Source organism: Onychomys torridus, chromosome 4 (assembly GCF_903995425.1).
Source record: "Onychomys torridus chromosome 4, mOncTor1.1, whole genome shotgun sequence".
Classification (NCBI taxonomy): Eukaryota; Metazoa; Chordata; class Mammalia; order Rodentia; family Cricetidae; genus Onychomys; species Onychomys torridus.
This window is the reverse complement of record NC_050446.1, coordinates 130994268-131064896: the sequence shown is the minus strand read 5'-3', so window position 1 is coordinate 131064896 and position 70629 is coordinate 130994268. Positions and strand designations below refer to the sequence as shown.

Sequence of the window (70629 nt, the reverse complement as noted above, 5' to 3'; positions counted from 1 at the left end):
CCTTGAAGTTGTGAGAACCAGGAATTGATCTCACTTTACACTGGGGACTTTGGAGAAAAATCTCTAAACCTGCCTCCAACCCCTGCCTCCAAGCTTCGTGGAGCCTTAAGGATGTGAAGGATGCAATATCAAAGTTTGACCACAAGATGGCAAACTGATGTTAGGAGTTCACTTGTAAGGCATTTCCTTAAAAGAGTGGGTGTCACAAATGGGTGACATTCTTGCCTACATACACCTCCCCACTTCTCCCTTTTTTCCCTTGCTTTTTCCCTCCTTTCTCTCTCTCTCTCTCTCTCTCTCTCTCTCTCTCTCTCTCCCTCTCTCCCTCCCTCCCTCCCTCCCTCCCTCTCCCTCCCTCTCCCTCCCTCCCTCCCTCCCTCCCTCCCTCCCTCTCTCTCTCTCTCTCTCTCTCTCTCTCTCTCTCTCTCTCTCCCCCCCACCCTTCCCCCATAGGATCTCATTACATAAACAGGCTGGCTTCCAGCTAACAGAGATCTCCCTATCTTCCTGCCTCTGACTCCTCATTGTTAGGGTTAAAGGTGTGTGCCACCATACCTGGCTCTTTCTTTTTTGGCACATTCGTTACACAGACTAGGCTGGCCCTGAGCATGTGACGATTCTCCTGACTTTGTCATGACTATGAGAATACAAGCAAGTAGCACTTGGCTGGGACCACACCATACTTTCTATAGATGAACCTGGATCTGGTTTTGTAGACATTTGCGATTATCTTAACACAATCAAGCAAGCCGGGCGGTGGGGGCACACACCTTTAATCCCGAGGTTGAGGCCAGCCTGGTCTACAGAGTGAGTTCCAGGACAGCCAGAGCTACACAGAGAAACCCTGCTTTGAAAAAACAAAAACAACAACCAAACAAAAAGAAGCAGGGTGAGGCAGCTGATACATTGAAGCATCTCAGAACCCTCTGCTGGGCTATGAAAAGATGACGTCAGGTGTGCCCGGGCATCGCTGGCCCCTCCTCCAGCCCATTTTATCCTGTAGGCAGCCTGCTGCCCCACACTCCCACACCGAGATGGCTGCCGCTCAGCAGTCTTGGCGGATAGGAGAGGATGGCCATGGGCACTCCAGGGACCCTCCTGTCCTGTTCAGCTGTGGTTCTGTGATTCCAAAGTGGGAGACATGTCTGCTCTTGTGCATGATGGTGAAATGGGTTACCAGTGAGGAAGACTACTCTTGCTCAGTGCAAGAGTAGTGTTCAGGATGAGCAAGACCTTAAGAAAGAGAGAGAGATGGGGTGTGGGGAGTCAGCCCTAGAGGTCGACAACAGCCCCTAGGAGTCTGGGTTGAGAACAATTTCATTTCTTCATCGGTCATCCATCTCCCCATAATTCCCACCCCTCCCTGAAGTGTCTGTTAAACACTTGGAGAGCAGTTAGTTGTGATATAAAGTCATCCTGACAGAGGCTGGAGAGATGGCTCAGCAGTTAAGAGTACTGGCTGCTCTTCCAGAGGTCCCAGGTTCAATTCCCAGCACTCACACGGTGATTCACAACCATCTGTAACTCCAGATTCAGAGGATCCAAGATGCTTTTCTGGCCTCTGACATTTTGCACACATGGTGCACAGTTATACATCCAGACAAAACACACACACACACACACACACACACACACACACACATATTAAACAAATAAATAAAAAACCACATAAAGTCAGTGTTACCAGCGGCCTCAAGCCATCTCAAATACCAGAAATAAAGACACATACACACACCAAAAAAAAAAAAAAAGGGTTAGAGATTTAGCTCAGTGGTAGAGCACTTGCCTAGTAAGCCCTGGGTTCGATCCTCAGCTCAAAAAAAAAAAAAAAAAAAGGCACAAACAAAACAAGCCGAAGCCTGGGTGTACTTCAGACCCCGGGAAACCACAGGTTAATACATGAAAGGCAGATCAGTTTCTACGATCTGTCATTGGAAAAACTGACCACCCATTGAGAAGAAAGCCAAAGCCAGTGTCCATTAAACTCCATTTGAGATGGTTTTATGTGTGAACAAAGTGTGCATTGATTAATCTGTTTCCCTGCCCACCCACCCCCATTTTCTGACCACATCGGCATCATCAGGTAACTAATTATATTTACATTTGTGTTTTCTGTTTCTACTCATCAGAAACAAACAAACAAACAAACAAACAAAAAAGGGCCTTGGAAAGGCCGGATATTGTTATGCAAACTCAGTTTTCCAGATCCTTCTCAGGAAAGAGGGGGTGGATGACTCAGTGATTCCCTCTGACTTGGTTTTGATTTGTAAAGATGTGTCAGGAGAGTCTGGAGGAAGTGACAAGCCAGGGGCAGAAAGAATAGATGGGAATTAGCCAGAAGTAGAGAGTAGAGGGCACAGTAAGAAGAAGCCATCACATTCCAGGTAGTAAGGTTCTGGGGCCAGTCCTGAGCGGGAGTGTGTTGTACAGTGTGAGCTGCCCTGGAGTCCTGAGATGCCTGGAGGGCAGAATGGAGGTTATGTAAACCGGGCTCAGTAGCATGAAATGGGTTTGAACAAGGGACACACCTGACCATTCTAGCAAGATTTCAATGGCTGTGCTGTGAGAAACCAGATCTGGTGGGTGTCTGAGAGACAGTGACAGGCTCTGAGTGAGATGTAAGGGTGGCTTGACCCAGAGAACACTGTGATGTGTCTGACCCAGGGACTCAGGACTACCACTGGCATCTGTGGGATGGAGGTCTGGGGAAGGGGAAAAAGGAAGAGGTAGTTTGGGCATTGGCAGATGAGAGGGGACAGCTACCCCTGAGGAACACTGAGTTTCCGTCTGGATGTACTAAATGTGACTACCCAAGAGACCAGCCACAGGAATATCAAACAGGCAACAGATCTGTGAGGTAGACGGGCTAGTGAGATGGTTCAGTGGGCAAGGGTGTTTGCCGCTCAAGTCTGGTGACCTGAGTTCAGCAGTGCAATAAGAGGGCTCCTCAAAACTGACCTACACACACACACACACACACATTTTTTTTTAAATAAGGCAAAAACAAAAACAAAAACAAAAATTGTGAGACACGTTAAGTCCAGGGCTGGAAAAGGCATGTTCCAGTTTCTGTCCCAATTTCTGCAATAAAATACTCTGGCCGGGTGGTGGTGGCACAAGCCTTTAATTCCAGCACTCGGGAGGCAGAGCCAGGCGGATCTCTGTGAGTTCGAGGCCAGCCTGGACTACCAAGTGAGTTCCAGGAAAGGCGCAAAGCTACACAGAGAAACCCTGTCTTGAACGCCCCCCCCCCCCAAAAAAAAAAAAACAACTTGAAAAAAATACTCTGACCAAAGCAATTTGGGGAGAAAGGGTTTATTTTAGCTCTGTGTTCCAGGTTCCAGCCGTCACAGCAGTGACGTCACAGAGAGCAGGGTTGAAGCACTCGCTGGTCACATCCATAGTCAAGGCAGAGGGAGAGGGTGAACACATGCTTGTAGTTCAGCTCCCACTGTCTTGTCTTTTATCCAGCCCAGAACCTCAAACCAGAGAATGACACCACCCGCAGTGGGTTGGGCTTTCCATTAAGACCCCCCCCTCCCCAACACACCCACAGGCCAACTGACCTAGACAATTCCTTATTGAGACCCAATTCCCAGGTGATTCCAGACTGTGTCAAGTTGACTTTTAAACCTACCCACCACAAGAGGCATGGACAGAAGCCAGCCTGGGGAGGAAGATATAGAGACAGGGGTGTAGAGGGGTTCGCATCTAAAGGGGACCAAAGAAATGAGGTGCAAGATGAGGAACATCTGAATGCTGGACAGTTTGGGCTTTAGAACCACAATACAGACTGAGCAGAGCAAGGGGTCGGGGCAACAGATGGTCAGGGTCCTGAAGAAGGCATAAAAGTGAGGTCCTGGGTTCCAGCACAGACCCAGCGGCTCACACAGCACAGCGTGTGCTTCCTTGTAAACCAGGAGAAGGACCGCCTCAAGGGTGCAGGCTGGGGTGGTCAGCAGCACCTTAGCACAGCATGACTCGCCTCTGGGATCAGCAGCAAGTACTGAGAGATGGGTTGCCCAGAGCCCTGGCTCTCTCCCACTGGCTCAAAGGTTGGCAGCCTCGCCCACTTCCCCACGAAGGTACTTGCTGGAAGCTTCACCCAACAGTAGCTGAAGAACCTGAAGAAACTGTGGTTTCCAAGGAATTCTTTAGCAACCCTTCAGGTCTTGTCTCTACTCAGAGAGGATGGGAAACAGACAAAGGACCTAATCCTCCCTTAATCCTGAGCTCTATTGCCCTTGAGCTGGCTCCCTGTCTTGTTTACCTAGCTACTTAAGAAAAGGCATCCAAGAAAATAAAAATAATAAAAATAAAAATAATTGTTTTCTATTGGGGGTTCTGATTTTTTCCCCCAAGACTTAAGTTTCTTAATAAAGAAAAGAAAATATTTAAAAAACAAAAAAGAAAGAAAGAAAAGGCATCCACTTGCTTGGGCTTTTAAAGGAGGGAGGGAGGGAGGGAGAGAAGCCAAGAAGAATTCTCCTTGTCATAGTGTTTTCTGGACCAGCTTTCCCTGTGACGTATTCATCCATCCAGTTTTAGCTGGAGTTCTGCTGAGCACCGAGCAGCAGCCCCTGTTCCCAGGAGTGAGATTGCCATTTGGAGAAATTAACCGCAGCGTCCCTGAGACAAACTGACTGCTCCAACCCTAAGTCATGGAGCAGTGATGACTTGGCTCCCAATTAGTACCTCCAATTGGTGGGATTAGGGCTCCCAGTGATTCCCATTCGGGAAGACCAGGCTCTCAGAGGCAAGGTGGGTGCCCAAGCTTGCTTATACTCTTTCACTCTGTGTCTCTGAGAGTAAAGGATAACAGAGCCACTGTGACCAATCTGTGCATGTCTGTGCAGCCTGGCTGCCTGTGTGAGAAGCCCTGCTACTCATCTCTTCCTGTGAGAGCTCAGAAGGGTTCCCAAGCCCAGCATGATGTTTCTGCCTATACAAAAGGCCAAATCAGACCAGATTAAAAACAGCTAAATACAGGTTTATTGGGCATGGCTTTCAGGCAGATTCCCAGGTCTCAAAGAAGAGGGCCAGAGAAGTCAAGAACCCAGGCTAAGGCAGGGAGGTTATATAGACCTCAGGGGATGGATGATGATGTGCCAGCCAGGAGCTGGGACTGTGCCCAAGTATGGTCAAAAGCTAGGTCCCTGGTGAGCACTTGAATGCCATTCCTTTGTTTAGAGTTTTCTCAGAGAGCTGGTGGTGTTAGGGGAAGTAGGGCAGACAGGGTTTCCCAACTTGTGCAAGGGAGAGCAGGGGTTCTAACTGAACACTGCACACTGTTTCTCCAATCTGTGAAATGGGGCTATGACAGGACTCATCATACATGGCTCAGTTGGAAGAGTCCTTGCCTAGCACGCAAGGCTGTGGGTTCAATTTCCCACACCATATAAACTGGATGTGGTGGCACATGCCTGTAATCCCTGCACTCTGCAGGTGGAGGCAGAAGGGCCAGACACCTAAGGTCATTCTCTGAGTTTGAGGTTTGTCTCAAGGAACAATAACAAAGTGTGAACAGAAACAGAAAACCTCTTGGGGCTGCTCCTGCAGTTGAATTAATCCACACTCCTAAAGTTTGCAGAAAATGTTCAAACGCTCTTATGGTTATTGGCAAGCTATTTCTCTACCTGCCCCATCTCTATCAACACCCCACCCCAGGATAAGGCTTGAATGTGTCCCTTAAAAGTCTACGTGCTGCAGATTTGACTCCCAAATTATATGTTAATGAGATTTCCAGGTGTAACTTTGGGAGGCAATTGGGATTCCATGAGGTAAGGGCAAGGTCCCAGGGTGGCATTGGAGACTTCATTGTATTTTTGGTTTTTCGGGACAGGGTTTCTCTGTGTAGCCTTGGCTGTCCTGGAACTCACTCTGTAGACCAGGCTGACCTTGAACTCAGAGATCTTCCTGCCTTTGCCTTCCGTTCGCTGGGATTAAAGGTGTGCACCACCACTGCCTGGCCATTGATGACTATAAAATGAAAGAGAAACCTGCAGTGGCATGTTCATTCTGCCCCACTGTGGTCCCCTCTACCTCATCACAACACAGCAGGAAGGCCCTGGCCAGAACCAGGCAGAGGTGTAGGTGGATCTTTCTCTGTCCCACCTGCCAGCTGCCAAAGCACAACACAGAGACCTATTACTTATGAAAGTTCAGCGGGCAGCTTAGGCTTGTTTCTAACTAGTTCTTCTAACTTAAATTAACTTGTATCTTTTAATCTACATCCTTTTATGTGACTTGGTTACTTTAATTTACTTTTTTTTTTTTTTTTTTTTTTTTTTTTTTTCTGAGACAAGGTTTCTCTGTGTAGCTTTGTGCTTTTCCTGGAACTCACTTGGTAGCCCAGGCTGGCCTTGAACTCACAAAGATCCTCCTGGCTCTGCCTCCTGAGTGCTGGGATTAAAGGCATGTGCCACCACCGCCTGGTGGTTACTTTACTTTTAAAGCCCAGGCTGCTTACTCTGCATCCCTGGAGTCTCCTCATGACTCTGCCCTTCTTCTTCCCAGCATCCTCTCTGCCCTGAAAATCCTACCTAGCTAATGGCCATTGAGCTTTTTGTTAAACCAATCACAATGACATAGTTTTTTATACAAGTGTAATCATATATCTTGCAACACAGAGGTCAGCCTCTTGCTCATATATATCCCAGATCTCAGGGATAGAACAAATGCTTACCATGGCCCAGGCCTTGGCTTCCATTCCCAGCACAGCAAAAAACACAACATAAATAAATGTGGCAACATAGATGCCTTTCTGTTTTCTGTTAGTTTCCTGATTTCAGGGACTCTGCTTTAGCCGTGTGAGATGGACTGGACAGAAGCCAGGCCAGATGAGCAGGTGGTTCAAACAAGAATGTCCCTGCAGGCTCTGGGTCGGGTGCTTTGTTGTCTCCAGTTGGTGGGGCCGTTTGAAGATGTGTCGCTTGAGGTTTCAAGAATCCAGGCGGCTCAACAGTTAAGATCATTGGTTGCTCTTCCAGAGGATCTGGGTTCGCTTCCCAGCACCTTCGAGCTCACAACCACCTGTAACTTCAGTTCCAAGGAATCAACACCTCTTCTGATCTTTGTAGGTTCCTATATACACATAGTGCACATACACACAACATACACATTCACACACTTGGTGCACATACACACGTTCAGTCAAACATAAAACCAAAACCAGAAAGACTCCATTTGAAGGATGCTCACTCTGTTTTCCACTTGTGAGTCACTCAGCCTGCTACCTCCACTCTGCCATCGTGGACTCAACTGTCTGGGACCGGAAGTTCAAATACACCTTTGTCTATAAGTTGCCTTGGTGGTGGTGCTTTATCTCTATAACAGACAAGCAAACTAATACAGCATACAACTTAATATGGGCTTTTGGATTTGTTTTTTCTTTGCTTGTTTTGTTTTGGCTTTTGTTTTTTGTTCTGTTTTTTGAGGCAGGGTTTCTCTATGTAGCCCTGGCTGTCCTGGAACTCACTATGTAGAGCAGGTTCACAGAGATCTGCCTGCCTCTGCCTTCAGAGTGATGGTATTAAAGGTGAGTGCCATCCTGCCTGGCATGGGTTTCTTTTATTTGTTTATTTATTTTTGTGTGTTTCTGTGTAGTGTGTGTGTGTGTGTGTGTGTGTGTGTGTGTGTGTGTGTGTGTAAGCATGTGTGTGGAGGTCAGAGGACAACTCTCAGGAGTCAGTTCTCTCCTTCCACTCTGTGGGATCCAGGGATGGAGCTCAGGTGGCCAGGCCTGCATGCAGGTGCTTCTGTCCACGGAGCCATCTTGCTCGGCCTTCCGTTTTGTGGTTGTTTGAGACAGATCTTATGTAGCAACATTAGTTTCTTTTCTGTTGCTTCATTAGTTAAAGCACCATGCCAAACACAACTTTAGGAAGAGCTTCCTTTGACTTACACAGGCTGGCAATGGGCCACTGGCATCCTGGAAGGAACAGGAAGCTGAGAGTTCACATCTTGACCCACAGCATAAAGCAGAGACAGTGGCACAAAGTCTTTAAATCCCAAGTCCACCTCCAGGGACATGCTTTCTTCAAGACTGAACCTCCTAAGTCTCCAAACAACACCACCAACTGGGAACCGCTTATTCAAATATTTGAGCCTATGGGGGACATTCCCATTCAAACTACGGCATTCCACTCCCTGGCTCACAAAGGCTCATGGCCATATTATAATACAGCACACATTTAGTCCAGCTTCAAACGTTCCTTTAGTCTTCCACAGTCCCAACACTGTTGAAAAGTCCAAAGTCTCTTCTGAGACTCAACACAGACTCTTAACTGTCACTCCCTGTAAAATCAAAAGCAGGTCACACACTTCCAACAGGAACCGACACAGGATATACATTACCATTCCAAAAGGGAGGAGCCGGGCACGGTGGGTAAACACTGGATCAAGCAGGGCAAACTCCAAAATCCTGCAGCTCCGTGTCTGACATCAAAGGGCTTATCCTATCCATCTCTGCTGCCTGACGCACATCTCTCTCTCAGGCTGGTCCCACTCCCTGACTGTCTGCAGCTCTTCTTGGGGGACATACCATGCTCTGGCACCGACAACATTTGAAGGTCTCCAGTGTAACCCAGGCTTTCACAGTGTCTCACAAAGGCCTTCTACCTTCTTGGGGACTTGGCCCAGGGACTCCCCTGCCACACTCTGCCCTGCTCAAGTGGCTCTCTAAAGCCATGAAAGAAAACTCGGTGCCACTTTTACATGTTTTACGTCTCTAAAGTCAGCCCCGAGTGGATGACATGGCCGCCTGGACTCTCACCCCATGGAACCTTGGTTCTTTTCCTTTCGCAGTTGGAAATGTGGCTGTCTGGCACTCTTCGAGACCATCTTAGCCATTGCAGCCTCTTTTCTGCCTTGGCAGGAGCACTAAGCCCTTCTTGCTACTTTCCCCCTAAACTGTGCATGTTGTCCTTTTCTCTGCCCCAGCTGAGCTTTTTCGTTGAGAACCGAATAAGGGTTGTTAATGATGACCATGCCTCAGATTCAGTGTTATGTTTCCAAGTTTCCTCTGCCAGGGAAATTGGTCAGTTAGCAACAGGTTTTTCTTCCTTCCTTCCTTCCTTCCTTCCTTCCTTCCTTCCTTCCTTCCTTTATTTATTTTTCAGGTTCTTTCTAGGAATAGAAAATGCTTTAGGCCTTTCCTTTCACAAATTGGATGTGTTGTGTGGGGTCTTGGCCTGGGATCCAAACAGGTCATTAAAGTCACTGATCTTAACAATTACAGCCTGTGCTCCATCACATACATTTGTATCATTTTTTTAAAACATTTTTTAAAACTTAGCTACAGGCAGGTTCTCAGGTCATGGGCAGAAAGCAGCCAGATTCTTTGACAAAACATCACTTAAATGGCCTCTAGCTCAGTTGCTAATTCTCCCCCCTCTGAAATGTCTTGAGCTGTGCCTCCCTGGTCCACATGGCTCTCAGCACTACTATCTTCTGGGATATGTACATAGAGTAGTAGTCCAACTACTTTTTAAAAGAGATTTATTTATTTATTATGTACACAGAAGAGGGTACCAGTTCTCATTACAGATGGTTGTGAGCCACCATATGGGTGCTGGGAATTGAACTCAGGACCTCTGGAAGAACAGTCAGTGCTCTTAACCTCTGAGCCATCTCTCCAGCCCATAGTCCAACTACTTTTCTAGTCCAAGTTCCAAAGTCTGTCTGTCTCTGTTTGTCTGTCTGTCTGTCTCTCTCTCTCTCTCTCTCTGTGTGTGTGTGTGTGTGTGTGTGTGTGTGTGTGTGTGTGTGTGTGTGTGTGTTTGAGACAGGGTTTCTCTGTGTAGCCTTGGTTGTCCTGGAAGTCACTCTGTAGACCAGGCTGGCCTCAAACTCACAGACCCACCTGCTTCTGCCTCTCCAGTGCTGGGATTAAAAGCACGTGCCACCACCACCATCTGGCATTCTTCCAAAGTCTCTCTTATTTTTCCCAAAGCCAACATGGTTAGCTTCTTAACAGCCTGTTCTTTGTGGCAACACTCACTCCTGTTCTCTACAGCAACACTGGAGTTTGCCGGGTGGTGATGATGCCAGCTGAGAGGCAGAGGCAGGTAGATCTATGTGGATCTCAGCATGTTGAAAGCCAGCCTTGTCTACAAAGTGAGTTCCAGGACAGGAACTGTTACTCCGAGAAACTCTGTCTCAAGGAACAAAACAAAAAGACAAACAACAAAAAAATAGAGGATGGAGTTTATTTTGGATTACAGTTCTAGAGGTCCAAGCCCATGATGGAGACATGATGACAAGCCCTAGGCATGATGAAGGGACAAGAAGCTGAGAGCTTCCATCTTGGACCACAAGCACTACACAGAGAGAGTGAGCTGGAAGGGCACAGAGTCTTCAGATTTTCAAAGCCCACCTCCAACAACACACCTCCTTCAGCAAATCTTCACTGTTAAAATCTTCCCACACAGCTCTACCAACTGGGGGCCAAGTATCCAAACATCTGAGCCTGTGGGGGATATTCTCATTCAAACTGCCAACTACATTAGTACAGGCTGGCCACTTAAAATGACAGGTCACGGCTGGGGAGAGGGCTCAGTCAATATAGTGCTTGCTTTGTGAGCATAAGGACCTGATTTTGTCCCCAGATCCTAGATAAAAAAGCTGGGAGTGTTGGCATGTCTCTGTGACTCCAGTGTTTGGGAGGCAATGACAATTGGGTTCCTGGGGCTCACTGGATTCCTGGGTTCACTGGATTCCTGGGAACTCACTGGGTTCCTGGGGCTCACTGGGGCTCATTTGGTTCCTGGGCTCATTGGGTTCCTGGGGCTCACTGGATTCTTGGGCTTACTGGATTCCTGGGTTCACTGGGTTCCTGGGGCTCACTGGGTTCACTGGGTTCCTGGGGCTCACTGGCTAGCTAGCCTAGCTGAACTGGTGAGTCCCAGGCCCTCTAGAGATCCTGTCTCAAAAGAGAAAGATAGATAGCTCCCAAGAGATGAGACCTGAGGTTGTCCTCTGGCCTCCACCTGCACACACACACACACACACACACACACACACACACACACACACGTGCTCCTGGACACATGAATGTGTGCAAGCATGTGCGCACACGCACAGACAGATTCACACATAGAGAGAAACCCACATGTGGCAGACTGTGTTTTCTGAAGATAGTCATATCAATGACACCTACCCTCTGAGGAAGAGGCTTGTCACCATATCAAGGGAACAATGTGATGTCCCACTTGCCCTTACAACTCCAGCTTCAGCCAATGTGGAGGACATTTTGTTTGTTTGTGTTTTGTTTGCTTTGAGACAGGGTTTCTCTGTGTAGCCCTGGCTGTCTTGGAATTTGCTCCATATACCAGGCTGGCCTCAAACTCAGAGGTCCTCCTGGCTCTGCCTCCCTAGGGCTGGGTTTAAAGGTGTGCACTATCACACCCAGCTTGTGAGAAACATTTTTTACCTCTTCCATCAATGGAGAAAATTAGAATGAGCAAGTTATGATTCCAAGGTGATGTTATAAATGTACCATGGGCTTCTGCCTTCTTCTCTTTGGGGTATTGCTCTTAGGACCTGATTCATGCTGTGAGGGAGTCAAATGGTCTGTGCAGAGGCGATCACTCTTTCTGTTTTAACTCAGAGGAGTTGGTCTGGCCCCTGTTCTGTCCTCTAGGTATACAAGCCTTTGTGGTATTCATATTCTTTATACAGAGTGCCCAGGGCTGCTAGGAGGCTGGCTGAGCAACCCAGGCGTAACTCACTCACTCCAGGCTGGTCTGGTATGTCACTCAGTCCCCCCCCCCCACACCTTTCTCTGATCTTTGGAACATCAGCAGTCACCATGTTTTCACATACCTGTGAGTTTGTCTCTTGGGAAGCTCTGAGCACGATCCGTGTTTAGTCACGCTTGTGTGAATTCACATACAGAGCTATTTCCATGTTTCTGTGTTGTAGGTCACTCCTGCATGTGGGACAGAAATCAAGCAACCACCACAGACTCTATCAGGAGGTTCTCCTGACTCCTGATCCTCCTGCCTCCCAAGCTGGTGAGGTTACCTCATCCTTTAGTGTAGTGGTTTTTGGAAACAGTTTCCCCTATTCCAGAACATACTCCGAAATGCTACGGACACATCTGGATGTTGAACCGGCAGTGGAGGATGATGCTAGCTGGTGAGTACCCATCAGGGATCACACTAAAAAGCTCCTAATGCGCAGGATGCTGTCTGCCGACTGGTCATTTATTGCCTGGTTCCAGGTGCTTACGGTGCTGAGCTGGAGCAACCCTGTTCTAAAGGAAGTTACACACATGAAAACATGTGAGTACCTTCATTCATTATTTATTTTTGTCTTGCTGAGCATCAAGCACACAAACTTGTGCCAACTGGCAAGTGCTCTACCACTGAACTATAGCCATGCCTGTGGCCTTCTGAGATGGGCTCACTGCTTCAACCACAGAGTCCTGGCATTATGAATATGCCTAGTCTAGGAGGACTGTGAGCTTTTGGTTTGGAACTCCTTTTCTCTATCTTCCCCTCCTCCTTTTGAGGCTAGGGAGAGAACCCAAGGCTCTGTGCCAACTAGACTCGAAGTGGCAAGAGACTCCCTGCCACTGAGCAATCTTCTAGCCAAACTTTGCTCTTAAAACACAGATGCTGGGGGCTGGAAAGAGGCTCATTGTTTAAGAGCACTGATTACTCTTCCAGATGACTCAGGTTCGAATCCCAGCATCCACTTGACAGCTAAAATGGTCTTCACTCTAGTTCCGGGTGGTCTGGTATTCTTTTCTGGTCTCAGGCACTGCATACATATGGTGCACAGTCACATATATGCAGGCAAAGCATACACATAAGGTAAAAATAAAATACAGATGTTAAATCAAGTGTAGTGCTATACACCTGTGAGTCTAGAACTCAGGAGATGGAGGCAGAAAGACCAGAAGTCCAAGGCCATCCTCATCTATGTATGGAGGCCAGTCTGGGCTACATGAAACCGTGTCTCTAGGCAGATAAGATACAATAGAACAACATGAAATAGGAAGGAATACAAATAAATACATATTTTTTTTTTTTTATTTTCCTGCTGATACTGCCCTGGGGTCTCACTGCACAGTGCTCCAGAAGGGGAGTCAGAGAAATTTGGTTTTTCATTTTAGGATGGTCCTGTGGGCTGCGGGTGGGGGACACAGGACCTACCTGATCAAGTAGAATCAAGGTGTAGGCACAGGGAAAGACTTGGGTTTAGACACACACTCACCTTCATACTACACACACACACACACACACACACACACACACACACACACACACACACACACGCACACACACACACACACACACACACACACACACGCACACACACACACACACACACACACACACACACACACACACACACACACACACACACACACACACACGTCCACTGGTCCATCCAGCCCACACTCCTTTCATGCTGTACTGTAGCTGCCCACATCATCCAGCACTCCAGCTGAGCTTCCTCCCACTAAACAGATATTCTCTGACTTCACAGGGTGTGGCTTGACCTTCTCACTCTTACAGTGGTGTGAAAGTGTCCCCACAGTCACAGCTTTGCACTTGGAGGAAATTTAATGAACAACAGGAGTATCAAACACTTGACTCTGAAACCGCTGCAGTTCCATGGCCTGGCCCCGCTGTGGCTGGCTAAGCTTCGATGCTCCATGGGTTTGTTGTGTCCAGGGCATTCCAGAAGGGACTCTGTCTGACATGGAGTTGTCCCAGGAAGAATGAGCTAGAAGTCCCACAATCAGAAAGCTCGGTGTGAATGAATGTAGGCAGAACTGAGACAAGCTCAGGGAGGCCCGAGGGAGGTGACAGGGACCAGAGAGAGCAGGCCTGACTCCGGCGGAAAGAGGAAGTGAGGTGAAGGGACCACTGCGTCCATGCTGGTGACAGGCAGAGCGGGTGAAGGGGTCTACAGTGTTTGGTGTGCGGAGTTAAGGGCAGGGAGCATCAACTGCAGCGTCTCTGCAGAGTCGACAGACGTTCCTGAAATCTAATTCAAAGAGTAAGCTGCCAGCACTCAGGAGGCAGAGGCAGGTGGGGCTCTGTGAGTTCAGGGCCAGCCTGGGCTACAAAGTGAGTTCCAGGACAGGCTCCAAAGCTACACAGAGAAACCCTGTCTCGGGGGGGGGGGGGGGAAGATAGGGTCTCCCGTAGTCCAGGTTAGCCTCAAGCTGCTACAGACCTCGAACTCCTGATCCTTCTGCCTCTACTTCCCCAATACTAGCATTACAGGTGTGTACTGCCACACCTGGTTTGTGCAGTATGGGGATTGAACCTAGGGTCTTCTGCACATTAGGCAGGCATTCTACCAATGGAGTTATACCCCAGCCCAGGCCACTCTGATCTGTTCTGGGTTACCACACATGTAGTGAGTATAAAAACTTGCCTTGCTCACATCCAGAAGAGGGGATGGGTCTTGCTGACTCCACTAGATAGCTCTCCTAGCTGACCATTGTGCTCTGAGAAGTTTATAGCCGACCAGGAGCATGGGTAAGCACCCCTGCCTCAGCTACACCCCAGGCTTGGTTTTGTTTTTAGACAGGATCTCTACATAGCCCAGCCTGGCTTGGAACTTGCACCAACCCTCCTGTCTCAGCCTCCCAGATACTGGGATTAGAAATGTGAGACCCCACATTCAGCTGAGGCAAGGATTAGTTTCAGTTCCCTGGATAGTGGGGACTCCAGACACCTTGTGTCCCTATACCTGACTTGTCCAGCTTCTCTCCCATGTTCATTTACTACTGGTTCCTGCTTCCTTCCTTTGCCCCATACACAACTCCATTGCCTGCTGTCCCAGCTACGCAGCTCTCCGGGCTTCTGTCTGGAGGCAGCTATAGTACCTGCCTGGACAGTTCTGCCTGTGTTCCCCAGCAGGAGCATCCCCAGCGGCTTGGTTGGTGGGCCCCAACAATATCACACACCAGCACCTTTTCAAATTTGGAAAACTTAGAAATAACAATTGTAGCTTCATTCTCCAGTCCCCATCAATGCATCTGAAAGCGAGTGGGGAGGTGGTGTTTGCATTTGGGATATCTCAAGAAAAATGAAGACTGGAAACTCCCATGCTGGTATGAGAGGCCCTTCGGGGTCAGGGAAAAGCGCTGGTACAATAACATTAAGACAACTTGGCAGAGGTCCAAGATGACGGGTGCAAAGCTTCTAACTCCTCTCTAGTATAGAAAGAGAGGAAGGCCAATACTTTCCAAAGACCGGCTTCTCTGTGGGCCCCAGGGGAGCCAGTGCCACTTGCAAATTCCTGCAGGGCTGCTACCTAAGAAAGGCAAACGTTAGGGAATCATCTGATAGAACCCAGAAACCAGAAAAACTGGCCCCAGCCCTGGGTTGGAACTGTTTCCTGGATTCTGCCACCTGCCCCCTCCCCACCTCCCCCAGCCCAGCTGGATCTGTGATGGCCTCAGGCAAGACAGACATTCTTTACCCCCAGTAAACCACTGTAAACTGTAATTACGGGGGAGGGATGATTTCAGGGACTTCTTGGTGCACAGCTGCTTAGAGCTACAGCCTCATAAGCAGGGGACTCAGTCACAGGGACCGGGAGACCACCCTGCATGCCAGTGTGGGGGCCAGCGGGGCTCACTCCATGGAAGAACTGATGTACAACTTGCAATTCCTGTTTCCTTGCCTGCCAGAGCGCAGACATCAAGGGCTCGGTGGCGGGTCACACAGGGCTTGGAGATACTGGGGAAGCTGCCATGAAGGGAAGCAACATGCAGCCCTTAGTAGTGGAGGTGGGGTGGGGGTGGGGGCGGGTTATTTGCAGATTTGGAAGATGTTCTCCAGCTGTGCCTGAGGCTCAGTGGTAGGGAGCTTGCCTGGTGTGCTCAAGGGCCTGGGTTCGATCCTCAGTACTGGGAAGAGCAAATGTGCTCAGTGGATGGGAGTGTTGGCAGACTGCAGTTGTGAAGAGCCAGACAGCAAACTTGGGTTTTACAGCCCAGATGGTCCCAAGAACAGTGACAAATAGCATGTAAATGGCACAGCAGAGTAATGGTGACAGAAACAGATGGTCGGTCGGAAGAGCTCAAATATTTACTATTTCTGGCAGATCGGAGACCAAGTGTGAGGAACTCTCAATGGTTCTGGGTGGATGGCAAGCCACAGGAGCAGCTAGGTTCTGCTGGTGCCACCACGATGAAGGAACTGACTGTCTCTGAAGATGGCCCACAGGCTGAGCCCCTCATGTTCCCCTGTGAAACTGGGCCTGCACTAGGGAGCCCAGAAAAGGGGCCTGGTGTGGGAGGTACTAGATGTGGGCCCGTGTGACACCCTGGATCTTGAGCCTTGACACCTTGGATCTTGAGCCTGTGGCTTGCTCTGTCTGGGGCTTTTGCTAGGTATTCGGATGATTGTGGTCCCCACCTGCACTCACCTATAAGCGTGTGTCCATGAGGACCTGGGGAGGCTGGCCAGGTGGACCAGCCTCACTGCACTCCCAGGCTTCTGCTTGGTCCCTGCAGTGCCAGTGCCTGGTGTTAGCCTCACTCTTCGAAGTGGGTTACAGATGCCTGGGAGCCCCACATGGATGCTAGGAATCCCTCTACAAGGTCAGCCAGTGTTCTCAACTGCTGAGCCATCTCTCCTGCCCCTTTGTGCCTTGCTCACCCCAATATTAACAACTTTTCATGACACTGGAAAAGTATATGTCAGGAACATCTTAGGAGGAAAAGGTGCATTTTGACTCCATGTTTCAGAAAGACAGAGTGAGTGGTGAAGTTTCCTCATATCTCTGTGATCCAGGAAGCAGAGAGGGCCATGGGAACCAGAGTGGGAATAACCTTCAAAGACTTGCCCCAGAACCTGCTTCCATCAGTCAGACTCCACCTCCTATAAGCCTCACATCCTTCAAACTATCTGGAGATGGAGCATTCAAAACTCAAAATGTGAGTCTATGAGGGTCATTCCAGATGGAAACCATAGGCCGGGGTTGTAGTTCAGTGGGAGAGGACATTCCTGGTACTCACAGGACTCCAAATTCAATTCCCCTGTGCCACCCTGAGGGTAGGCAGACTCACAATCCAACATAAATGACATTCTTAGAAGGAGAGACACAGACAGACCAACATCATGAGAGTGCTTGTTGAGGAGAAGCCCATGTGGCCATCCGAGCAGAGATGGTTGGTGGCTATCTTCCAAAAGACACCACGGATTGCCAGACACTAAGAAAAAGGCAAAGAACATCCTAGAACCTTCAGGGGCTGGGCCTGTGGCTCAGTTGATAGGATGCTCGTCTAGCATGCGTTTAGTTAGCTCTGAGTTCCATCCTCAGTACCCCATAAACCAGATGTGGTGGCACAACCCTCTAATCCCAGCACTCAGGAGGTAGAGGCAGGAGGATCAGAAGTTCAAGATCAGCCTCAGCTGCAAAGTGAGCTCAAGGTCAGCTTGGGTTAAATGAGACCCTGTTTCCCAAAAAAGTATATGGAGACTATACATGGGCTCTGTAAAACTGTGATCATTTCATAGATAAGACTTAAGTATTAGAAATGTTACTTTCCTGGGTTTGAGATGTGTGTGTGCGTGTATATATGTGTGTGTGTGTGTGTGTGTGTGTGTGTGTGTGTAAGTGAGAGAGAGAGAGAGAGAGAGAGAGAGAGAGAGAGAGAGAGAGAGAGAGAGAGAGAGGGGGGGGGAGAGAGGGAGTGAACCATTCTCTTCAGAAATGTGGGAGGATTCTATTTGGCAAATGCTTTCCAAGATGTAAAAACACAGTAAAAAGAAGGAGTTGAGCATCTGGGCTCCACCTCCTCACATAAAAGCTTAGCACTGCTGCCCACTGGGGCTCGGTGGACCGAGCAGGACTTGTGTTCCAGAGTGACACCAGCCTCTTCCTTAGCTACCTCCTCAAGCCCTGCTGTCTCCCAAGGCAGCCTTTGCCTCCAGGAGCCTCACTTCCCCTTGCAGCTGTGGGTCTGTCTTTCTGACTGAGACCCAGTCACCCTGGAGGGTTCTCAGAGGCCTGAGTTAGGGTACTGGGGGTTCCAGGCATTCTACATTGGAATATGGCCGGGAGAATCAGGCAGGGCTTTTGGTGCCTGTATGGAGCCTACTGCACAGAGAGTAGGGGAGTGAGGCTTTGACACAAGAAGATCAGTGTCATCACGTGACATCATCATATGACCCCTGTGGAGGAAGCAGGGTGATTCACTCAAGAATGAGTTCAGCAGCTGGGCAGGAGAAGATGCCTGTAATTCTGGAGTCCAGGAGGCTAGGATTACATGGTCACGATTTGGAAGCTAGCCTGGGCTACATAGGGTGCTTGCCAAAAGACCCAAATGACCATCAGTGAACACAGATAACTAAAACATAATTTATCTATACCATGGAATATTATCTAATTCCTGAAAAGGCTGGCTCCTTCCTCCACACTAACATACTATAGACATAAAGGGCCATGTACTGTGAGAGTCCATGTGTGTGAAATGTCAGGAGGACGGTCCAAGGGACAGGAAGTAGCCAGTGGCTGGGAGAGAGGGTGGAGGAGGGGCTGCTAAGGGGTCAGAGCTTCTTCTCTTTTCCCTAAGACTCCACACAAGGTGTTTTTTCAGAGAGATGGTGTCTCACATAATACGCCATACCTTGGGTTAGAAAGGAGAGCCAAGGAAACAAGGACCCTGGGGACCGTGGGCAGGCAGGAGGGGTACATGTAAAGAATGCAGCGTCTTCCAGGGCAAGACACACAATTCCACAGGACGGACAGGGCAGCATGAGTCACCCCTTCTAGGAGAGGAGAGGCTCCACCATAAGGTTTGTCTGTTTTATAAAATAACAGGACCAGAAGCAGCGTTCCAACATCAGGCAGCTCTCCCAACTAAACACTTGTAAGTCTAGGCCCAGGGAACTAAAACGACTGCTTCTGGTCTCTTTAGGAGTGTGGGCACACGGAAAGACAGACACACAAACATACACACCCAGAGAGAGACACACACACACCCAGAAATACAGACACACACCCAGAGACAGACAGACAGACAGACAGACAGACACACACACACACACACACACACACACACACACAGGCAGACACACAGACATACACACCCAGAGAGACACACACACACAGAAATACAGACACACATACACAGAGACAGACAGACACTCACAGACAGACAGACACACAGACATACACACCCAGAGAGACACACACAGACACACAGATACATACATGACACACACAGACACAGACAGACAGACACATAAACACATACACAGACACAGAGAGACACACAGATAGACAAATAATAAAAACAGGCCAGGCATGGTGGTACAAGCTCTTAATCCCAGCACTTGGGAGGCAGAGGCAGGGCAATCTTTGTGAGTTCGAGGCCAGCCTGGTCAGTGAGTTCTGGGCCAGCCAGGGCTACAAACAGAGAGTTTGTCTCCATAATAAAATAATAACAAGCCCGACTCCATGGTGCATACCTTTAATCACAGCAGTTGGAAAGCAGAGGCAGGTGATCTCTGTGTGTTTAAGGCTAGCGTGGTCTACACAGTGAGTTTTAGGACAGCCAGAGCTACACAGAGAAACCCTGTTTCAAACAACCACTTTTGTTTTTGTCTTTTAGTCCACACCCACCTTCACCTTCCCAGTGCTGGTGTTAGGGGTGTCTGCCACCACACACTCCGCCAACTTATCTATCTCTCCTCCTTTAAGTGCCCTTTGCCCCTCTCTGATGGTCCCTTCTTTCTTCCTGGCCTCCCAGGTTCCAGGGCCCAGGAAGAGAAACAGGATGTAGGAGGTTCGTGCCTCGCTTGGTTTAGCTTTCTGACCAGCTCTTTTAATCTGTGAGGGCTCTCCACACGGCCTTACACGATGCTCAGGCTGTTTTCTGCTCCTAGTGACAGTCACCAGGGTTCCTGTTTCTTACCTCCAACACTTGTGGTCCCTGTCTGTCTGTCTGTCCCGTCAAGGGCAGGCAGCACCCCCAGCCTTCCTGGCTTTTGTCCTCCTGGTCTTCTCAGCTCAGTCTTCAGTTTATACACTGAGGCGCTCATCGAATCCTGTCTTGCTTTATACTCAGACTGGCCTCAAACTCATAATGCTCCTGCCTCAGCCTCCCTGGTGTTGACAGGGTTTCTCTGTAGCATTGGAGCCTGTCCTGGAACTTGCTCTATAGACCAGGCTGGCCTCAAACTCACAGAGATCCACCTGCCTCTGCCTCCCAAGTGCTGAGATTAAAGGAGTGCGCCACACCGCCCGGGTTGACAACAAATAGGCGAAGGATTGTCTGACTGGAGAATGAGAGAATCCACAAGAGTTGGTGACTGTCCAGACAAGGTCAGCTGAGGTGGCTGGGGGTGCTGAGGCTCTAAGTCAGAGTCCCCATCCCAGAGTGACCATGTCTAGGTGCATCAAGCAGTTCCCCTGGCCTCCTGGAGTTCAAAGGTTTCTAAAGTGTCTGTTCTGTGGACCTAGTAACTGCCTTGATTTGCAAGTCCAGTCCTGGTGTTCCCCACACAGGCAGGCTCCTCCTTACACCTGGTGCAGGCTTTGTAGAGGAGCTCTTCACCAGAGCTCAGAGCCCCAGAGGGCAAGGCAGTGGGCGTGGTCAAGGAGCTTAGGTGGTCTGGCAGGAAGAACCAGGGCTTTACAATGCCTGAAGGCCACCAGCCCTGAGACCCATCTGTACTTCAGGCCCTGTGATGTGGCCCTGCCCCAGGGCTGTCTCCTGTGTGCACCAGAGTCCTCGTCCCTGTCCATCTCATCTGCTCCTCCATACCCCCTTCCACTCTCCTAGGTAAGTCTCCCCAAGTTTGATTTGGCCTGTGACACCCCAGGGAACTAAAACCCCAAAGGCCTGATCCATTCCTTCCTCCGCTCAGGCTTTCTCAGTGGGGTCTGGGATGGGAGTGAAGGAGTGTCTTGGAATATGCCTCATGTCTTTATTTCCAGTCATCAGTCCAGAAAAACTTGAAAGAGAAGCAGTTTTTAAAGGCCCAGCAGCCTGACTTATCCAGCTCACTGTTGGGGAAGGGGCAGTTAGTCATTGCACGTGGGGCAAAGAGCAAACCTGGGCCAGGTGGAGCTGTGTGAGTTCAGAGGCAGGCACAGACGTGCAGACACGTGCCACTTGGGCATTTGTGAAAAATATTTGTATTTAAATTTTAAACTAACTTTTTGTTGTTTCTTGTGGGGTTGGAACCTAGGACCTCAAGCAAGTTAGGCAAGCATTCTACCACTGATCTACATACACGGTCAGCCGAGAATTCAGTTGAGTGTGTGTGTGTGTGTGTGTGTGTGTGTGTGTGTGTGTGTGTATGTGTGTTTATAAACTGAACTCAGGGTTTGAGGACCACCAGGTAAGTGTTATCCATTCAGCTTGGACCTGCTTCTTACAATTGTTCCTTCTTGGCTGCAGTCAATGGCACCCAAGACCTAGTGTGTATTACGTAGGTTCACCATTGAGTGACACCCCAGTCCTTAGGAATTTGCTTACGGTCTCTCTTCCCCACAGTGCACCTGGAATGCCAGTTTTCTGCAATGCTTCATCTTCTTTTTTTCTTGTTCACAGTACCTAGAACAGATCTGTATCTGTGGAGTAAATGAGAAGATGGAGACTGTGTTTTTGTTAATGAAAACAACAAAGCCTGGCTGGTGGTGTGCCCATAACTCCAGCACTTGGGAGCTGAAGGCAGAAGGGTCAAGAATTCAAGGCCATCCTCAGCTATACAGCCAGGTAGTTTGAGACCCTCCATCTCCAACAAATGTGGAAGCCAGGTATGGTGACCACACCTATAATACTACTTACTATTCAAGAGGCTGAGGCAGGAGGATCCCAGGTCCAGGGGCAATCGGAGCTATAAAGTTAGTTTCAGTCCAGCCTTGTCTCAAAACAAAGTCAAGATTTCTATGCACTTTGGATACTGGCTCCTATGTTGCTATTTTCAGTTTACATACCACGTGATTGTAGTTGAAAGGCCTCCCCCTCAAAGCCCAAGCATAGGTTTTGGAAATGGCTCACCCTTCCAGTGGGCTTTGTCTGCCACCTAGTGGCTATATAGTAACTGCAAGCCACGTGCGCTGGCTCTAAAGTAAAGATGTGTGAAACATACTTGCCTTTAGACACACACCGCTGCCATACTTGATCAGACAACTGTTCCCATGCTTCTGGCAAGAATGCAGATGGGTACAACTCCCTCTAGAGCAGCAGCTCTGGTTCTCAACTTGTGGGTCGCTACCCCTTTGGCAAACCTCTATCTCCAAAATATTTACATTACAATTCACAAATGAGGTGAAATTACAGTTATGAAGTAGCAACAGAAATAATTTTATGGTTTGGAGTCTCACAATATGAGAAACTATATGAAAGGGTCGCAGCATCAGGAAGGTTGAGAACCACTGCTCTAGAGGTAATGTGGAAACGCCTGTCAGAGTTTCCTCTCCCCCAGCAGTGCACCTGCAAGAGACTACCTGGGCATCACACCCTTAACCACCCTAGGCACGTACGAAGTGTTCATGATTACAAATGATTAGGAACTCCCTGATTCCTCATAGACGGGTGTGGCAGGATATTCAGAGGTAATCTACACACACACAAGCTGGTTGGAAAAATGGGATGTGTTCTTAGGAAAGCTGTGAAGGGAAAGAAACTGGCATCCATCAGAGGGTGAAGTTGAGAAATACAGTGATCAGAGCAGAAGGAAAAGACACCGGATGGAAAATGCAGCACAAACTGCAGAGACCGGCTGCCCTCAGGGCTGTGCCTGGGAAGGTATGGAGAGAAAAAGATGGCATCAGAGGAGGAAAGAGGTGTTTCCTCAGGGGTGCTTTCTCCAAAGCTTTGACTCTTGGAGCCTTGGAAACAGCTCACATGACCTCATGTGACTTTAAGTACATAGACAGTCATCAGAGCCAGGCAGAAGTGAGGGTCCAGAAATACTGCCACAGGGAGGCCACTGCACAGCAGACACATGGCGGGGGGTGGGTATGGCAGCTTCTCTCTAGTGTGGCTGTTGACCATCTCCCACAACTCAGCCTCCCCCGATGATTCTACCCACAGATGATCCCAGCTCATGTTGGGAGTCCCAGCCATCTCAAGCCACCCACAGATGATCCCTGGTCACGTTGGGAGTTCCATGAGTTTCTGGAGCTGAGTGCTAAGGGGAAGATGATCCTTGTTACGTTATAAGTCACAACATTTCCACACTTGCTTGTAGAGAGAATGGGCAAAGAAGAAGAGGTCCTAATGAAATATCTGCCTGCACACAGAGAAAGAGGCAATGAGTAAGCATGCTAGTGTGCTGAGGCACAGAGGGTCTCCTTTCTGGAATGCTAGGAAAGCCTCACTGGAACTGGCTACTGAGTGGAGTCCAGAATGGCAGCCAGGTCAGCTGAGGAGAAGCTGGAGGGTGGGGGTTGGGGGGGCAAGGCAGTGCAAAGGTCCTGAGTTAGAAATGAGCTTGGCTGAGCATAGTTGGAGACTGGTCTCAGATCCAGGAGATAGAGTCGCTCAGGGTCTCTCAGGCAGGGATATGGGATGATAGCTGCAGCCCTGTGGGAGAAACCTGAAATGGGAAACCTCCCACACTATAATAATTTGCATATTGTAATTTGAATATTATAGTTGCTCTTTTTTTTTTTTTTTAAGTATTTTAAGACCCGGTTCCTCTGTGTAACACACTCTGGCTGTCCTGGAACTCACTTTGTAGACCAGTCTGGCCTCAAACTCACAGAGATCCACCTGCTTTTGCCTCCTAAGTGCTGGGATTTAAGGCATGTACCACCCTGCCCGGCTTTGTTTGCTGTTTTATTGTCTGTTTCCCAGAGGATACATTACAGCATAATGTGAAATTGCTTTGAAAATGCTCACCATTAACTCAAAATAGCCAGAACCTGAAAACAACCTAGATCCCCGTCAACTGAAGAACGGATATGTGGTACATATACACAGTGGAGTACTACTCAGCAGAGAAAAACAATGACAGCATGAAATTTGCTGGTAAATGGATGGAACTAGAAAAAAAATCATCCTGAGTGAGGTAACCCAAACCCAGAAGGACAAACATGGTATATACTCCCTCATAAGTGGATTTGAGATATAAAGCAAAGAACAATCAGACTGCAACCCACAGAACCAGGGAGGCTATATAACAGGAGGACCCTAGGATGACTGTGGCTTATAATATGTTTTGGTTTTACTCAATTACTGAGTAAGCCTCAATGAAACATTTCACTATTAAGAATTTTTTTAAAAATTTTATTTATTTTTTCTTTATTATTATGTGTTTTAAATTTTATAAATCAGCCATGGGTTCCCCTGTCCTCCCCCCTCCCGTCCCCACCCCTACCCTTCCCCCAACCCCTCCCCTCCATTCCCATGTCCTCCAGGATCAAGGCACCCCTGGGGATTCATTTAAACCTGGTGGATTCAGTACAGGCAGGTCCTGTCACCTCCTTCCAGACTGAGCAAAGTGTCCCTGTGTAAGCCCAAGGTTTCAAACAGCCAGCTCATGCACTAAGGACAGATCCTGGTCCTACAGACTGGGCACCTCCCAAACAGTTCAAGCTATTCAATTGTCTCACTTATCCAGAGGGCCTGATCCAGCTGGGGGCTCTACAACCTTTGGTTCATAATTCATGTGCTTCCATTCGTTTGGCTATTTGTCCCTGTGCTTTTTGCAATCTTGGATTCAACAATTCATGCTCTTGCAGACCTTCCTCTTTCTCAACAGTTGGACACCTGGAGCTCCACCTGGGGCCTGGCTGAGGATCTCTGCATCCACTTCCATCAGTTATTGGACGAGAGTTCCAGCATGACAGTTAGGGTGTTTAGCCATCTGATCACCGGACTAGGTCAGATCAAGCTTTCTCTCGACCATTGCCAGCAGTCTACAGAGGATGTATCATTGTGGATTTTTGGGGACCTCTCTAGCACTCTGCCTATTCCTGTTCTCATGTGGTCTTCATTTATCATGGCCTGTTATTCCTTGTTCTCCCTTTCTGTTCTTGATCCAGCTGGGATCTCCTGCTCCCCTAAGCTTTCCTTCCCTCAAATCTTGCCCTTCATTACTCCCACTGTCGTCCAAGTTGTTCATCCATTTCTCTGTCATTGGGTGATCCTTGGGTCTTTCCTAGGGTCCCATTTTCTAGGTAGCCTCCCTGGAGTTGTGTAGCAGTCTAGTCATCTTTGTTTTACATCTAGTATCCTCCTATGAGTGAGTACATACCCTGTTTGTCCTTCTGAGTCTGGGTTACCTCACTCAGGAGGATTTTTTCTACATCCATCCATTTGCCTGCAAACCTTATGATGTCACTGTTTTTCTCTGCTGAGTAGTACTCCATTGTGTATATGTACCATATTTTCTTTATCCATTCTTCAGTTGAAGGGCATCTAGGTTGTTTCCAGGTTCTGGCTATTATAAACAATGCTGATATGAACATAGCTGAGCAAGTGCCCTTGTGGTATGATTGAGCATTCCTTGGGTATATGCCCAAGAGTGCTACAGCTGGGTCTTGGGGGAGATGGATTCCCAATTTTCTAAGGAAGCACCATATTGATTTCCAAAGTGGCTGTACAAGCTTGCATTCCCACCAGCAGTGGAGGAGAGTTCCCCTTGATCCACATCCTCTCCAGCATAAGCTGTCTTCTGTGCTTTTGATCTTAGCCACTCTGACAGGTATAAGGTGGTATCTCAGAGTCGTTTTGATTTGCATTTCCCAGATAATTAGGGATGTTGAGCAATTCCTTAAATGTCTTTCAGGCATTTGAACTTCCTCTGTGAAGAATTCTGTTTAGTTCTAGAGCCCATTTCTTAATTGGACTGTTGGGCATTTTGATGTCTAATTTCTTGAGTTCTTTATATATTCTGGATATCAGCCCTCTGTCAGATGTGGGGTTGGTGAAGACCTTTTCCCATTCTGTAGGCTGTCACTTTGTCTTGTTGACCGTGTTCTTTGCTCTACAAAAGCTTCTCAGTTTCAGCAGGTCCCATTGATTGATTGTTTCTCTCAGTGTCTGTGCTACTGGTGATATATTTAGAAAGTTATCTCCGGTGCCAATGCGTTCAAGAGTACTTCCTACTTTCTATTGGTGAAATTATGAAGGCCACTCCACGTAGTTAAAAGGGAGGTTTATTTTTGGGGGTAACTTACAAATGAAGGGGTAGGTTGCAGGGTCTGGCAAAGATATAGCACAGTCCAGCGGTGTTCTCTGGAGAACTCTGCTCCGTCTACCTCCAGCGTCCAGCGTCCCCAAACCAAGAGAGAGACCTCCTCCTGATCCTCGGTCTTCCGCTCCCTCCTCTGCCCCGCCTTGTGGGCGTGATCATTACTGAAGCCTCAATGGGGGTTGGAACTTCCAGGCCAATGCTGGGATGACTATCCACTACAACTTTCTCTACTATCAGGTTCAGAGTAGCTGGATTTATGTTGAAGTCTTTGATCCACTTGGATTTAAGTTTTGTGCACAGTGACAGATATGGATCTATTTGTAGCCTTCTACACATTGACATCCAGTTATGCCAGCACCATTTGTTGAAGATGCTTTCTTTTTTCCATTGTACATTTTTGGCTTCTTTGTCAAAAATTATATGTTCATAGGTGTGTGGGTTAATGTCAGGGTCTTCAATTCGATTCCATTAGTCCACATGTCGGTTTTTATGCCAGTACCAAGCTGTTTTTATTACAGTAGCTCTATAGTAGAGCTTGAGGTCGGGGATTGTGATGCCTCCAGAGGTTGTTTTATTGTACAGGATTCTTTTGGCTATCCTGGGTTTTTTGTTTTTCCATATGAAGTTGAGTATTATTCTTTCCAGATCTGTGAAGAATTGTGTTGGTAATTTGATGGGAATTGCATTGAATCTGTAGATTGCTTTTGGTAAGATCGCCATTTTTACTATGTTAATCCTGCCTATCCATGAGCATGGGAGGTCTTTCCATTTTCTGACATCTTCAATTTCTTTTTTCAGGGACTTAAAGTTCTTGTCATATAGGTCCTTCACATGCTTAGTTAGAGTAAGCCCAAGGTATTTTATATCATTTGTGGCTATTGTAAAGGGTGATGTATCTCTGATTTCCTTCTCAGCCTGTTTGTCTACTGTATATAGAAGGGCTACTGATTTTTTTTAGTTGATCTTGTATCCTGCAATGTTGCTGAAGGTTTTTATTAGCTGTATCAGTTCCTTGGTTGAATTTTTGGGGTCACCCATGTATACTAACATGTCATCTGCAAATAGGGAGAGCTTGACTTCTTCCTTTCCAATTTGTATCCCCTTAATCTCCTTATGTTGTCTTATAGCTCTGGCTAGAACTTCAAGTACTATATTGAATAAGTAGGGGGAGAGGGGACAGCCTTGCCTTGTTCCTGATTTTAGTGGTATTGCTTTGAGTTTCTCTCCATTTAATTTGATGTTGGCTGTTGGCTTGCTGTAGATTGCCTTTATTATGTTTAGGTATGTTCCCTGTATTCCTGATCGCTCCAAGACCTTTATCATGAAGGGGTGTTGGATTTTGTCAAATGCCTTTTCTGCATCTAGTGAGATGATCATGTGGTTTTCTTCTTTGAGTTTGTTTATATGGTGTATTACATTGAAGGACTTTCGTATGTTGAACCACCCTTGCATCCCTGGGATGAAGCCTACTTGATCATGGTGGATAATTGTTTTGATGTGTTCTTGGAGTCTGTTTGCCAGAATTTTATTGAGTATTTTTGCATCAATGTTCATGAGGGAGATTGGTCTGTAGTTCTCTTTCTTTGTTGCATCTTTGTTTGGTTTAGGAATCAGGGTAATTGTAGCCTCATAGAAGGAGTTTGGTAATATACCTTCTGCTTCTATTTGTGTGGAACAATTTAAAGAGTATTGGTATTAAGGCTTCTTTGAAGATCTGGTAGAATTCTGCAGTGAAACCATCAGGTCCAGGGCTTTTTAGGTTGGGAGACTTTTAATGACTGATTCTATTTCCTTAGGGGTTATTGGACTATTTAAATGGTTTATCTGGTCTTGATTTAACTTAGGTATGTGGTACCTATCCAGAAAATTATCCATTTCTTTTAGATTTTCCAGTTTTGTGGAGTAGAGGTTTTTGAAGTATGACCTGATGATTCTCTGGATTTCCTCATTGTCTGTTGTTATGTCCCCCTTTTCATTTCTGATTTTGTTAATTTGGATGCTCTCTCTCTGTCTTTTGGTTAGTTTGGATAAGGGCTTGTCTATCTTGTTGATCTTCTCAAAGAACCAACTCTTTGTTTCACTAATCCTTTGTATTGTTCTCTTTATTTCTATTTTATTGATTTCAGCTCTCAATTTGATAATTTCCTGGCATCTGTTCCTCCTGGGAGACTTTGCTTCTTCCTGTTCAAGGGCTTTCAAGTGTGCTGTCAAGTCACTAGCGTGAGATTTCTCCAGCTTCTTTATGTGGGCATTCAGTGCTATGAATTTCCCTCTTAGCACTGCTTTCATAGTATCCCATAAGTTTGGGTATGTGGTGTATTCATTTTCATTGATCTCTAGGAAGTCTTTAATTTCTTTCTTATTTCTTCCTTAACCCATTGGTGATTCAGTTGAGCATTATTCAGTTTCCATGAGATTGTAGGATTTCTGTAGTTTTTTTCTGTTGTTGAAATCTAACTTTAAACCATGGTGGTCTGATAGAACATAGGAGGTTATTCCAATTGTTTTGTATCTGTTGAGATTTGCTTTGTGGGCAAGTATGTGGTCGATTTTAGAGAAGGTTCTATGGGGTGCTGAGAAGAAGGTATATTCTTTTTTGTTTGGGTGGAATGTTCTGTAGATATCGATTAAGTCCATTTGAGCCATAACATCAGTTAAGTGCATTATGTCTCTGTTAAGTTTCAATTTGGCCGATCTGTCCAGAGGTGAAAGTGGGGTGTTGAAGTCTCCCACCATTAATGTGTGGGGTTTTATATGTGGTTTAAGCTTTAGTAATGTTTCTTTTACATATGTGGGTGCCCTTGTATTTGGGGCATAAATGTTCAGAATTGAGACTTCATCTTGGTGGATCTTTCCTGCGATGAGTATGTAATGTCCTTCATCATCTCTTTTAATTGATTTTAGTTTGAAGTCTATTTTGCTTGATAGTAGGATGGCTACACTAGCTTGCTTCTTAAGACCATTTGATTGGAAATTCTTTTCCCAGCCTTTTATTCTTAGGAGGTGTCTGTCTTTGAATTTGAGGTGTGTTTCTTGTATGCAGCGGAAAGATGGGTCCTGTTTTCAATCCATTCTGTTAGTCTGTGTCTTTTTATAGGTGAATTAAGTCCATTGATATTAAGGGATATTAACCACCAGCGATTGTTCATTCCTGTTGTTATTTTTATTTTTTGGTGGTAGTGTCTGTGTACTTCTCTTCTTTGGGGTTTACTGCTGTGGTGTTATCTATTGCCTGTGTTTTCATGGGTGTATCTGCCTTCCTTAGGTTGGAATTTTCCTTCTAGTGCTTTCTGTAGGGCTGGGTTTGTGGATAAGTATTGTTTAAATCTGGTTTTGTCTTGGAAGGTCTTGTTTACTCCATTTATGATGATTGAAAGTTTTGCTGGGTATATTAGTCTAGGCTGGCATCCATGGTCTCTTAGTGTCTGCATTATATCTGACCAAGTCCTTCTGGCTTTCAAAGTCTCCATTGAGAAATCGGGTGTTATTCTGATGGGTTTGCCTTTATAAGTCACTTGGCCTTTTTCCTTTGCTTCCCTTAATATTCTTTCTTTATTCTGTACGTTTAGTTGTTTAATTATTATGTGGCGAGGGGACTTTTTTGGGGGGTGTCTAGTCTGTTTGATGTTCTATAGGCTTCTTGTATCTTCATAGGCATTTCCTTCTTTAAGTTGGGAAAGTTTTCTTCTATGATCTTGTTAAATATATTTTCTGTGCCTTTGAGTTGGTATTCTTCTCCTTCCTCTATCCCTATTATTCGTAGGTTTGGTCTTTTCATGGTGTCCCAAATTTCTTGGACATTTTGGGTCATGACTTTGTTGGTTTTAGTGTTTTCTTTGACTGATGAATCTATTTCTTCTACCGTATCTTCAACACCAGAGATCCTCTCTTCCATCTCTTGCATTCTGTTGGTTATACTTGCCTCTGAAGGTCCTGTTTGTTTACTCAGATTTTCTATTTCCGGCATTCCTTCTGCTAGTGTCTTCTTCATTTTTTCTATTTCCCTCTTCAGGTCTTGGATTGTCTCCCTTGCTTTTTCATGATTTTCATTCAAGGATTTATTGTTTTCTTCTGCTTTGTCCTTTCCTCTAGTTTTTTATAGCGTTCTTCCCATTTGTTGTTTGTCTGTTCCTCTACTTTATGTTTGATTTCTTCTATATAAGGCTCTAGCCTCTTCATGATGTTACTTATAAGGTCGTTTTCTTCTTCTTCTTCCATTCCGTGATGTTCAGGTCTAGCTGTTGGAGAAGGGCTAGGTTCTGGTGATGCTGTATTGCTCTTTATTTTGTTGTATGTACTTCTGCCTTGGCGTCTGCCCATCTCCTCGTGTGTTCATTCTTGGTCTTATCAGTGTACTTGGTCCAAAGAAAGTTGACAGATTTAGGGAGCCTCTCTCTGGTCCAGATGGAAGCTCTGGGCCGGATGGGAGCTCTGGTCCAGATGAGAGTGCTGGCCAGATAGGAGCTAGGGGGCTGGACTGAGTCTCGGGAAGTCCCTGGGGTCTCCTTATTTTGTCCAGATGGGAGCTCCTCTTGTCCAGATGGGAGTTCCTCTGGTCTCGGTCCAGATGGGAGTTCCAAGGCAGGATGGAAGCTTGGGGCTGGTCTCTGAGTCTCAGGAAGTGGCTGGGGTCTCCAGCAGATGGATGTGGGGGCAGGTTGTGGAGACTGCAGTGTCTACCTGCAGTCTTGGAAAAGGGGAGCCTTCCTGCAGGGCCCGCTGATTGGCAGGAAACTGGGGCCAAGTTGGTCAGGTCCTCCCAGGGTGGCCTGTGTCCAGTGGTGGGACCCAGGGGCAGTTGCCTCTCTGACTATAACCCAGGCACTCACCTTTGGTCCAGATGGGAGTTTAAGATAAGAATTTATATTGTATCAAGCTGATAATAGAAAAATAAAATTTTTAAAAAAGAAAATAAATAAAAAATTATACAGGCCAGGTGTGGTGGTACACATCATTAATCTCATCACTTGGGAAGCAGGTAGGCAGATCACTGTGAGTTCAAGGCTAGCCTGGTCTACATAGTGAGACCTTGTCTCAAAAACAACAAGTAAAAAAATTATACTAGACTAAAGACTATTCCAGTCATGTGACCCAGCCAGTGCCCTTGAGCATTTCTGCCAAGGCATGAGAATGTACATCCACAGCCCTCTGTGGCACCTGTCTGTAATATCCAGCACCTGGGAGCGACCACAGTGTCCCTCCACACATCGAGGCCACACCACACAGGGGCCTGGGTGCTCAGCCTGTTCTCTCTTCTGTAACTCTCAGGGGTGCCGCAGCTAGCAGAACTGGTGGTTCATAGTGCAAGCTGGAATGATCCAGAGCCTGGCATAGGCATCCAGGAGAGGCTTTGTGCTAGCTGTCCATGCTGGAAAGCAAAAAGGGCAGAGGGCACAGGACACAGACCCCTTAACCATGACCTTGGCAATTTGTCCAGCCTGCCTCTTCACCTGGTAGCAACAGCCTTTAACTTTCAGCCTAAGTAGTAGAAGACATTGTCAAGCTGGGCGGTGGTGGCACATGCCTTTAATCCCAGCAGAACCAGGTGGATCTCTGTGAGTTCGAGGCCAGCCTGATCTACAGAGCAAGATCCAGGACATGCACCAAAACTACACAGAGAAACTTGTCTCGAAAAACAAAATAAGACACACACACACACACACACACACACACACACACACACACACACAAAGCAGTTTCTATGGTGATCCTCAACTCTTTAATTCTTTGGCCCCATAGGAGAAGGTAGAGTTGAATGGGACGTATCAGAAGCAGCCCTGTTTCATGCACCAACACCATCGACTTCTTTTCTATTGCTGTGTAAGAAAACTACCAGAAACCTCATGGCTTCAAATGACACAGTCCCCTCTGGGGGCGGGGCTACCCCCAGGCCAGAGGTTCCCTGTTAAAAGTCCCCCAAGTCTGCAGCAGGTACCAGCCTCAGCATGTCACTCAAGGCTCCGTTCCTTCTTCCAGGTCCTGACTGTGGTGAATGCATCCTTGTTGAATGGTAAGAGCCCTTGTTTTCTTTCTGTTAATTGGGGACCCCTTTTGGATCCTAGAGGCTGTCCCCCACCTGCCACTTGACATGTCTCTCAATATTTCAGTTTCCTTCCAAAGGACCACCGCGGGAAGCCTGTTGATGAAGTGTGTCACCATCATCAATGGAGCACAGAGGAGAGCGAGCTTTCTCCATGGTCGGCTCACTCAACTCTGAGAAACATTCCATCCTGTTATTCTGCCTGCCCTGGTGGCTTCGAAGCAGCCACCAATGGCATTTAAGTTAACCATTGTGGCTGGGCTCTGGGGAAAACTTAGACAATGACATTTCATGTCATAAGGGATTATTTGCTTTGATTTTTTTCAACCACTTAAAAATATAAAAACAATGAGTAGCTTGCAAAGCCACAGAAAACCAGACAGTGGGCCAGGTTTGGCCAATGAGCTTGTGTATCTTGGCAGCTAAGGTGTGGTGACTGGCTGGAGAACATCAAAAATCTACCTGTAAGGGAACATGGAAGCCACCCTTAGCCATCCCAATATTACCATTATTCCTTTGCCTGGCTGGATTCTTCAGTGTGTGCTGTGAAAATAACTCATACCTCATGTCATCAGCGCCTCCCGTTTTTCCCATCCTGTAGGCTAAAGCAAGCTCAGTTAACATTCACAGGGAGGCTCCCAGGCACCTGCAAGTCCAGTTTCGGGGATCCGGCACCCTCTTCTGCCCCCTGAGGACACCTGTATGCTTGTGGTATACATACAGACAAGCAGGTACATACATGTACATAGAAATACATTTTTAAAAGACTAATTTGAGACCCCTTCTTTAGTTCATCTATTTCTTCAACCCAAAGTCACAGAAGGCATCTCCTCCCATCCCTAAGTCCACACAGCCAACCTCAAACTAACTTGGGATCCTTGTGCAAAGTGCTGGGCCGCACCCCAGTGCCAGGACTGCAGACACAGGCTGTTACAGCCAGCTGTTTCTCTACAAATCCAACTACAGCATGCGTAATTGCTAGTTTGCTAGAAGAAGAAACAAGTTTGCAACACCTCAGGGCTGTGGGATGGAATGAATAAAAAGATTTTCCTGGTTGTGAGAGAAGCAAGTGATTCTAGAATTGTCTCTCTTGCCTAATCACTGTCATTTTAAGCCCAAAGTTAGATTGTGTAATGAAATTAATCATTTTGAATTGGATATTTGCAGATAGTCTATAGAAATCAACTGTGTCCAGGAAAATGATGTCTGCACCTGCCTCCAGACTCCAGAGCCTGGCAGACCCCAGGCCCAGTGGTCTGTGTTCAGGAGTGGCCTTGTGCACATCTGTGAATAACGGAAATGGACAGCAGTAATGGCTCCCAGGGCTACAGGGACTTGACTCTTAAACTCCAGTTAAAAACAAAAGGGTGAGGGAGAAGATCTCACGTGGGGACTCTTTCTTCAGAATAGTCTTTATTAGTTCGGATACTGTCTGTCAACACTCGACTTCTCTTCTCTCATACTTTGATATAAGCCCATTCACTCAGACTCCTCCTCTCCCCATATCTCATATATCGTGACATTATTATGCGGGTCCATGGGTATATCTGGGATCTGCAGCCTGGGGTTACTGCCAGTTGCCATGGAGACTTTAAGATTCCGCACCTTGGACACAAATTTCACCAGTTCCATCTCGAGCTGGGTTAAAGTATTGAAAGTGAAGTCTTTGCTGGGGGAAACGTTTTGAATTTTCTTTGGTGGAGAGCGAAATTGACAGCCACGAAGGCCAGCAGGACTCTGCTCCTGTCAAGAAAGATATTAGAGTGAATCACTCCAGTGGAATCACTAGTTCCGACATGGTTCCCAAAGCTAGGCTCACCTAAGAGGTAACACAATGATAATCCTAGTCTGGATGTTGGCAAACTGTGTTCAAATTGGCCTGCGACTTGTTTTTGTAAATAAAGTTTTATTGGCACATAGTCAAGCTCAGTTATGTGTCTACTAGCTGGGCTTGTTCTCAGGCTCAAATGGCAGAGATGAAGTAGCTGCCACTGAGCGTATATGGGCTGCAGAGCTGAAAATGATTTCCAGCGGATCCTTTAGAGGTAGCCTCTGCTCTAGCCAGAATGTCATGTGCATGGGTACACGTGTGTGGAGGGTGGTACTGGGTTTCTTCCTCCACTACTTCACTTTATTTTCTGAGACAAGGTCTCTCACTGAATCTGGAACTCCAGAACTCTGCTAGACCGTTTAACAGGGTCCTTCTGTCCCTGCCCTGCCCCCAGCTCTAGGGTTACGGGGTGTGCCACTGTGCCTCTTAGATGGGTTCTGTGGATTGAACTTGGGTTCTCAAAGTTGCACATCGAGCACTTTGGAGACTGAGCCATCTCCCAGCCCCTGGCCAGTGTCTTGAAATGTCGGGTTTGTCTAGGACTGAACCTCTGATCCTCTGCTCCCTGAAGAGCTGCCGAGACACTGTGGAGACATTGGTCACTACTCTTTATCCTAGGACAGGCCCTGAAGTTCCTTTACTTGAAATAAAATTTCCTTTGGTTCAGAAATTTGTGATGAGTCAAAAGCAATGAAAATAAAACACGCAGGGTGTGTGTGAGCCTGGCTCTGTGAGCAGGTCCGACATGAAACACACCATGAGGTCTTGCATCTACTCTCAGTTTGGAAAAACAAATAAAGTTACTTCCCAGACAAACTGTGAGCTGTTTAGTAGCCGTCTCTAACTGTCCCATCTGCTATGGATGTGGAGACTACTGTTGTCCCCGGGGAAGGAAGTTCACCCAGCTCTCCCCAGGAGCGGGATAGGGTTTTCTGGTCAGACACTAGTTAGTAGTCCTTCCTGCCTCTGGAACAGAACCTGCATTTCTGAGACCCAGTGGCTGTGGTGTGACGACGACACCCCTTACCTTATTCTTCTCACTGTCTCCTCGAAACTTCAGCACCACATATATCACAATGACGAAAAATAGCCAGAGCCATTTACTCCCAAGCCAGCTTTGGGTGTGCTCTGGAAGATTCTGTCTAATCCGGAAATGTCCTCCACAAGGCACCTTCCCTGGGCTTTCTTTGGTTTTCTCCCTCAGCGAAGAAAACATGAAGGCGCAGGCGCAAGAGATGCACAGAGGCAGGAACAGGAACCATCTCAGCGTCCGCATGGTGAGCAGAGGTGGGGCGAGAAACTGCTCATGGTGGGTCTGTCTGCCGCCGTGCCAGAGAGACTGGGGACCTAGTGTTGGGTCCTGGTGATGTCACAGAGGGCCCTGAGCTGACAGCCCCAGCCATTGTGATGCCTTTAGTTTGAGAAGACTGAGGTTCATGGCAAGTAGCCTGCCTAGCTGGACTTCCAGGGAGGAGACGCTTCCAGAAGACAAGAGAGGAGCCAGCTGTCTCCTTGCCAGAATGTTCTTTCTGAGCTTGGCACACTGTTGGGAGAGGCCATCATCTATTTCTGATTTCATTTATTTGATTCAGACATTGTGGTGAACAGCTCATGTGCCCCCTGGAGCTGGGTCCAGTAAGAAACAAGGTTACCAGCCACAGGTTGCTGGTTAAGGGTCATGGATCTTTCCTTTGGCCTGTACAAAAAACTGTGACTCATCAGCATTATGGGGACTGTCACCCAAGGGGCTGGGGAGATGGCTCAGTAGGTAGTGTTCACTATGCAAACATAAGGGCCCACTTCTAGTGCCCAGAACACGTATAAAAAAGCCGGGTATGGTGGTGTGCTCTCACAATTGCAGGGCTGGGGAGGCAGAGACAGGCCAAGCTTGGGCTTGCTTGGCTACTCAGCCTAAGTACTTGTAGAATTCTGGGCCAGTGAAAGATGATACAAGTGGACAGCATGTGAGGATTGAGGAGCATGAAAGTATGATAAACAAACATGCCTGTGAGCCAGAGCTGGTTCTCAGAACACACACACACACACACACACACACACACACACACACACACACACACACAGTTGGTAGAGGTGACAAGAAACAAGACATGCTAACTCATGCAGCATAAGGCCCACACTTGTCCCTCCTGGTCACAAGGAGGGATCTTGTTCAGACCCATTGAGGGGTGGGTGACTTTCTACTGACATCCTCATACTGCCCCCAACTGTGTTGCCCTCTGACAGTGACAGGTTCCACAGACTGATCTGTCAAGGGGCTGGTGGCTAAGTGAGCCACAGGGACACTCCCCCAGGGCACAGCTTTTGCTTCTGTGGGGCTCCTACCAAACCCTGGTTCAGGCTTGGAGAAATGCGAGCTTTGCTGCTGCTTTAGGAATTAGGCTTCACATTACATGAAGCTTTCTATCCTCAGAGCTACAAAGCCTCCAGAAGCAAGTGGCCCTGGTGGTTATGGCTGAGGGCCGGGGTTCGGCACAGCCTGTTTGGAGGTTCATCCTTGGCAGGCCCTGAGCAAGATCTTGAAAATTCCCAGTGCAGGTCTTGCAGGGGTGGTATCCACTCTGCAGGGCCTGCTTCTGATGTCAGCTCTGGCATTTGGTAGCTGTTTGGTGACACCAGATGGGAAGATAGGCTTGATTTGCACGGATGGCTCCACACAGCACAGCCCACCATGCCTGGCACAGCTGATTTCCGCTATCGGAAACATTCATGTGTACCAGAGGGTAGGAACCACAGAGTCCCTTTCCCTTCAGTGCATGCACTGAACAGGACCAGGGGAAGGCCGGCTTCTTTCCTTTGGTACAGGCCATAGACCCCATCAACCAGCAACCTGTGGCTGGTAACCTTGTTTCTTACTGGACCCAGCTCCAGGGGACACATTTGCTGTTCACCACAATGTCTGAATCAAATAAATGAAATTAGAAATAGATGATGGCCTCTCCCAACAGTGTGCCAAGCTCAGAAAGAACATTCCCGCCAAGGTGGTGGGTGGAGCCGAGGGTGGAGCTCAGCTCCAGGGCCCCAGAGAGGGACTGGCTTCAGCCTGATGCAACAGGGCTTCTCACAGACACCCGGGAAAGCTCAAAAGCTGGTCATCTGCCCTCAGGGGAGGCCATGCCTTTCCTAACCATACAGGCTGGAGAGGGCTCTCAGAACAAACACTGTCCCGTTATCGGGGTTCACTTCAGGGGCATGGCAAGGAAGGAGTCACAGAGCCCAGAATTCTGTGGAAATTTCTGAGGCTGGAGGACAGAAGATACTGAAGTTTCAAGACTGAGAAATGTGAAAGTGGTTAAAAAAAAGTCATAACACAATTTAAAGGTTGTAATTATTAAAATACAGCTTAAGAGGACTGTTTTCTCTGTAAAGATACAATAAAAGACCAGAGCAGCCTTGAGTTTTACTGTTTGCTTCCTCTCGCCTCCAATAAAGTCCTCTTGACAAAAAAACTAGCTAAATAAAGTAACTGTTATAATTTTTTTTAAAAAAGATTTATTACATATACAGCATTCTGCCTGCATGTGTGCTTGCAGGCCAGAAGAGGGCGCCAGATCTCATTACAGGTTGTGAGCCACCATGTGGTTGCTGGGAATTGAACTCAGGACCTCCGGAAGAGCTGCAGGCCAGTGCTCTTCTCTTAACCTCTGAGCCATCTCTCTAGTCCCCCATTATGAGAATTTAACAGAAAAAAACAAAAAAACAAAAACTCTAAAAAACAGCTAATTCAGCTTTGTTTTGGAAAAGTACACAATAAAAGTTCTTTTTTTTTTTTAAGACTCAGCCTCATGTATTCTCAGGATTGCCTAAAACTTGCTAGGTAGCCCAGGATAGTTTTGCACTTGTCATCCAGCTGCCTCCACCTCCCAATGCTGGGGCAACAGGTGCCTGCCACATCTAGATATTATGCAGGGCTGAGGACAGACAGCAGCAGGGCTTTGTGCGTGGCAAGCAGGCACTCAACCCCAGGAGCCACATCCTCAGCCTGGTTAATTTTCATTGAAAAACTCATATATATGCTGTAATTCCAGCACTTGGGATCTTGAGTTGGGGCTAGCCATGCCTAAGGTGAGGCCCTGTCTCAAAAACAAAAAATAAAACACTCCCAGATATTTCTACGATCTTTATTTTGGCTTCTAAGTACAAAGATCAGACCCCCAGGTCTCCTGGACAATGCTCATTTCACAGCTCACCCTGTCTGCCCACATCCACACTCCCTGTAACACACTGCCCAGGAACAAACTTCCAGTGTGCTTGGGGCCTAGCTCCATCCCATGCAAGCAGAAAACCTGAGGGTTGTTTCCTAAGGCAAGGTCTTGCTGTGTAACCTAGGCCAGCTTTGACATCTGAGTGATCTGCCTGCCTCAGCCTGGGGTAGAAGCAGGGGCTTTAGTGTTTATCAATGTTTGCACGCTCATAGGCATGTGTGGAGACTCAAAGTTGACACTGGGCATCTTTCTCAGTTGTACTCCATTCTAGTTACTGAGACAGGTTCTCCCGAGAACCCTGAGCTCGTGAGCACCTTGCCTGGGAATCCCATCTCTGCCTTACAAGGGTCGGAACCACAGGCCACAGTGCTCACCTGGCTTAAGGTTCTGGGGATCCAGACTCTGGTCTGCAAGTGTGTGTGCTGAGCGAGCCATCTGGCCAACCCAACGGCAGGGTTTAAGAACTGGCCCATGGAGACAGCTCTTACCCTGCTCCCATGAGCAGTCTTACAGAGGTTCCAATTATAACTGTGAAGATGGAAACGGTGTCACTCCTGTCTGTCCCTGTCACCTTGATGGCTGCCATTTTCTTACCAAGCTGTAAGAGGAAGAGCGAGAAGAAAGAAGAGATGAGAGAAAAGGGCTTTATTCTGTGTCACTCAGGTGTCTGATTCCTCTATGGTGTCCTTGTAGCGGGAAAGAACCCCAGGGCAAGGTCTGACAGCTGGAACTCTGTCCCTAAGCTGAACTCAGGGTCAATGATTCCCTTACCCATTACAACTTTAGAAAATGAGCCAACTGTGCAGTGAGGAACCCGGAATCCTTTTGTTACCTAAATGTAAGCAGGAGAGTCACCAGGCTACCAGGCTAAGCAAGAGGTACAGCCTTTGGGAGAAGGCGGCCAGTCATGCTGAAGCCACCTCACCCTTCCCGGGACCCACACACCTCACAGCAAGTGACCACGCAGGTCCAAGAGTGGAGAGGACAGCTTTATAGCACAGTGCCACATCAGGCAAGTGGCCTAGAAGGCCACAGGGGAGGAGCCCTGTGGGGAGGGGCCATGCGTGGCCCTGCTTTAGAAGCAGTAGGACGTGTGGGTGACCCAGTGGGCAGACTCCTCCTTGGAGCGCTTGGCAGAGCTGTGGCTTGTGAAGATGGACTTGTAGGTTTCAGACTCTTCACTGTCTGCAATGGACCTCTTCAGGGCCCCACATGGGGGCTTTCCAGCTTTCCCAGATGCATTCCCGTTAGCTGCTAGAAAACAAAGACAAAATCTGTAAGGCTGGGAGTAAAGACTACTCCAAATGTCCAAGTTTTGTTTGTTTCCCAAGACAGGGTTTCTCTGTGTAGCCCTGGCTGGCCTTGAACTTGGAGATGCACCTGTCTGCCTCCGGGTGGTGGGATTAAAGGTGGGCGCCACCATGCCCAGACAAATGTTGAGTTTTTAAAGGAACCAAGTCATTCATGCCATTTCCCCAATCTCCCAGCATTTTGCTACTATTTGGAAAGAAAGCTGAAGTACAGGGGCAGGGCCTCCTGCAGCCCAGACCATCTTTGACCTCACTATGAAGCCAAGACTGGCCTTGAATTCTGGTCCTTTGGCCTCCATCTCCTGAGGGCTGGGACTATGGGAATGTGCTGCCATACCATTTTGTTTTTTTTTGTTTTGTTTTGTTTTGTTTTGAGACAGAGTTTCTCTGTGTAGCTTTGCGACTTTCCTGGAACTTGCTTTGTAGACCAGGCTGGCCTCGAACTCACAGAGATCCACCTGGCTCTGCCTCCCGAGTGCTGAGATTAAAGGCATGCACTACCACCACCTGGCAAAAGATGCTCTTTTTTTCTGAGCTGAGGACTGAACCCAGGACCTTGCGCTTGCTAGGCAAGCGCTCTACCACTGAGCTAAATCCCCAACCCATGCCATACCATTTTATATAGTGCTGGTGAGAGAACCAGGGGTTTGTGCATACTCTGCAAGTGTTCTGCCAACTGAGCTACACTCCCTGCCCACAACAGACTAAATTAAATTAATTATTTGAGACAGAGCCTCGCTATAGCCCTGACTGACCCAGAACTCTCTATGTAGATCAGTCTGGCCTTGAACTTGGGGGTGATTCTCATGCTTCTGCCTCCCAAGCAGGCACATGCTACCACAGACTCTCAAAGGTGTCTCCTAAAAGCTAGTCAGAGCCGGGCAGTGGCAGTGGTGGCGTACTCCTTTAATCCCAGCACTTGGGAGGCAGAGGCAGGCGGATCTCTGTGAGTTCGAGGCCAGCCTGGTCTACAGAGCGAGATCCAGGAAAGGCACAAAGCTACACAGAGAAACCCTGTCTTGAAAAAACCAAAAATAAATAATAAAATAAAACAATAAAAAGCTAGACAGAGCCCTAACCACTAAGGTCTTGCTGAACAATGTGTGCTGGCACCAAGCTGCCCCAGCTTCTTAGCACTCAGGTGAGGGACTGGTCCTCTCAGGCTGGCACTGTACAAGGACAAAGAGCGTCCAGACGTCTCAGTGGCCTGTCCTGATGGAAGGCCAGGGTTGGGGGCTGCTGGCCACTGTTTATGGGGGACATAACACCACACTTTCTCTTACCTGACAAACCTGGGTTTTCCTTCTTGTAAAAGAAGAACTCGGCTAGCTCAGTCAGTAGAGCATGAGACTCTTAATCTCAGGGTCGTGGGTTCGAGCCCCACATTGGGCGCTATTTGTAGTTAGATTTTTCCTGCCTGGCCCACAGTCAGGACAAACCTCTCTTACCTGCCAGTCCCACAGTCGCTCAGACCCAACCAAGAAAGCATACAGAGACTTACTTATATTGTTTACAAAACTGTATGGCCATGGCAGGCTTCTTGTTATCTACTTCTTCTATCTTAAATTAACCCATTCCTATAAATCTATACTTTGCCACGTGGCTCGTGGCTTACCAGTACCTTACATCTTGTCATGGCCATGGCTGGCAGTATCTTTCCCCTCAGCCTTCATGTGCCAGCCTTCGCCTCTTCCTTGTCCCGCCTACCCTAGCCTTCCTGCCTGGCTACTGGCCAATCAGCACTTTATTTTAACCAATCGGAGCAACACATTTGACATACAGAACATCCCACAGCAGTGACCTTAGTTTTTCTTTGCAGTGCTGGGCAATGAATCCAGGACCTCATACATGCTAAACAGGTTCTCTGCCACTAAGCTATAGCCCTGGCTCCCTTTCTAGTTTTATTTTGAGATAGGATTTTAGTAAGTTGCCCAGGCTGGCCTCAAACTTTTAATCTTTCTGCCTCAGCTTCTGAGCAGCTGGAGTGGCAGGCCTGTGCCACCATACATGGCATAAATATTTATTTTCCTTTTTGGTTTTGTTTTTTCTCTTTATGTGTGTGTTTGTGTGAATGTATGCCATGTATGTATATGTGCCTGTGGAGGCCAGAAGAAGGTGTCAGGTCTGGAGATAGAGTCACAAGCGGTTGTTAGCTGTCAAACGGATGCTGGGAACAGAACTCGGGTACTGGCTCTTACCTGCTAAGCTGGCCCTCCTGCCCTTGCTCTTTCCTTTCTGACACAGAGGCTAGCCTGGAACTCACCACATGACCCAGGCTGGCACCATGGCTGACCCTGCCTCGCCGCTGGCCTGTCATGAATGCTATTTTCTTTGAGGTAAAGACATAGAATTTCAAGAGCAGCTTTCCTACTTGGCCAAAGGGCAGGTACAGAGAAAGGACATTTCTATGATGGGAACACGGAAATGAGGGGAGTGCAGGAAGGCTCTGGGTGCCCAAGCCCTCCACACAGTGTGTCTCTATGTGGCTATCTGCTGTGGCACCATAAGCTTGCTCAGCAGTAAGAAAGAATCGGGATTTGTGTCCAGAATCTTTTGGGCCAACGGGGCTCCAGGCTGGAGTGTGAGGCTATATTTTAATTCAAAGGACACAGGGGCCACCTATGAGTTATTGGGAAATGTGTAAGTTTTCTCATCCCTTTGCTCTGGCTTCCCAACTTTCTCAGTTCTCTGCTGCCTCAGTAAGCCCCACCTGTGCCCTTGGAAACCAAGGTGCTTTTCTTCTCTCTGGGATCGGGGTCTGCTTCTTCCGACTTGGCAGCCTTCACTTTTGATGGCCCTGCAGAGTCTGTAAAAGACACAGAGTCAGCAAAACAAACCTTGAGCCAAAGCAGAACAAGGCCCTGGTGACTCGGGGCACAGCCTGCACCCCAGTCTCTTGGCATCTTACCGTCTGTGACACCCGCCTTTGAAGCACACTCAGCCGCCTTCGGTTTCTTTGTTTTCTGTAAGAAGAAAGAAGCCACTGAAGGCGGTGGCGGTCTCAATGAGAACGTCCCCCAGGGGCTCAGTTACTGAGCACCTGGTCCCTAGTAGGTGGTGCTGTCTGCAAGTTTCTGGAACCTTCAGTGAGTGGAGAGTCACGAGTAGGTGGGCTTTGGGGGTGTACAGCCTCACCCCACTTCCACTTCACCCTGCTTCCAAGTGTGGATGGGGTGTGAGTTCTCAGTTTCCTGCTCTGCCGACATGCCTGCAGCTTGCTTGCCAAGCCTCCCAGCCATGATGGACTCTCCCTCTGGAACTGTGCGCCACAATAAACCCTTCCTTCTGTACGTTGCCTGGGTCATGGTGTTTTAGGACAGAGACAGAAGAGTAACTAACACAGAGGGCATGCTCTGAGGACACAGTGGCAGTGGGCCTGCCTAGGGCCCAGGGTCCTCTCTGGTGGCCGGACACCTCTCTGAGGATGACCTGTCTGCAGGCAAGCAGCTCTGCCCCACAAAGGGCTGAGTCCATATAGAGTTGCTGTTCAATTTAGCTTCATATTCTCAAAAGTTTTAAATGCAGACAATATACTTCAATGGTGAGTCAATGTCAGAGGTTGGAGATGTTGCTCAGTGACAGAGCACTCACCTGGTGTTCATGAGGTCTTGAGTTTGAAGTTTGATTCCCAACAGCACATACCACACACAAAAGGTCAATATTTCCAGTGATCATTGTACACAAAAGAGCAGGTAAGTAGTAACATAAACTCTACATGCGCAAACATATACAGAATCTCATTCACTCTGGGAAGTCAGTTTCAAAGCTGTCAAGCTGTGATGTTTGTTTAGCTATAAGGCTTGGGGGCTCACACTGAGGAATGTTTGCTGATTTAAACTTTAGATAATTCTCGTTAGAGTTTTAGATGCTTGGTTAGTATGATAGTTATTGGTCAGTCCCCAAAAGGCTGACCATTCTGAAATTCTATTCAATTGCACAAATGATCAGAAGGACTGTTCACAACTTTCTGTAAAATATCATTTCCATAAAAATCCAAAAAGGGGCACCAAAGAGATACAGCTAAGCCAGCAGAACACCCCATGTTTCATCACAGGGGGGCAAAGACTAGACCAGCAAGTTTGAGGCCAGCCTGGGCTTCATGAGACCCTGTCTCTAAAAAGTAAAACAAAATAATGATTTTGGAAATAATGGTTTGTTTGGAAGGCCTTCGTCTCTTATAAACACTGAGTAGAAGACCTTTCTTGGTGGTGGCCTTGAATGTGTGATATACACACAATGGGACTTAAAGCATCTGAAAACACACACAAGAAACTGAAACACACACATGAAATGCACACGTGCAAATCTGTGAAGGCTGCTGTCAGGACTAAGATGTCCCAGTGCAGAAGTACCAGTTGCAGAAAGCCGGGCATGGCTGCACACGGCTGTACCAGCACTGGTAGGCAGAGACTGGGAGCCTGGAAATTGGCTAGTCAGCAAGCCAAGGCGAAATGGTGGTCTTCTGGCTTGTCTAACGGTAACAGAACAGGGAGCAACAGAGGAGGACACCTGACATTGTGCTCTTGCTTCAAAGCTGGAGGCATGCAGAGGCGCTAAGCCCTGTGTGCAGGTAAGGATATTTGGGAAATATTTTGTATCTTGGTAGCAGTAGCTAAGGTGTTCAGGGCCTCTGCTGAGGAGGTGGCAGAGGGGATCTAGTCCCACTGGGCTTGCAGGACTTGGCAGGAAGCCTACGATGGGACAGTCACTCAGGGAGAAGAGCCAGGGCCCCATCAGCTCTCTGGCTGCTGCTTTCAGTACACAACACCGACCAAGGACAGCAAAGATGACAGTTGCTGTCTCTTTCAAAGACACTCCAGGCTTTGCTATGCTCTGATGATGGTAAGTGCAGAGTAATTTAGAAAAAGTAATTTTTTTAAAAAATAATATTTACATGTTAATTAAGTTATATGTATGAAATGAGGAAAGTCTAGGTGACAGTTTACAGATAAACAGAAGGGAAATATACAAGACAAGAAAGAAGAAAAAAGTAATTTACTAAATTTAAAATTTAGTAATTTAGAATTAACATATACACACATACAAATGTTTGATTTTTTTAACCTTCATACATAGCTTAAATGACCCAGTGACCCTCAGTATTTCTCAGTAATGCTGTTACCATCTTGTAAACAGTTGCACAGAGCATTTCTGTGGCATCTACTTTCAGAGTTGCCCACAATTCCTTGTGTTAGGGAACATTACACACACCATTTTCAAAGATGATAAAGAGAAATGAGAATGGATTTGGCTTCTCCTGAGAGTCTCTGTCCCATGTGCGACCGTCAGCCTTCCAAGCCTCACAGCAGTGAAGTACTGCACACCTAGGTGGTGTGACTCTGCTCACTCTTCTGTGATTAAACTGCACAAGCAAAGCTCGGAGACCTTTCCCATCACTGCAGCCTGACCCCCAGGATGACACTGGCAGCTGTAGGCAGTTTAATGCCAGCACTCCCCTCCAGCGTGTCCTTACACTGCTACTATCCAGTTCCAACACTCCAGCATTTACCCTTGGTTTGGTTTCAGTGCTGGGATCAAACCCATGACTCTGCAAAAGAGGCAGGTGTTCACCACTGAGCCACACTCTGGCCCTTGGGTCTCCATACTGGCCTCCAACTCTCCCTCTTGACTCTACCTTAGGAGGATGGGATTACAGGTGTGCCACATCTAGATTTTCCACTTCAGTAAAAACAAAGGTTAGGTTAGGCCCAAGTTTTCCTTGAGCCTAACCTTTCTATTAAAAAAAAAAAAAAAAATTACATCCCCAACAAATTCCATTGCTTTGCATACCAACTTAAAAAACATTCAGTGCCGGGCGGGGGTGGCACATGCCTGTAATCCCAGCACTTGGGAGGCCTAGGCAGGTGGATCTCTGTGAGTTCGAGACCAGCCTGGTCTACAGAGCTAGTCCAGGACAGGCTCCAAAGCTACAGAGAAACCCTGTCTCGGAAAAAACAAAACAAAACAACACAGCACCTCCTCCACAAGCCTCATTTCATTGCAGGTTGCTGAGGACGTGGGATCTTCAGATTTGCTGGGATGCTGGTGGCTTCTACTCTTGCCTTTGCAATTATGGAAATGGAGTATTGAGTCCTCCTATGTCTGTTTCTTCACTGGGGACAGAACCTAGGGCTCCAGACTCTACTACCGAGTCACAGCCGCAGTCCATGTGTACTCCTAAAATCAACAACTCCCTTTCCTGAGGGTTCACTAATGCCAAACTCTGTGCAAGCACTTGACAGGTACCCTTTTAAAATCTCCCCTACACCATCATGCCCTGAGCAGAGGAAGGCCAACGTAGCCAAGCCCTGAATCTCTTTCTAGAGGCTAGGCCTCCTGGGTTGACAAAACTCAGCCATGTGTCCCCCAAGTCCCCCCAAGTTCTGCTAAGGCAGTAGAATAGCTTGCAATGGGCCCTGGGGCAGAAGTGAAGCCCCCTCATTACCTTCTCCAGCTTGGCCCGCAGCCGCCTTTCCTCCATCCTTTTCTTCAGCAACTCCACATCCTCCTTGGTGCCATTGAGCACAATGACATCATCCTCCTGGAAGGCAGCCCCACACTGGAAGGCAAAAAGGAAAGTTGGTTAGCACAGGAGGGGAGGTATGGAGGGCCTGCTCTTAACTCAGCGCTGGCCCCAGACCTTGCTGCTCCTGCTGCATCTCAGCCTGTATCTCAGATCAGCCGCTCTCAGTTCTGGCCCAAGAGGTCCATGTGCCCAGAACAACATAGCCTGACTGCCCCACCCTGGAGGGTTCCAACATAGATAGTTGATAGGGTGACTCACATACTGGACTTTGTACACACTGGTCCGTGCTGGACACCTGTAACCTCTGACTGACCGGCCTGGGTGAAGACCCTGACTGAGCATGGGACCACCCGATGTTGTTGCACTGTGGTGCTGGGGGGGAGGGAGGTCACTCTGTGTGAGCTCACTCACCCTTCCCCTACCACGCTGCTGTGTACCCACAGCACACCATGGCAACAGGCCTAGCTGGGAACACAAGTATCTGCTAACTTCTGATAGTCTTTCCAGAACATTCTAAGTGTAAGGGTTGACTCCAGACACATTTTGGCAGGACAAGATTGAGCGTGTCCTAGCATCTCAATGGTGTCCTGGAGGCAGGGGTAGACACTTGTTGGTGTCCACTCTCAGCTCTACCTGTTGCACACATGCTCATATTCACAGACTGTAACCAAGCCAGCTACCTCCTCGGAGGGGCCACCTGCAAACCCATCAAGGCTCCTGTGAGGAGGTCCTAGGCTCAGTGTCAGCACACGGCAGGAAGAGAGACAGAGAGAGCAAGGCTCTCCTCCGTGAACTGAGGTTTTTGCTCTGGGGTCTCCAGGTCCCCTTGACTTAGGGTCCACCTCTCCGGCCCAGTCCTCCTCAGGGGTGGAGGTCTAACCCCAGGAAAGAGACCCTCAAGGACACCATATGGTCTGGAGACAATCTGGCTGTCACAGCTGGGAAGAGATGTCACTGCCACACTCTAAAAAAGCTAATAAACATCCTGACCAAGGTCTCTGGCACCCCACCTTTCAGGTCAGGGTCTGCTCCTTCTACAGGGTTTCCCTGAGAACTGCTGCTGATTGATGACATTTGCTTTGACTCACAGAGCTCTGAGGAATGACCTGAGGGAGGAGAGGTACCCACTGAAGTGAAGAACTTTCATTCTCAGCCACCATGACAGGCAGGGAGGTGGGGAGGAAGAGCCTCTGGGCAGGTGGTCGCATGGGAAGTCCTGGGCCAGGGGACACTTGGTAAACAATCCCTCCATGGGGGAGGGAGGCCTTTTCCTTGGAGAGGGATGGAAAGGGATCTTTCTGGAACTGAGTGAGGTGGGAAGGAAGGCCCAAGGGACTGGAGGTGCACTCTGGTGTAAATAACCCTCCTGAGGGCCTCTCTGCAGAGTGCAGGAGGCGGGACCCTTAGAGCAGGATCACGCCTCCCTGCTGGGATCTCAGCTGCTGTTTCTTTCCAGAGGCACCTTGACATCCCTGCTTCTTATTTTTGTTTTTAACACCAGAGGAGATGCTGCCAATGTATTTCACAATTGAAAAGCTTGGCAAAAACTTGTCAAAAAAAGACTGAACTTGAATTTTGTGAGGATGGAATTTGCAGTCAAGGAATAAGACTGCCATGTCTTAGGGTTTCCATTGCCATGATAAACACACATGTCTAAAAGCAACTTGTGAGCAAAGGGGTTATTTCGGCTCACAACATTCAGGTTGCACTCCACCAGTGAGGGAAGTTAGGGCAGGACCTGCAGGCAGGAACTGAAGCAGAGGTGGCAGAGGAAGCTGCTTCCTTCTACCATCCAGAACCACCCACGGGGTGGGACACACACACACAGGGACAGGGACATCACCCCCAAGTGACCTGGGCCCTTCCACAGCACACCAAAGTTCCTGATTCACAGAAGAAACTGCCAGACATTCTACAGGACATGGGGAGAAACGACTGATGAACTTTGCCAGAATGGGTGGAACAGTCCTTAAAATGTTCTGCTTCACTGAAAGCTATGCCAGAGACTCTAGACCTGAGGCTGAAGATGGATGCCCCAACATTGCAGAGGAACTTTGGGTGACTGTCCAGGCAGCCAATAGTGTCCATCATTTCTAGAGTTTTGGAAGTTGCTTGCAATGCACTTTTTGTTTACTTAAATAATATTACATCCTTCTGGGTCTATGATGGAGCTGAAGACTAGATAGTTTTAATTATAGTTTTCCTTAGTTCTGATAAAAGATAAATTAGATATGAAACTTTAGACTCACAAATATAAGATAGAATATTTTCTTTAATTTTGCCAAATACAAATAGACTAGCTATTGTAACTGTAATTCTTGCTTGATAACTGTTTTTTAATATATATTTTACTATGTTAAAGTTAACACCTTTCTTTTTTGTTAGACAGAAAAGGGGAAGTGCTGTGGGATGTCTGTCTGCATGCTGTGAATATGTGTGGCTCCCACTGGATAATAAATAAAGCTGTTTCAGCCTATGGCAAGAAAGCTTACAACCAGGCAGGAAATCCAAGCAGAGATACAGAGAGAAGAGTGGAGTTGGGAGAGACACCAGTCTGCTACTGAAGGAGCAACATGATGCCAGCAGACTGGTAGTGCCATGGCCACACAGCAACATATAGATTAATAGGAATAAGTCAATTTAAGATGAAAGTTAGCTAGCCAGAAGCCGAAGCCATAGCCCATATAGTTTATAATTAATATAAGCCACTGAGTGATTATTGTATAAGCATCTGTGGGACTGTGGGGCTGGGTAGAACTGGAGAAATTTCCAGCTACAAATAAATGGCTTAGTGGTAAGGATGTATACTGCTCTTGCTAAAGACTCAGGTTTAGTCCCCAGCACCCATATGGTGGCTCATCACCTGTAACTCTAATTCCAGAGGCTCTGACAGTCTCTTCTGACCTTGTGGGTAATAAACAAGTCTACAATTGCAGCAGGAAGGAGACTGGGACAGGCCGCCATGAGCTCAGGCCCAAACAAACAAAATGAAGCACTCTCCTCCAAAATACCCCCAAAGATCCATTAACACTCAGTGACATTAACTGCTTGGGCCTAAACTAGGTAGGACTGTCCCTCAAGATGTGGAGGGCTCCTCCAGGCCACATGACCAATTCTGGCCTGGGGGGTGTCCTTACACCTGACCCTGGGATGTTGGGGATTGGTTCATCCTAAGGTAAGACAAACCAAGGAAGCAGCCAGCCATGGCAGCACCAGCTCCTCTTCATGGAGGAAGATCTAGGGACGGACACCTTTGGTGGAGGAAGAGCACACTGATGCACAGGCAGAGACGGCTCATGGAAACCAATCCACATTTTGTTATTAACAACTTTTTCTCCTTTCCTTTCACTGAGACAGGCTCTCACTCTAGGCCAGGTTAGTCGAGAACTACATAATTTAAGCTGGCCTGGAACTCATGGAAATTCTCCTGCCTCGGTCTCCCAAGTGCTGGGATGACAGGAGAGAACTACTGTGCTCAGATCGTAAATCTCACTTGTAGCCCAGGCTAGCCTGCACCGTTAAGTCGTGTGCACATGTCTGCCTGCTCTTTCAAGAGTCTTGCTAGATAGAAGCAGAACCCCAACACGTGGAAGCCGAGACCCCCACACTGGACTTGCTCTCCCACCTCAAAGGCTTGATGGGGGCTAGGCCTGAAGTTCACCGAGACTCTGCTAGCTACCTCACCTAGACCTCTTTCTAAAGCAGCTGTGACAGCTGTTCCATAACACACTTGTGTCTTAGGGTTGCTTCTCCCTGAGGTGAAGACGCCACCCACCCACCCTGCCATCTTAGGAATCTAGAAACAGGAGGACAAGTCTCCCGTGCTGCACTGTGGGGGAAGCCTACACCTGATGCATGCATGAGCACTCTACCCAGGTGTGCATGCAGTATGGTGACCTAACCCTTTGCACTGCTCTCCTAAAAACAGGTATGTCAGGCCAGTGAGATGGCTCAGCAGGTAGACACTTGCTGCCAAACCTCATAGCCTGAGCATAATCCGTGGAACCTACAAGGGGGAAGAACTGACCTTTGCAAACCATCCTCTGCCCTCCACTCATGCTCAGTGGCAGGTGGGCACATGCGCACACGTGTGTACACATACGTGTACACACACACACACACACACACACACACACACACGTAGTAATAAACAAGTTTATGAATGAATGGGAAAAATTAGATCTATCTGGAGTAAACCTAAATACAGACAAGTGTCAGAAAAATCAGTCTCCTGTCTTACAGAGAATATTTTGTTGTTTTGTTTTTGTTTTTGGGACAGTGTCTATGTAGCCTTGGCTGGCCTGGAGTTCACTATGTATGTTAACTGGGAATTCAGAGATTCACCTGCCTCAGTCCCCCACATGCAGAATGCTGGGATTAAAGCTCGTGCTACCATGCCTGGCTTTGAAGAGTATTTTAGGACTTGCCCCATCTTACAAAACATCAGCCCAGCTAGCAGCTTTCTGAGTTTGGGGGTTGATGATCTTTGCCCGGTACAGAGTGTGATGTTCAGAGTGAGACGGCCAGCCACTGCTGCAGAGTCCAGAGACTACACACCCCTCTGGGCTGCGGCTCTCGGTCAGCACCTTGTATTTATGTCTATGTCTACTCCCCTGCCCCTCTTTTTTCCTGGCAGGTGTACAATCCTGAATAATTCTCAGGGATCAAATACAGAAGCTTTTTTTTTTTTTTTTAAACCAACGTGTCAGGATCAACAAGAATACAAGTCCCTAGGGATGCAAAGGCAAGCCAGCTTGCCAGGTAACTCTAAGAAGCAGGAGCCGCAGCCATCCGAGTCGGTCAGAAGAAAGGTGGCTGGGCCAGCACTCGCCCAGGTTCCCTCCAGAAACAGAACTGCACCTGGTGAGTGTGTCTCTAACAGCATGGGGAGGGGCGGTGGACAGCGGGGCAAGCAGGTGTAAGTTCTGAAGGCAGCAGGGCTTTCTCAGCTGCCTGTGACTGTAAACACAGTAACAGTGACGGATGGCAGGCAGGCATCATTTCCCCTCAAAAACAGTTCCATGGTTTCTGGCTTCGAGCCAAAGAAAACCATGGTGGACTATTTCTACAGCAAGTGGCAGATGACATTTCACAGGTGTTAACATGCCAGCGGGTGTTAACCCTGATTTAGGTGAGTCAGCCTGGAGGCCACAGGCAAAGCCTCTGTTCTTATTGGGGCAGGATTGAAAATGAGCTGGCAGCTGTGCTTGTTCTGAGGGACACCTCAACAGCAGCACACCTCTGCTGACACATGGCTGAACCAGTACACAGGGCTTAGGTGTAAGCACACTATGAACTAGACACCCACCTATGGGCAGCTGAACAGTCTGTGGGTTCAAAAAGCCCAACTAACACGTGTGACTAGCAGTCTACAGAAACTGACGTTCAGGGTGCTGTGGACACTGTCCTGAGCCCAGGGACAACAAAGACGACAGAAGAGAACCTGCCCTGTTGTGGCTACAGGGACTTGAGTCACCATGCTTAGAAAGTAGCTCCGAGGGAACTCTGTCACACCGGGTCTGGACTAATCAAGTACCAGGCTGGCAACCATCCCAGACTGTGGAGAAGGAGAATGGACACTTGTAGCACTCAGCTTGCCTGGGTCCGCAGTGCATCCTCAGCCTTCAGGATGAGCACTATGCTCTCAGTGTGAGACATGAAATAAAGAGCTGGGCTTTGAAAAGCCGGGCGATGGTGGTGCACGCCTTTAATCCCAGCACTCAGGAGGCAGAGACAGACAGATCTCTGTGAGTTCGAGGCCAGCCTGGTATACAAAGTGAGTTCCAGGAAAGGCACAAAGCTATACAGAGAAACCCTGTCTCGAAAAACCAAAAAATACAAATTTTGGGTTTGGGATTTAGCTCAGTGGTAGAGTGCTTGCCTAGCAAGCACAAGGCCCTGGGTTCAATCCTCAGCTCAAAAAAAGAGTTGGGCTTTGGAAGTAAAGCTTGAGGAAACTCTCTGAATGCTGCTGATCAAATGAATAGACTTCTCAAAAGGAGTAACAAAATACTAAATGGAAGCGGTGGACAGGCTGGTACTGAAACAGGGGCATCTGGGCAGTGTTGCAGTCAGGCCCAGTGTCTGCTGGGCTGAGGACAAGGGGGAAGGCGAAAAGAAAACCCAGCTTGATCTCGCTCACCTGCAAAAGGCAGAAAACCACGCAGGCCAGGGAGCACACTGAACGACCCTGGGCTATCTCGGGGCCTGTCTTCCTTTAATTCTGTAAGTGGCGGGAAGAGGAGTCCCTGGGGCTTGGCTACAGCAAGAGGTTTATGGGGGCACACTTGCCAACGCAGGCAGCGGAGAACCAAGCAGTTCCTCAGCTGCCTTCCTGGCAATGGCTACCACGCCAGTAGAAGTGCACCAAGGTGGATTGTGTACCTTGTTCAAAATTCCTAAGCTTTAGCTGGGTGTGGTGACCCGCCCTTAATCCCAGTACAGATCTCTGTGATTTCAGGGCCAGCATGGTCTACACTGTGAGTTCCAGGACAGCCAGAGCTACATGGTGAGACTATGTCTCCAAAACCAAACCAAACTGAAAACCATGCTTATGAAGGTAGACCTTGCATGCTTTATCAATTCTTGCAGAAGAGACCCTAAGGTTTGATGCTTTGTGGCAATTAGATGTCACTGAGGCTGTGTGTGACCCAGCATCCAGGGCAGTTCCAAGCATGTTAGGTGGTAAGAAGCTACCGTGAAAATGGGGTATTTCAAATGTCCACAACAGAGCTCTCAAGGCTGTGAAACTTGAGAGCCCAGAGAAGCTCAAAGCTGGTGTGCCTGCTCCCAAGTCACATCCCAGGGAAAGACCTACGCAAGGCCATTCGCATGAGAATATGACTTCTGTGGCACCCGAGAGTCAGGATTCACAAACAGCAAGACCTCTTGAGGCAAAGCCTGACATCTTGCCTGGACAGCTTGCCCCTCTAAACGCAGAAGGACAAACACAGCATGCAGCAGCCCTCTATGAATGCGCCCTCAGCACTGTCTGCTGCAGCTGCTCATGGACCTACTGAGGTTCTAGACAAATCACCACGTTGGCATCAAGAGACATCACTACCCACCTTGATTTTAATCCCTAGAAACAATTCATCAGCTCATTCAACAGGCTTACCTTTGTAGCCACAAACTCTCTCTTAATTTGTCCTTCCAATCCTTTATGGAAAGATTCGGACTCAATATAATGGGGAAAGGTGTAAATACAGGGGAATAACTCATGAGTGTGTGCTCAGCAGTGACAGTCATCAGGGACGCACGGTGAGACCGCAGGGAATTGCCCCTTGCAAGCCAATTAGGATGGTTCCGATGGAAATGGAGTACTGACAACTGCAGTGTAGCCTCTCTCCCTGCAGCTGTCCTGCCGGGCAAAGCCCAGAGTGTGGCTATCCACCCAACATGCGAGGCAGCCATTTCACCATCACATTCCTTTGAGACAGACAAAAACATCTGTCTTCTCAGACTCGTGCACAGTGCTTTTTTTTTGTAATAATGAGAAGTTGAAAATGGCAAAGGAGTCCATCAACAGCTGAACAAATAAATTGAGCACAACTACAGGATGGAGCATCACTCAGCAATGATAAAGAACGAATGGAAACTGCAGTGAGGAGGCAGACTCTCCGGGTCCTTATCCTAACTAGGAAAGGCACACCCACCCCCAATCCATTGCATGAGTCCACTTATAGCACATCACAGGCTCCAGGGACACAGAGACACACACATGGCTGTTGCAGGATGGGGTAGAAAGACAGATGGCTTTCTGGGGCATAAGGAATCATAGGGTGAAACTTGCCCTGATGTGGTACTAGTTTCAGATTACACCCAGGTGTGCTGCAGGCACCTGCAGGTCAGTGACTTGGGAGCCTGAGATCTTAAATCCATGAGTTCAAGGTCAGCTTGGATAACATAACAAACCCTTCTACAAAAAAGAAAGAAAGCACCCAATAAACCAAGGTCTGTTCAAATGGCATTCCCCATCTGCCTATCTACCTACCTAGTCATCTATGGATCACTTGAACTTGCTGTGTAGCCAAGGATGACCCTGAACGTCTGCCCTTCCTGTCCCCACCCTCCAGTGCAGAGATAACAAACATGCAACACCACACCTGGCTCATGCAGTGCTGGGGATGGAGCCCTGGGCCTCATGTATGCCAGGCAGACACTCTGCCCACTGAGCTGGCATCCCTAGCCCCAGGTGATGTACTTAAGAAGATACGGTTAATGTGCTTCAGGGGAGTTGTGGGGAGCGTTACCCTACTCTAAATGTTCTCTATTGTTCCTGCAGGAAACTGAAAGGAAACCATCTCAAGCTGTGGTGATGGGAAGGCACTGAGAGCTCAAAGCATGAGCCAGCTCCGGACCCCAAAGGCTGGACTTGCGGCATGCGGAGTGATCTGCGCCTTCATCTTTCTTTACTCACGGAACCCAGGTCCCGAGGAGGCTGAGGAGGAGCCCACCCCCCTGGCCGTGGTGGAATGTGGCTTCTATCCAGATGAACTGTGCTCAGCTTTATTTGAAGGGAAAAAGGCAGCCCCCCAAATTGCACAATTCTGCAAACCCCCTCACAATTCTGAAATACTTGCTCTTTTGCACACATCCAGAAACTGTTCCAGGATGGCCCAGGGGCTGCATTTCATAACCAGACCCCTGTCTGCAGAAGAGGGGAACTTCTCTTTGGCGTATGTTATAAGTGTTCATAAGGAGCTGGCCATGTTTGTGCGGCTTCTCAGAGCAATTTACGCACCTCAGAATGTCTACTGTGTCCACATTGATGAAAAGGCCCCAAAGAAGTTTAAGAGTGCCATGCAAACCTTCGTAAACTGTTTTGAAAACGTCTTTATTTCATCAAAGACACAGAAGATGGCTCATGATGGCCCTAGGAGGCTGCAGGCAGAGATTAACTGCATGAGAGACCTCGTCCACTCCACACCTGAGTGGCAATATGTTATGAATCTCTGTGGACAGGAATTCCCAATCAAAACCAACAAAGAAATTATTCACTACATCAGAACCAAGTGGAAGGGTAAAAACATCACTCCTATGATGATCCAACCCCCAAACACCAGACCCAAGACAGGCCAAAGGCCCCCTGAGCCTAACCCTGAAGAAAATACCTACATATCTCCAAATATAAGGTTCAAACAAAAACCACCCCATAACCTAACGGTTTACTCAGGAAGCGCTTATTACGCACTTACGAGAAAGTTTGTAGGGTTCATCCTGACTGATCCCCGTGCAAAAGACATGCTCCAGTGGTCCAAAGACATCCAGAGCCCAGAGCAGCACTACTGGGTGACCCTGAACCGGCTGACAGGTAAGCTAACTCCACAGTGTGGGTGCTGCTCAGGGAAGAAGGCAGCAGGGGCTGACTCTTTACTGTCTTGCTGTGGCTTCCTACAGGGCCTGCATCTCACAAGGCCTCCACCTGGAGACCAGGGTGGCCTCTGGTTCAAGGGGTGGAGTTAGGGAGACAGTTCTGTCACGTTCCCATTAACATGGACATGGCTCATTCTGTCTCCTCCAGTAGAACCTTCTGGATATCATGGGCATAAATGTTTGGAAAAATCTGCACTATTTTTCATTCACTTGGTAATGTTACTGGATAGTCACTACAGCCCAGCATTGTGCTAAGGGCTCACATCTGTCCGTCACAGTTCTTGGGAAGTTGAGGCAGGGGGCTGCTGCACAATACAGCCTGGGCTACAGAGTGAGTTCTTAACTAGAAAATAGAAAAAGAAACACCCCCCGCCCCGTGCGCCAAATATGAAGACTAATGTCTATGGCAACGCATTTATTAAATCATGTTCGAGAAAAGCCAGCTGGTTCCTTCAAAGAGTGCTACTTCAAGCATGGTTGCCTACATCCATCAGTAGATAACACTCTTGTAAACAGGGACCTGGCAGAAATGGTCTTGGACCATTCTATGATCTTTCATACTTACTGCAGCAAGCTTTGTTCCCACATTACCTACAAGGGCTGTTAGAGGAAAACAGCCCAGAGCCACAGCACAGTCCTGAGGGCACTTTACACACATCCAGTGAGTTCTGAGAGACACTCTCAAAGGGCGGAAAGTGCAGTGCAGGGCTCTGGGGACACTGGCCTTCGTCACCACAATGCCCTGACATGCACTGCACAGATTTTTCCTCCCAGTGACCTCATCCCAGGAAGGGCAATGGCAGTGTAGAGCTGACACCACACAGCCGGAGGTGCATTCTGCAGTGTACCCTGATTTTGTCTCTCCCTCAGACGCTCCAGGTGCCACACCAGATGCTGTCTGGGAAGGAAACATTCGAGCCACTAAACAGAGAATGGAGGAAGGAAATGGTCACAAGGGATGTACAGGTAAAGACTCAACAGCAGCCTGCACCTGCGTGTGGAGCGCTGGAATTAAAGATTTGTGCCATCATGTCTGGTTCACGCAGGGCTCAGGGCACCCAAGCAGCTCTTGGGGAGCTCTTGCTGCAGAAGTGCCTTTCTGGTTTGCTCTGGTAGATTCTCTCCCAGGAACCATGAATTCTCCCACTTTCTGGTGTCCCAGAGGTCTGAGTCACAGAAGGAAAGGAGTGTAGACAGCTTTGGGGGAATCATTACGTCACTGCACAATGCTAAGGAGTGAACAGATGGTCAGTGAACAGATAGTCAGTGCAGAGTCCGCATAAGTGGGGTGTGTACTTATGTTGGAGACAAGTCACAGGCCACACAGGCTGACTATCGAGGGGGCCTGTAGCACAGCACAGCACCCCTTTTGGGCACTGCCATTTGTCCACAAGCAGCTTCCTAACCACAGTACCAGCTACCACACAAGGACATCCTCCCTTTAAACACTGCACTTGGGTACGGACTCTGATTAGGACAGTAAACCAGACACACAAAACAAGCCAGGTTCCCCCATTCTCCCTATTTAAGACTGACCTAAAATAAACAAGTTATAAGGGGGTGGGGGTGCCAAGTCTGATGCCCAAGTAGCTAAAAGATGAGTAAATAAAGTTGTCCCGACAGTGCCAGTCAGAGAGTGGGGAGATAGACTCTCACTGTGTAGACCAGGCTAGCCTGCCTGGAGCTCAGAGACCTGCCTATCTCTACCTCCTGGGATTAAAAGCATATGCCACCATGCCTGGTTAGAACACTTTGGTCTGGTTGTTTTTTAAAGGTAGACAGTGTAATGCAGTAAGGAGCTAGTGACAGCTACGGCAGGCCCTCTCCCTCCCTTTCTCTCTCTCACAAAGACCCTCATCCTCCTGAGCTACACCACCAGACCCTTTTCATCTCTTTCTTTTGACACAGCTTTTTGCTGTGTAGCTAGGCTAGCCTTAAACTCATGATTCTCCTGCCTCAGCCTCCAAGTGCTGCTGATTATAGGTGAGTGGCCACACTACACAGCTTTCAGATTCTAACTCCATGACCTTTCAGGCTTCTCCTTGGCTGCGGGTAGTTCAACAGGAAGGTCTAGCATAGAAAGTCATCAACTCTTTTTATTAGTTCTTCTGAGTAAAGCTTGGTACAAGTGTAAGTAATTAAAATAGGAATCAGACCCAAGGCTCATTCGGTCCAGACTGGCCTGGTACTAACTCTACCCCCAAACTCATGGCAATTCCTCTGCTTCAGCCCCCCAAGTGTTGTGATTTACAGGCAGGAGCCTCCATGCTCCTGGGCACTATTTATTCTAAATAGCAGCACTATTTAGTGGCTCTTGCCATTTAGAACGCCCCCCAAATACTAGCCCAAAGGTGAAATTCCCTTCCTTATAAACTCAAAATCCAGCCTTGGAGACGGCTCACAGTTACAGGATGCTACGAATCTTGAACTCTGTGCAGGAGCCCTCCAGCCGACACTGGTGGAGGTGTACACCACTTACTTGTACCAGGAATGAACTGGTGGGGAGTGGGCAGTTAAATTTCTGTTTCTTTCCACAGGCCAGGATGCCCAAGACACTTGTGTCTACGGCCTGGGAGACCTGCCTTGGCTTGTCCAATCGCAGACTTTGTTTGCCAAGTTTGAGCCGTCAACAGACCCACTGGTGGTGGCATGCCTAGAGAGGCGGCACAGACTCAAAGCCCTACGGCAGGCGGAAGTCCCCACAGAGCCACACTGGCAATTTCCCAGGGAAACACACTTCAGCAGTCAACCCCACCACTAAGGGACACTTTTGCCAGGCACCGTTTCAACTCCTGGATGCGAATTAGTTCAAACATGAACACAGACACCAGCTCCTGGCCAGACTGTACTCCTGACTCTAGGCAGGAAGAGATCACAAGAGGAAAATGCCTGGGGCTGTGGCTGGGGACTGCAAATCAACACCTGGAATGCCCAGTGCTTCAGTGAGCAGCTGCTGAAGGCTGAATCTCTCCACTTGATGAACCCAGTTCACGGTGGAGTAACCATCAGGCAGCCTTGTTCTGAGGGCCTGGAGACCCTGTGTAAGAGGCTGGAGGACAGCACAAAGCCCCACCCATAAGGAAGCCATGCTTCTCTAGAGTTGTCCCTGTCGGGTAAGAACAGCACAACTTCGTTCTAGAAAATTCCAGAAAAACATCTAGGGGATTCCTTCTCTGGGTAAAAAGAATTATTCCACAGTAGGAACACAGCTAAGAGCTGCCTGGAGTCTATATAGTCTTGGTCTGTCTTCTTCTTCTTCCTGCCATGTCGGATGGCCCACACTGGTACATGCCATCACCACAGAAGAATGTGGAGAGAGATGGAGAAGCCACTCTTGACTTTTAATTAGTTTGTAAAGTTAGTTAATTCATGTGACAAACAGCCAAAACCCTGGCCTTAGCCATCCTGGTGGCAGATGCAGATCTTCCCCAACTCTTCTACTGCCACTGTTAGGGAAACTGACATATACACTCTTCCTTGTATATATACAGTGTCCTCGGTGGCATAAAGACTGACATGTTCACCTGTCTTATGTGTATGAATGCTTTGCCTGCATGTGTAGATGTGTACTACATGTCCATGGAACTGGAGTTACAAATGGTTGTCAGACACCATGTAGTGCAGGGACTTGAACTCAGGTCCTCTGCAAGGACAACCAGTGCTCTTAACCACTGAGCATCTCTCCAGCCTGGAAATTTTTTTTTTTTTTTTTTTTTTTTTTTAAAGTAGGAGCCCAGGAAAGGAAACTAACACACACTCTAAAAATCAAATTTCAGCACTGTAAGTAAACTAAGGCTTCCCCACACAGAGATGAGATCACACCCGGTGATGTGGCCTGGAAAGTGAGAATAGAATGAGAGATCTTAAAGGCAGACAACTATAAATCAACTTTAAGTGACATATGTAAGATTAAAGCATTTCCCCTTACTGTACTGAAAATGTTAAGCTACCCTTGACCTCTTAGATGGCAGTGTGCTTACTACAAGACATGAGACACACAGGAGGAACACAACCGGTATTCTGGCTAGTTATCTGGTTACTGGATAACTAGCCCCTGCTCTTCTCTGGGTGCCGTTCTCTGAAGGCAAAGTACACACCATGTTATGCAGTGTGACCAAAGTGAGCTGGAGCTTCTGAGTGTTTATTTCAGTATTACTGTGTGTATGGTGTGTGAGTGTCTCAGACTCCTTTTCGAAGGCTCCTTGAAGTGAAGTGTCATCACGTGACTGGGTTCTAACCAGTGGAATGTGAGATGCTCCAGGGACAAGTTGCAGGTCTGACCCATAAAAACTTCCCAAGGGAGACTCTCTTTCCTTCCCTCAAGTCAAGGGAGGATAGGAGGGAAGAACTGCCCAGCTGGGATTCTCTGCTGGGCACTTGGTACCTAGGGATGGTTCCCGTACTGATCCAACCTTCTACCAATGTACTCGTTAGGAAACTTCACACTTGAAGTCTGGTCCCTGTTAACAACCTGACTCCATTTATTGCCTTACTTACTTCTTATCTGGAATGTTTGGATCTAAAAGGAAGGCTCCGAGTTCTAACTCCTTCACTTTACACATTGGACACTGGGGCCCAGAGAGATGCTGTTTTCCCAGGCCAAACTGCTACATGCCAGGCTCTCAACACTGACACACCACAGGGATGTGTTCCTCAAAGTTCCCCAGTTGGCAAATCAGTCCCCAGTGTGGCAGTGCTGGGAGGCAGGGCCTGGTGGCAGGTGTTTGGGTCACAGAGCCTCAGGAAGTAATTAATGCTAATGTCACGGGTGAGTGTTCCTTATAAAGGACAAGGTCTTTCTGCACACTGGAGCATAGCCTTGTTTCAAACAGAGGATCTGGTAGAGTGTCCAAGGGGGAAGGGCAAGAGTTCTGTCTGCAGGAAAGGAGCTTTGCTGACACTTGATGCTCATGACCTTTGAACCCAGGCTTGTTCATGATGCTCACCCTGACGCTCACCATTACACACATACCCAGGTCAACACCCTCCACATTAAGACACTGGCACCTTACTTGGACTTCCCAGACTCCAGAATGTCAAGCGGATTTTTATCATTTATGAAGAGTCAGGTCTCAGTGTCAGTCTCTAATAGCACAAGGCAGACGAGGGGAGGAGGGGTAAATGGGAGTCCTGCCTCGTGGGCGTGGCCTGTCCAGTGCTGGGATGTTCTATCATGCAGTCTTGCAGATTAAACTGTGCCCCAGCCCGCTGTTGAAGTCCAAGCCAGAAGCACGTGATGTGCCTTCTCCAGACACTGTCACTCACTCATACATACCACCAGCTGCATTAGGCAGGTAACACCCAAGGACGTCATTTTTAAAAAAAGAAAGCCTGATGTGACACTTGTGCACGTCATGAAGATGAGTCAGCCACAGCCCAGCACACTGACTTCATCACCCATCAGCTCCCGGAATGCTGCACAGGAAGGATCATTCAGGGCTTTTGTGGAATGTGCACTTTAATCCAAAGAACATCTGGACCCACTTTAAGGTGGCTTTCTACCATCTTAGACTAAGATCCTTGAACACCAAGGTGACCCCCAGTTCTGAATGAGGTGACTAACTGTAACTCCATCTATGCTCCTGTCTTGTCCCTGGCCACACTTACTGCCCCTGGAATCAGCGAAGTCTCCTGCTCCTGTCCAAGTTTTGTAAGTGCCTTTGTGCCCTTTAGCTCTGAATTCAAAGCTTCAAGACACCTTCCCTGCCCACTGCTCCAGTCAACACTCTGCTTTGACTACAGAGCTTTGTGTTCTCCCTTCTAAGCACATCGATACACTCACTTCTGTGATGGTCTCCCTGGCAGGAGGGGGATCCCCAAGGACAGGACTTTGGCGGGTCTTTTCCTTTAGGACATCCCACCAGTAAAGGGTAGGACAGGAGCTGCCAGGACAATTGCTCACGAAAAGCCACCGACAGAGGGCACAATCCACGAGAGGCCTAAGCACACCGACATTCACTGAATACAGTCATGCGTGGCTTCTCTCTACATCACACTAAATCCCATGAAAATAAGAACCAGAGGAATTCAAAGAAGGTGTGGCCTGGGGCAGCACCACCTGCAAGTGCCAAGTCATTACACTGCCTTTGGATGGGTCAGGACGGTCTGCAGGAACACTCTCATGTGATCACTTACTCAAGGCATGGCCTAGAGATCAAAGGACAATACACTTGGTCCCTGCCCTCAAAAGCACACACTCCAGTGGGGAGACTGACACATAGACACAATTCTGTGATGCTGAGATCAGAGGGGTGACAAGGTACTCAGTGATGAGAAGGATCTGCAGAGCAAGTGAGGCAGTTTGGAGCAGAAAGAACTCAGCCCGGAAGAAAGTGGCCAGGGTGTGCAGTGTTTGAGTCTGGCCTGCAATGGTGGAGCCATGGAAGAAGAGGCAACTTGCTGGATGCTTTCACACAGAACTTAGGATTTGAAGGACAGAGGGAAAGATGCTGAAACCACTCCCTCAGCTGTCAAGAAGGAACAAATGGAGTGAGGTGGGAACTCACCGTGTGGCAAACTTCAGCTTTTATCTCTTTCAAGGCGCGTTCCGAAAACACACAACCACAGCATCGAAGGAAGCAAAACCTGGAAAGGGACCAAGGGAGAACAGCTTGAGCCAGACTGAGACCAGTGTGAATGCAGCATGTAGCCACAGCACAGAGCAGGGCCACGGAGCTGAGCAGGGCCACAGCACAGAGCAGGGCCATGGCACAGAACAGGGCCACGGAGCTGAGCAGGGCCATGGCACAGAGCAGGGCCACAGAGCTGAGCAGGGCAACAGAGCTGAGCAGGGCCATGGCACAGAGCAGGGCCATAGAGCTGAGCAGGGCCACGGAGCTGAGCAGGGCCACGGAGCTGAGTAACTGAGTGGGCAGAGTGCACAGATGGTTTCTGGAGGAGGCCACCGTAACCAGGCACTATTTCACACAAGGCCTACCCCAGCCCTAGGACAGCACGGAGAAACCCAGTGAGACCAGGGTCACATCAGCCACTGTCACCACTCACCTGTGCCGGCCATTCATCTCCAGGCCAACTACAGGGCAGATGAACCGCGCTCGCTGGAGATCGTCATGCTTGTCGCCCTTGGTGTTTCCTTTATCTCCTTCCCAGGCAGGGTTGTCAGAAAGCCTGAGTTCTGTCACATTCTGTGGAGAACCATTAATAATGCTGATGTGAAATGAACTCAGTGACCCGACCCACAGGGGGCTCTGCAGGTCAGCAGCATGGCCAGCCTGGCCTGGGAGGAGGAGTGACTTCTATGAAATGCCCATCATTTTGATATCACCAGAGAGAGAAGAATGTAAGCTGAACGAATCTAAGACAGACCACTTCAACATTAGGCATGTAATCTTTTCACTTTTGTGTATGCTTGTGCTCATGTGTGTGTGTGTGTGTGTCTGGCCTGATCAATGTCAGCTGTCTTCCTCGTGATCCTCCTGCCTCCACCTCTCCTGCATATCCTACCAGCCAGCGTGAGCTACTGCAACCAGCCAGATGTCTTCCTCTCTCTCTCTAACTTACTTTCTCAGAAAGTCTAAGTGACGCTGGCACTGGGCAGTTCAACAAGACTAGCTGTCCAGTGAGCCTCCAAGAGCCTCCTGTCTCACTTCCCCAGTGCTGAGGTCCCAGGCACATGTCACCACACCTCGCTTTTTACCTGGGTGCTGGAGATTTGAACTCAAGTCCTCATGCTTGCCTATCAAGCTTTTTATCCAATAATCATTCTCCCCGCCCCTGAATCCAACTTTAAAAAAAGAATTTCATGTTTATTTGTGTATTTACTTTAGTGCCTTATGTTTTTACACCACACCTGTAGAGGTCAGAGACCAACCTCTTGGGTTGCTTCTCTCCTTCCACCATGTGGGCCCCAGGAAGGAGCCCAGGTTTGCACCATCGGGGAGGCGTCAAGTACTTCCACCGAGCCATCAGCCATTGCTGAATTCAGCCTCTAACACACAAATCTTACTACAGTGACCTCACTCACCGAGGTCCCCAGAGCTCACCCATGTCCCTTGTCCTACCTTGATGCTTCGAATGTGTGAGGCTGCCTTCCCCAGAGCCTTTTCAGCAGATTTGTCCAACAGAAACTCGATGACAGCGTCTTTGTTATACAGTCTACAAGAGTAAGGACCAGTTTATACAACAGCAATGATTTCAGAAAACAAAACGGAGGGTGGGGGAGAACTGTACATAACTAAAGTTACCCACATGTGCTAACAACATCCTGTGCTGCTAAAAACAACTGTAACCCTGCCTTAACTGCTGCAGAGTACAGAGCAGGTGTAACCCCACCTCAACTGCTGCAGAGTACAGAGCAGGTGTAACCCCGTCTCAACTGCTGCAGAGCACACAGAGAAGGTGTAACACCACCTCAACTGCTGCAGAGTACAGAGCAGGTGTAACCCCACCTCAACTTCCCCCTGTTCTTCAAAAATAAAGATCAGGAAATTCATAAGCACCAGGCCCCATGTTTCAGTTGTAGGAACTGGCTAGAAGTGAGTAGCAGCACCCCCCACCTCCCCGCTTTGGGCAGGGCATGCCCTCTCCAGTTCTCCAACTCCCTGCTGCTCAGCAGTACTCATGGCCGCCTCATGCTTCAGGTTTATATCTCAACGGTTACTATTGCTCCTGAGTGTAACCAAACTGAGGGAGAAGGTGCAGAGCGAGGTCCAGACACAGGGTCACCTTCCCCACAAATCTGCTTAGGAGAGCTCCTAGGTAGCCATCAAGTACCTCAACATTTCCTTCAAAATCAACAGAATCAACTCGTCTTTACTAAGTAAAGGATCCATACCTGCCAAGTTCACAGGCAACGATTGGGCGCCTCAGGATTTCCTGACTTAGAGTACAATAGTTCCACTGGGCCACCAGTTCAGCATCTTTGTCAACCTAAAAAAGACAAGACACACAGTCCTTCTGGTCCTTTCACATGTGAAATATATCTAATGCCATACTGTGGGTGGTGGTCTGAACGAGAAATGTCCATCACAGGCTCCCGTGCGTGAACACTTGATCCCACTGGGTGGCGCTGTTTGGGGAGTTATGAAACCTAGGAGGTGTAGCCTTGCTGTAGGAAGCACAGCCCTGAAGCTGAACTTGGAGGAACCTTTGCCCCACTTCTTGTTCACTCTTTCTGCTTCCTGTGTGTAGATGAAAATGTCATCAGTCAGCTTCCTGCTCTGCCACTGGCTGCCATGGACTCTCCCTCAGCATGCAAAAGCCAAAATAAACCCTTCATTCCGCTGCCTTGGTCATGGCATTTTATCACAGCGACAGAAAAGTAACCAACACACACTGTGATGTTGCTAATTTTTAAATCAACACCTAGGAGCTGTAGTGACCATAAGAATCCCTCTACTAGAGAGTCTGAGGCAGGAGAATAAAGTCTGGGGACAGCCTGGATAGCCCAACAAGATGCTGCTTCTAAAAGAAAACAATGGAGCCAGAGAGACAGCTCAGAGGCACTGGCACTTGCCTCCATATCTGAGGACCCAAGTTTGTCCCTGGGACCCATATGGAAAGGAGAGAACTATTCTCCACCTGGGTGCCATTCATGTGCCACAGCCCACAATGAAACAAATAAATGTATTTTAAAAATTATAAAAAGAGCTGGGCAGTGCTGGCACATAGTTTTATGCCAGCACTGGGGAGGCAGAGACAGGCAGATCTCTGAGTTTGAGGCTGTACTGATCTACAGAGCAAGTTCCAGGACAGCCAAGAATACACAGAGAGACCCTGTCTCAAAACAAAACAAAACAAAACAACAACAACAAAAAAACAAAAACAAAAAAACCCAGCAACAACAACAACAAAAAAAACCAAAACCAAAACCCCCATAAAATTACAAAAAGAAAACACGAAAATGGCTGGGATGTGGAGAATGCAGATAGTGGCAGGACATTTGTCTAATATACACAAAGCCCTTGGTTCAATCTCCAGTGTAATAAGTATGTTAATAAAAAATAATAAATAAATAAAATAATGATATATGAACTTAGGACTTTAAAAAGTTTTTTAAAATGAGGGCAGGTGAGATGTCTCAAAGGTGAAACAAACAAACAAACAAAACACCCAAGTTTGATCTGACCCCTGGAACCCACAGTGGAATGAGAGAGCCAGCTTCCAAAAGTTGTTTTCTGACCTCCACATATACAGCACATAACACAAATTTCAAAAAGGTTTTAAACTAACACTTTGTTAAATAAAGACCCACCAATACCTGACACACACAAAGTAATCATATCACACCATTAAACTGTGTGTGTAAGCATTATAAAAACAGAATTGGAAGCTGGGGGGTGGTGGTGGCCCACACCTGTAATCCCAGCACTCGGGAGGCAGAAGCAGGTGGATCTCTGTGAGTTCAAGGCCAGCCAGGTCTACAGAGCTAGTCCAGGACAGGCTAAAACAAAACAAAACAAAACAAAACAAAACAAACAAAAACCAGAATTGGGGAGTGGAGGGAGTGAACCACTTTGTACACACTAAGAGGTGCTCCATCTCTGATCTAGCTCCAGCCACAAACATCAACCCTAATGTATTTTACAGTAAATTAACGCCTTATAGAACACAACATTTCTTCCGGGAATATGAAGGGAGACGTGGCAAATTTCATGGCCGGAGAGATGTCTCAACGTTTAAGAGCATTACTGCTCTTGAAGTAGACCTGGTTTTGGTTCCCAATAACCATGTCAGGCAGCTCACAATTCCAGTCCAGGGGATTCTAATTCCCTCTTCTGGCCTGCTTGGGTTCCTGCACACACATGGTGCATGTAAACTCATGTGTATACACATAAAATAGTAAATAAATATTAAAAAAGAAAAACAGGGGTTTGGGGATTTAGCTCAGTGGTAGAGGCCTGGGGTTCGATCCTCAGCTAAAAAAAAAGAAAGGAAGGAAGGAAGGAAGGAAGGAAGGAAGGAAGGAAGGAAGGAAGGAAAGAAGGAAGGAAGGAAGGAAGGAAGGAAGGAAGAAAGAAAGAAAGAAAGAAAGAAAGAAAGAAAGAAAGAAAGACAGACAGACAGAAAGACAAACAAGTGTAAAGCTTCTAAGCATGAGTTTGTCATTCTGATGATTAAGCCCCAACGAGGAGCTCAAGTCACCAGGAGCTGGTGTGGTGGCACACAACTTTAACCCCAGCATTTGAGGCAGAGGCAGGGGGATTTCTATTAGTTTGAAGCCAGCCTGATCTACAGAGAGTTCTAGACAGTCAGGACTACATAGTGAGACCTTATTTCAAATTAAAAAAGAAAAAGTCGTCATCACACATCTCACTTAGAACAAGTGATACTTCCATGGGACTCAGGAGGTGTGTGTCAAGGCAGAGGCAGATCCCCTGCCCCATATCTATATTATTACTTCATAATGGGCATTTGAGATGGAAGCTCTAGAAGGGACAGCCTACTCTATTCTCTGCTTTGCCCTCAGGGCCGAACAGCATACACAAGGGGCATTTAATAAGTACTTGTATGAATGGGGTTAATAAAACCACCCTTCCTGATCAACCTTTCTTTTCTTTACCCTTCTGAGATCACTTTTTTGTTTTGCCAAGTCCTTTGTTACACTATTCCTTATCAGTCCTGGGCACAGGGCAACAAAAGCAATTTATTCACACTGGACTGTGACATGTTGGCATGGTCCAAGGGCACTCTAGCTTCACTTTCAAAACATGTTCATTGGATGCCTATTACATGCAGAAACATCATAGAGGCTACACAAATTAGACATGCAAGGACCCCAGTCCACATGGGAGTGAGATATACCATCAATAGTCACAATGACAGGCATCATTAAAAAAATAATAAAGCAGCCGGGCAGTGGTGGCGCAAAGCCTTTTTTAATCCTAGCACTCGGGAGGCAGAGGCAGGCAGATCTCTGTGAGTTCGAGGCCAGCCTGGTCTACAGTGTGAGTTCCAGGAAAGGTGCAAAGCTACACAAAGAAACCATGTCTCGAAAAACCAAAAAAAAAAAAAAAAAAAAAGTGATAATAATAAAGCAGCAGAGGGGGAGAGGGGCTAGAGAGTGACTTCAAGGGAAGAGCCCCAGCTGCAGTTGATTGGGATGATGGGTGAGTGAAGACATGAGGGAAAGAGCCAAGCAGCTCACACTGTAATCCCAACAATCGGATGGCTGGGGCAGGAGAACCACATAGTCTTGGCAAGCCTGAGCTAACAGCAAAAGAATGTCTCAAGCAGCCCCCTCCCCCCTAATAAGGACTGAACGAAAAAGTAATGATGTCACTGTGAGTGAGGAATGTTCAGGATGATAGGACAAGGCCTACATTATCTAGAACAGAATGTAAGAGCTAAGGAGGGCAGATGCAGGCAGAGAGAAGAGCAGCGGTCTATTCATACAGGATCCAGGAATGTGACAGGAAGCTACTGCAGTGTCTCAAACATCAATACTGGATGGGACTCACGCCCACCCCAAAGTTCTCTGAACGCTAGATCAGAAAACATGACCCTCTCTGTGATGGCGACTGTGTCAACAACTACAGACTACATGACTTCAGTAATGTTAATTCCCTGGATTCAATTTCCTGGCCATTAGTGTAGGACTATACACTTTGCTCAATGTCTTGTAAGATTTAGAGACCCAGCTGGGCAGTGTTGGCGCACGTCTTTAATCTCAGCACTTGGGAGGAAGAGGCAGGAGGATCTCTGAGTTCGAGCCCAGCCTGGGCTACAGAGCAAGTTTCAGGACAGCCAGGAATGTTGCACGGAGAAACCCTGTCTCAAAAACAAAAAAACAAAACAAAACAACAACAACAACAACAACAACAAAAGATTTAGAGATTGTTCACTCATTTACTCAAAATATTCATTGTGCCAGAAATTGTGCTTCCACCAACAGGAGCTCCAGTCTGGGGGGATCCCAACCGGGACCAACCACCAATTCTGTGTGCTCAGTGCTGAAATAGTTTAATAAGGGTCTGACTTCACAAAATAAGGGGACAGTCCAGGGAGACTTTTTAATATACACAATGCTCACTGGAGAAACAGCTCAGTGGTTAAGTCTTTGTTCTGTCCTTCCAAAAGACCAGAGTTTCTAACGGCCAAGTTTGATGGTTCACAAAAATCTATAACTCTAGCTCCAGGGTTTCCAATTCCTTTTTCTGGCTTCCTTGGGTACCACACTCACGTGTATGTACACACACAAACATAACTAAAAATAAAAACACTTTGTGTGTGTGTGTGTGTGTGTGTGTGTGTGTGTGTGTGTGTGTGTTTCGAGACAGGGTTTCTCTGTGTAGTTTTGTGCCTTTCCTGGAACTCACTTGGTAGACCAGGCTGGCCTCGAACTCACAGAGATCCGCCTGCCTCTGCCTCCCGAGTGCTGGGATTAAAGGCGTGCGCCACCACCGCCCGGCAAAAGCACTTTTTACATACATAAAGTACCAAGCATGGAGGCCCACGCCTTTATCCCATCTTTCAGCAGGCAGTCGCAGGATTTCCAGACAGCCAGGGACACCTAGTGAGAACCTGTCTCAAAAACAAAACAAAAACACACGAGCACCTATTAATACGGTCGTCGCTAACTGCAGATCTGGTCCCAGTCCTGGATGGACCACTCACTAGCTCTCCAGCCTCTGTCTTTTTGAGAATTGATGTTTACACATCATCAACACCGTGTCTGTTGGGAGGATACCCCAGTCTAAAAGTACTGTCCAGTGACTGCAAACAGTAAACCCGTCTTAAGCATCGGTTCACACTTTATCCAGCGCCCTGCCGCCCACGGTACCCACTGACCTTCTCGACCTTCTTCGGTCCCTTCACCAGCTCGTGCCTCTTGGGGATTGTTCCTCCGTCGCAACCCATCCCAAGGCCGGAGTCAGAAGCCGCAGCAAAAACTGGAGGCCGCTGCTTCCGGGGTCTCTGCCAAAACCCTAGCCACTTCCGGCGCTCCTTGATGATGCATGCGGCAGTCGTGTCGCAAAACGGGGGCGGGGCCGCTTGGTGAGATTCGCGAAGACCTTGATCAGCGGCGGTTGCTATGGGAACGTTGCCCGGAGTTGGGCGTGGCTTCGGGGCCGTACGCTGGCGCTTCCTTGGGAGTGCGTCCACTTCCGGCTGTACAGTCCCTTCTTTTTCCTAGTGGGTCCGGGGACCTTTCCTGGATGTGGGAAGGTGGGGAATGCTAAGTGAGGCCAGAGCACTAGGGAACACCTGCGGCGCTGGCCCCGAGACCTGCGTTCCCCGTGAGCATTTTGCAGACCAGGTACAGCTCTGCTGTAAGACTAAGGATGAGATGGACAGTACCTGTCTCTTCAGCTAGATTTCCTGTGTTTTAAGTACAGACTTAAAAAAAAAAATTGTGTGGGTCTGCATGTGGGTATGTATACCATGTGAGACAGGTGCGGTGGAGGCCAGGAGAAGGTGTTGGATCTCCCCGGGACTGGAGTTGTGGAGATGGCTGTGAGCTGCTGGGGTGCTGGGAACCAAACCAGTGTCCACTCAAAGGACAGCAAACACTCTTAGCCACTGAACCATCTCTCCATCCTGTATCCAGATTTTTAAATGCAAAATCCTGGGACTCCAGTGTCAACAACAACCTAAGCTTAGCTACCCAGCCCATTGTGTCAGTTAAAGAGGTTAGTGACGGTAAAGGCAGAGGAAGGGATATATTCAGGGTGGCCATATTGAGAAGAGAAAAAATAAGGAAAAATAACAACCCAGTCTGTCTTTGGGGTGCTGACATGAGCTGCAGGCCTAGAGGAACAGCAGGGGCAAAAGGCACGTGTAAGGAAGCAGTCCTGGGCTAGGGATGGTCTCCTTGATTTCTGTGTGAGCTCCAGTTCTGTAAAGTGGCCAGTCCCAAGTCCCCACTGCTGAAGGGAACAGGTAGTCTCAGAAGACCCTTCCTCCTGCACTTCTCACTTAGGGGAGCACCCTCTCCTCTGGGGCTCTGCTGTTCCTGGCATCCTGAGGGGTAGTTGTAGGCCCAGAACAATGCCTTATGTCTGTCCCTTCAACCTTATGAATTATCTTGAGTTCAAAGCTAGCCTGGGCCTACATTGGCATGTACTAGGACCAGCCTAGGCTACAGAATAAGACCTTGTCATGTTATGTCATAAATGCATATGTACATATGTATAAAAAGTAGAAAGGGACAATACTAAACACCCAGGATTTGGGTATGGGCTTTTCAAAGTGGGGAGTCACTCTTAGGTGTCTATACATCTGATT

General features: G+C 47.9%; 3 protein-coding genes and 1 non-coding gene across 5 annotated transcripts; 1 reads left to right on the top strand and 3 right to left on the bottom strand.

The window, feature by feature from the left end:
- Positions 1-13009: 13009 nt before the first annotated feature.
- Positions 13010-13348, bottom strand: LOC118583321. The gene has a single exon (XR_004944901.1).
- A 20211-nt stretch (positions 13349-33559) lies between these two features.
- On the bottom strand, positions 33560-35317 carry LOC118581363 (protein FAM209A-like). Its single transcript, XM_036183400.1, has 2 exons — positions 35037-35317; positions 33560-33921 (listed from the first exon to the last, which is right to left on the bottom strand). The coding sequence occupies exons 1-2, from the start codon at positions 35283-35285 to the stop codon at positions 33658-33660; spliced, it is 513 nt and encodes a 170-aa protein (XP_036039293.1). The 5' UTR covers positions 35286-35317; the 3' UTR covers positions 33560-33657.
- Positions 35318-38132: 2815 nt separating this feature from the next.
- On the bottom strand, positions 38133-69351 carry Rtf2 (replication termination factor 2). Of its 2 annotated transcripts, none has more exons than XM_036185997.1 (9): positions 69193-69351; positions 64238-64332; positions 63465-63558; positions 62449-62588; positions 61950-62028; positions 45988-46101; positions 42451-42505; positions 42253-42348; positions 38133-39486 (listed from the first exon to the last, which is right to left on the bottom strand). In XM_036185997.1, exons 1-9 carry the CDS (start codon positions 69259-69261, stop codon positions 39308-39310), a joined length of 921 nt encoding a protein of 306 aa, XP_036041890.1. In that variant the 5' UTR covers positions 69262-69351; the 3' UTR covers positions 38133-39307. The 2 variants fall into 2 exon arrangements, with proteins under 2 accessions (XP_036041890.1, XP_036041891.1); XM_036185998.1 differs by having other exon boundaries at positions 38133-39483.
- On the top strand, positions 54412-58204 carry LOC118582867 (beta-1,3-galactosyl-O-glycosyl-glycoprotein beta-1,6-N-acetylglucosaminyltransferase 7-like). The gene is made up of 3 exons (XM_036185996.1): positions 54412-55381; positions 56314-56409; positions 57981-58204. Exons 1-3 carry the CDS (start codon positions 54412-54414, stop codon positions 58202-58204), a joined length of 1290 nt encoding a protein of 429 aa, XP_036041889.1.
- Positions 69352-70629: the final 1278 nt, after the last annotated feature.

Bases quoted from the DNA above. Each gene is read 5' to 3' on its own strand.
- LOC118581363 (XM_036183400.1), bottom strand. From the start codon at position 35,285: ATGCGGACGCTGAGATGGTTCCTGTTCCTGCCTCTGTGCATCTCTTGC. The intron at 33,922-35,036 runs GTAAGGGGTGTC...CTTTCTTGACAG, and splicing joins GAGACAGTGAGAAGAATAAG to GAGCAGAGTCCTGCTGGCCT.
- LOC118582867 (XM_036185996.1), top strand. From the start codon at position 54,412: ATGAGCCAGCTCCGGACCCCAAAGGCTGGACTTGCGGCATGCGGAGTG. The intron at 55,382-56,313 runs GTAAGCTAACTC...TCTCTCCCTCAG, and splicing joins GACCCTGAACCGGCTGACAG to ACGCTCCAGGTGCCACACCA. The intron at 56,410-57,980 runs GTAAAGACTCAA...TTCTTTCCACAG, and splicing joins TGGTCACAAGGGATGTACAG to GCCAGGATGCCCAAGACACT.
- Rtf2 (XM_036185997.1), bottom strand. From the start codon at position 69,261: ATGGGTTGCGACGGAGGAACAATCCCCAAGAGGCACGAGCTGGTGAAG. The intron at 62,029-62,448 runs GTGAGTGGTGAC...GTCCCTTTCCAG, and splicing joins GAGATGAATGGCCGGCACAG to GTTTTGCTTCCTTCGATGCT. The intron at 39,487-42,252 runs GTGGGGCTTACT...TTTGTTTTCTAG, and splicing joins CTTGGTTTCCAAGGGCACAG to CAGCTAACGGGAATGCATCT.